The sequence below is a fragment of the Delphinapterus leucas genome, chromosome 9, assembly GCF_059928025.1.
Source record: "Delphinapterus leucas isolate spDelLeu-1000000601 "Yukka" chromosome 9, BTC_Dleu_Yukka2, whole genome shotgun sequence".
Taxonomy (NCBI): domain Eukaryota; kingdom Metazoa; phylum Chordata; class Mammalia; order Artiodactyla; family Monodontidae; genus Delphinapterus; species Delphinapterus leucas.
Genome location: NC_143137.1, coordinates 88,774,522 through 88,846,610, shown reverse-complemented (window position 1 = coordinate 88,846,610; position 72,089 = coordinate 88,774,522). Strand labels below are relative to the sequence as shown.

Genomic DNA, 72,089 nt, shown 5'->3' with positions numbered 1-72,089 from the left:
CATTGTAGTTATGATTTGCATTTCTCTAATAATTAGTGATGTTGAGCATCTTTTCATGTGCCTACTGGCCAGATGTATGTCTTCTTTGGAGAAATGTCTATTAAGGTCTTCTGCCCATTTTTCGGTTGGGTTGTTTTTTTGTTGTTGAGTTGTATGAGCTGTTTGTATATTTTGGAGATTAAGCTCTTGTCTGTCGCATCATTTGCAAATATTTCCTCCCATTCCGAAGGTTGTCTGTTCGTTTCTTTTATGATTTCCTTTGCTATGCAAAAGCTTGTAAGTTTGATTAGGTCCCATTTGTTTATTTTTGCGTTTATTTCTATCTACTTAATTCTAGAATGGGTTATCTGGTTAATGTGGAATGGGCTTTTATATTTTTTGCTGGCTGCTAACTGAGAGAATACCAACCTTCAGCTACAGGTTAGATCATCTTTAGATGTAATGTAATCTGAAAACCAAGTCTTTAATCACCTTGAGATAAGATAAACTCTTGACTGTCATGTGTATTATTCCAACAGCTAACATGCTGTTGGTTTCATCATTTGGACATATGCAAAAACCACTGCCTGCAGGATAGCAGAGTGACATGAAGTATGGGGAGTGCCAGGGGAACCAGCACCAATGATGAAAAGTGAGAACTCCCTGTACCTCGTCTTCCCCACTTATCTGTGATTTGAACCAGGCCTTAGGCAAAACACTGAAGCCACAAAGGGAGCTAGGGGAGATGTAAAACAATCTTGGCAAAGAGTCCTTGATATGAAGGGCCTCATCCCCTAAAGAGCACATGCCACAAATGTATTTTAAAAAGAAAAGGCTGGGCTTCCCTGGTGGCGCAGTGGTTGAGAGTCTGCCTGCCGATGCAGGGGACACGGGTTCGTGACCCGGTCTGGGAGGATCCCACATGCCGCGGAGCGGCTGAGTCCGTGAGCCATGGCCGCTGAGCCTGCACATCCAGAGCCTGTGTTCCGCAACGGAAGAGGCCACAACAGTGAGAGGCCCGTGTACCGCAAAAAAAAAAAAAAAAAAAAAAGGCTGTGTACGTAATGTTAGAATAATGATGTCACGAGCAAATGACCTAAATGGTCCTGCTCTGTTTCATTATTATTCACTGAGCCAAAAACTATCCACAAAAACCAAAGACATAACGGTCCTAAGCATTTAGAAGACATGAGACAGAGAGGTCAAAAACATTTCAAGGCCTCCAAGGTTCACCATGGTCTGGATCCCACACTCTCCTATCTGTTTTAGGGACCTTATGTTTTTTATTATTTCTATTCTCTCCAGAATCTTTAACTTCTGCATCCTTCTCTCTCTTCTGTCCATTTTCTCACACTAAAAATAAAAAATAAAAGCAGGAAAAGAAAAAGAAAAGAAAAGCAAAAAGAAGACAAGAAAGGAAAAATAAACTATTTTAAATTCACTACCCTTTTTGGAGATTCCCCTTCACCACTAAACTCAACGAGGAGATCATTTACATTTGCGGACATCGTTTCCTTACTTCCCACCAATTTCTCAACATATTTCCGTCTGGATTCTTCTCTTACCAAAATATGAAACTATTTTAATAAAGATCACTAACACTAATAATTTTCTTGTTACCAGATTCAGTCTATATTTTGTTCCTCATCTTCATTCAGTAGCCACACTGATGACCGACCCCTTCTTTAAACACTCTTATCCTTTGGCTTCCATGATACCATGCCCTTCTGGTTTTCCTCCTTCATTTGTGGCTGCTACTTCTTCAGCCTCTTTTTTGGTTCATCCTCTTTTACGCTTCCTGTAAGTTCCTCAAGGTTCAGTTGTAGGCTCTCTAGTCTACCTCCTTAGGCAATTTCAAACACACCCACAGCTTAAATACCATATATCTTAAATGTGCATCTATCTTGGACCTTTCCTTTAAGCTCGGGACCAAGATAGCTCTTTGAAATATTTGTTGGCATGTCTCAGAGGCACTTCTCCCTCAAACACCCCAAATTGAACATATGGAAGTCTGGTTCAAGATGGTGATGTAAGAAGATACTGAACTCACCTCTTGCCATTGACACACTGAATCTACAGCTATATGTGAAACAGTTTCCTCTGGAGGCGGGGTGGGGGGAACTGGCAGAGCAACTCCTTCACATTGGGCAAATGAGGGAAATCACATTGAAGTGGGTAGGAGAGGTTGAGACCCAATCTCACCGTAAACCCCACCTCCTGGCATGGTGACCCACAATCAGAAGGGAACTCAAAACACACAGCTTCTCCCTGAGAAGTGAAGGGTTTAAACCCCACATCAGGCACCCTAACTTTTAAGACCAGCACCTGAGATACGAAGCCGCAAAACATCTGGCTTTGAAGATCAGTGGGGCTCATGCCCACAAGACCCTTGAGACTCTGGTGAACTGCGATACCGCTCCTAATGGACTCCCACACAGACTCACCCACCCCAGGGCCCAGTGCAGAAGCAGCCCTGTGAAAAGCGCCCAGACTTTATGTGAAAGAAGCTTATCTGCTAATTTTAAAGTGTTGAGCTGAGGAACAGGGGCCTGCTGCGATACTCTCTGGGGATGGAAGCTTGTGGGCGCCATCTTCCTGCTGTCCCTCTGCCTTGCTAAACCTGGCAGGAACCATCTTCTTTTTTTTTTTATTCCTTTTTTTTTTTTTTTCCTATGTTTTCTTTTCTTTGCTTCTTTTCTTTTTCCTTTCTTTTTTTCTCAGGTGCCGTCTTTGCACTCACCCTCTGCTTCACTTCAGCCAGTGGGAGCCATCTGCCTGCTTTCCCTCTCCCACACTCCACAGCCCTAGTATCTCCCAGAGGGGAGCTTCTACAAACATCTGGTGCCCTGGTCTGTACATCTGGTGACCCAGTTTTGTGTCTGCCACCCAGGGACACTCCTTGACAACCTGGCTGTAGAGGCTGCGGGTGGGGCTTTCTTTGCTCATCCTAGAGCTTTGGCCTTAGGGGCAGGCTTAAGGTTTAGCACACATCTAGGAGCTACAGAGCTGCCCTCAGGGAACATAGGCTGGGGTCCATCGACTTTGTGCTCTCCCTCTGTCTAACTACAGCTCACCAGTATCTCCCAGAAGGAGCTTATACCCTTGTCTAGAGCCCCAATTTTCATGACTGCTGCCCAGGGGACACCTCCAGATCACCTGGCTCTGATAACCCGTGGAGATTGTGCCGGCAGTCCCATAAGACTACATATATGTGCATTCCATAAAAGCTGCCTGAGTGTCTGGCTTCCAATAACCTGAATCTAGGTACTGACTGAGATCATCCCCTTTGGGACACCGACTGGTCTTGGCCCACCCTCAACTACTGAGAGTTACTGAAAATAAAATAGGCTGCTTAGACAATCACAAAAGTTTGAAAGACAACCAAGAACTAGGGCAGGATTGAATGATAAGGTTCATCTCCTACACAAGGCCAACTCTTCAAGACTCGGAGAGGTGGCTACTCCCCCTGATGCATAGAAACCAACACAGAAAGTCATGCAAAACGAAGAAACAGAGGAAAATGTTCCAAATGAAAGAACAAGATAAAACCTCAGAAAATAGACCTTAATGAAATGAAGATAAATAATTTGCCTGATAAAGAGTTCAAGTAATGATCCTAAAGAAGCTTGCTGAACTCATGAGAAGAATGGATGAACACAGTAAGAACTTCAACAAACAGATAGAAAATGAAATATCAAACAGAAGTCACAGAGCTAAAGAAACACAATAACTGAATTCAAAAAAATACTAGAGGGCTTCCCTGGTGGCGCAGTGGTTGAGAGTCCGCCTGCCGATGCAGGGGACACGGGTTCGTGCCCCGGTCCGGGAGGATCCCACATGCTGCGGAGCGGCTCGGCCCGTGAGCCATAGCCGCTGAGCCTGCGCGTCCAGAGCCTGTGCTCCACAACGGGAGAGGCCACAACAGTGAGGGGCCCGCGTACCGCAAAAAAAAAAAGGAGCACCTCCTTAATATTGCACCCAAAGCACCTCTCTTTCCACACCTTGGTCCCAGCCCTGATTTTAGGTTTTGTGAGTCACGCAGTCTCTGTAACAATTTCTCAACTCTGCCATTGCAGGGTGAAAGCAGCCATGGATATGTGAATAAGTGAACATGGCTGTGTTGCTATAAAACTTTATTGATAACAGGTGACAGGGTGAGTTTGGCTTGAGGGCCATAGTTTTCTGACCCCTGCCCCAAGCTCAGGAGCCACAAATACAAGGAACACAGTTGGGCAAGAATAAAAAAGACCACAGTAAGTAGCTGGACCAGAGGAGACCCTCCCTTTCAGGGTGGCTTTCCCTACTCCATACTGAGCAGTGGGCAGCAGTGGCACTTCCCAAGTCCTGCAGAACTCGTGACATGTTCCAAAGGTCTTTTTTGTTTTCTCTCACATTTGAACGTGGTCACATTTGGCTGACTATAGAGTTTTGGTGTAAAAATAATTTCCCCTCGGAACTAGAGACACTGTCTGTTGTCTTTCAGTATCTTGTATTGATGATGGAAAATTCATTGATATTCTGCCTCATATTTTTTTGTCAGTAACCTCTCTTTTTTCCTCTGGGAACTTTTAGGATTTTCTCTTGATCTTCAGAGGGAAGAGAAAAATCCACAAGAAATAACAGTGAATGGGAAACATAAAAAAAAAAAATGTCAGGACAGGATCCAATAATATGAATGAATTAACTTCCTTTATCAACAAACAGAAAAAAACTATTTTTTAAAAAATCCAGTCATATGCTTTTCATAAGAGCCGTATTTAAAACAAAATGACCCAAACAATTGAAATAAAGTTTTCCAAAAAAGATATCCAGGGTAAATGCTAGTAAGAAGGAAGCAAGTATGGTGATGTTAATTTCACATGCAGTAAATTTCAAGATGAAAAATTTTGAATTTGGAAAAAGAGGAATATTTTATATTGATGAAAAGAACAAGCTACAAAAACAGAACAGTCAAAACTTTTACCTGACATAACTTGGAAAGTATAAAATAAAAATATTAATACAAACAGAATTTGACAAATGCCCAAACACAGTGGGAAACTCATATATATCAGAAATTGATAGATCAAGTAAACAGAACTTAAGAAAGAATGAAAAGAATTTGAATAATATAATTAACAAACTTGATCAAAAATATATTTTAACTCCCCTCCAAAAAAAAGAGAGCATGCACATTGTTTTCAAACACCAATGAAATAGCTACAAAAATTGAACATAAACCCAGTCAAAGAGAAATATCTCCAATTCCAAGAAATTCTTGAAAGCAGAAATCATAATCTTGATTCTCTGATATCAATGAAAAAAGTTAGAAATTAAAAAGATGACAAAAACGCTTACAATGTTTCTGAAAAACTCTTAAAGAGGAAATTAAAACTAATATTAGAAACTGCTTCTAAATAAACTAAAAATGAGAAAAAAAATTATCTAAAACTTAAGTAATATACCCAAAGTAATACTCAGAGGATAATGTATCAACTTAAATAATATATTAAAAATCAAGAACAATTAAAAATAAATTAACTCAAGACACAAGAAAAACAGAATAACTCAAAGAAAATAAAAGCAATTAATAAAGAACTAATATAAAACTTATTAAATAGACAGTACAACTTGTTCAGTAAGATCACAAGTTATTTCCTTGAAAGAGCAGTGAAATAGATCTTTGGCAAGTGTGATGATGACAAGAGAGAAACACCAAATAAACCACATAAGGAAGGGAGACAGCTGTAGAGATGAAGGAGGTTTGTTTTAACTTCTGGAGGTTATTGAAGACCAATATCTCTATGAAGTGAATGATCTCATTGGAAAATATACATAACAAAACTTTTAAAGGGAGACAGAGAGAGAAACTATATAGATGAAAAAAACAAAGTTAGAAGGTATCTAAAAATTTTATGCAAAAAGACATGTCTGGGGAAAGATGACAGTGGTAGCATAGTTTTAAATCTCCGCAAATCCCTCCCAAGAAACAGAGCAACTAGGATAGAGTTGAAATCTGCAGGAGGAGTAGGAATTAACTAGGTAAACGTGGGAAGAAAAAAAAGGCATCTGGGGAAGAGGAATAATTTATGCAAATGCCCTGCGACAGGACAGATCGTGGCATATATTGGGAATTGAAAGAAAGCCAAAATGCCCTGTGTGATCCCCATCTCTTGAATATGGGTGGGAACTGGGCTTGCTTCCACCTAATAGAACATGGCAAAGGTAACTAAGATGGGCCTGATTACATGTGCCTGATTTCATTCCATAAAATTGCAACCCATCTTCTTTTGAATTTATTTTATCTTTATTTTTGGCTGTGTTGGATCTTTGTTGCTTTGCACGGGCTTTCTCTAGTTGCAGCTTAAGGAGCTAATTCGGTTCTCAAAACAAATTGTTTTCCCCAAAAGAATTGTATGATTTGTATGACAAGTATACCTTATAATTGTAAAATAACTTGTTAAATTTCTGTTGTTTGACCTAATTTCACCAGTTGTTTACTTAACAACTGATTATGCAGAATCTACGTGGAAAAAAGATGCTCATTGAATAACTCACAGGCAAAAACATTTGTGTAAAGAATTTCTCTGTGTGAATAAATAATTTTGATTTTAAAAATTGTCCTAACTGGGGGAAAAAGAAAAAAAAAAAGAAACTGAAATCCTTGGTTCAACAGTCAGTCCAGGAAAATGGACAGCTGCCAACAGCCACATGTGCTTGAAAGTGGATCCTTCCTCACTCAAGACTCCTGTGAGACTGAAACCCTGACCAGTTCCTTGATTACAGTATCGTGAGACCACGAAGCTGAGGACCTGGCTAAGCCATGTCCAGACTTCTAACCCACAGAAACTTGAGCTAGTAGACACGTGTTGTTTTCAGCTGCTCACTTGTGGTAATATCATTATGCAATACATAAATAAGTCATGACCAGAAGGCTAATCACCATTCCCATGAGGGAGAGGACTGTGGAAGTGATGGTGTGTGACTGCCAAGGCTAGGTCTTAAAAGGCAATGCAGCTTTTCATCTCACTCACTAAAATACTCTCTCTGGAAGCCTTCAGCCACCATGTAGGCAATCTGGTTGCCTTAAGGTTGACACATTGAGAGCTTTCCAACCTAGTGCATATAGAGGGACCACATGAAAAGGCCCTGAGATACAGAAAAGGGAGAAAGCCCAGCCATCCTCAGTTGTGCCAGCCCTCCACTGATCCAGCTCCAGCCTCCATCTGAGACCCTAAGCCGAGAGCACCAGGTAAGTCCTTCCTGAATTCCTGACCCACAGAAACTGAGAGAAAGAACATTTTTTTTAAAGCTCGAGTGATTTTTTTTTAATATACAGCAATGGGATAGCTAGAAGAGATAATAATAATAAAACGTATTGGTCTAAGTTGGAGAATACTAGAAAATCAACTCTTATTTTGAAAACTAGCTAATAAAAAAAGCAGAATCAAGCATTTATTTTGCTTTTCTTGTATGAACTATATATCCAGATACCCAAATAGTTTATGATGGGCAGTTTCCCTCTATAGACATATTTCTGCTAAGAGCTGAAAAACAGTGATCGAATGAGTTAATAGAGTGAATGACCCCCAAATGAATTAATAGATGTAAACATTAAGCTTCCATGGCTGTCAACATCACAAAAGGAGTGAACACAAGACATACACGCCTCCTGATGGAAGAACATACCAGCTATGACGTAGTCTTGCCAAGAGACTAAATAAAACATTTAAGGATCAAGCCTCTAGATTTAAAGGAGCTACCAATTGACAGGAAATACAGAGTCTAGAGGAAGACGGGAACCTACATCACAGGGATGCATTCAGCAAAAGCCAGACCTGTGGTGTCCAGTACTGTTGCTATGAGTCACATGTGACACTTCGAGCAATTGAGTCCAAATTAAGAAGTTACATAAATGTAAGATACAACACTGGATTTGTGTCCCAAAAAAAGAATGTAAAATATCTCAATAATTTTTATATTGATTACATGTTGAAATGATAATATTTTGGACATACTAGATTAAATAAAATATATTATTTAAATATATTTTACCTGTCCCTTTTTACATTTCTTATTGTGGATACTGGAAAATTTAAAGTTACACATGTGGCTCTCATTTTATTTCTATTGGATAAAACTAATTCAGACCACAGGAAACTATATGGCAACCTAATTTCCTCAACAAGTAAGTTGAAAGAATAAAAACTATAAAAGAAAATCAAGATTAAAACAGACTTTAAAAATATATCGGACGGTGTTTCCCTGGTAGTGCAGTGGTTAAGAATCCACCTGCCAATGCAGGGGGCACAGGTTCGAGCCCTGGTCTGGGAAGATCCCACATGCCGCGGAGCAACTAAACCCCCGTGCCACAGCTACTGAGCCCGCGTGCCTAGAGCCCACGCTCCACAACAAGAGAAGCCACCACAGTGAGAAGCCCGCACGCCTCAGCAAACAGTAGCCCCTGCTCACCGCAACTAGAGAAAGCCCGCGTGCAACACTGAAGACACAACACAGCCACAAATAAAAATAAATTAAAAAATATATATATCGACAATTCCAATACATGGACCTTATATGTTTTTTTAATGTTTGTTTTTTTAATTTTTAATTTTATATTGGAGTATAGTTGATTAACAATATTGTGTTAGTTTCAGGTATATAGCAAAGTGATTCAGTTATACATGTATTCTTTTTCAAATTATTTTCACATTTAGGTTATTAGAGAATATTGAGCAGAGTTCCTTGTGCTATAGAGTAGGTCCTTGTTGGTTATCTATTTTAAATATAGCAGTGTGTATATGTCAATCCCAAACTCCCAATTTATCCTTCCCCACCTCCTTTCCCCTTTGGTAACCATAAATTTGTTTTCTAAGTCTGTGAGTCTGCTTCTGTTTTGTAGATATGTTCACTTGTACCATTTTTTTTAGATTCCTCACATATGCAATATCATATGATATGTATCTTTCTCTGACTGACTGACTTCACTTAGTATGATAATCTCCAGGTCCATCAATGTTGCTGCAAATTATTTCATTCCTTTTAATGGCTGAGTAGTATTCCATTTTATATATATACCACATCTTCTTTACTCATTCATCTGTCAGTGGACATTTAGGTTGCTTCCATGTCTTGACTATTGTGAACAGCGCTGCAGTGAACATAGGGGTACGTGTATCCTTTCAAACAATGGTTTTCTCTGGATATGTGCCCAGGAGTGGGATTGCTGGATCATATGGTAGTTCTATTTTTAGTTTTTTAAGGAACATTCATACTGTTCTCCATAGTGGCTGTACCAATTTACATTCCCACTAACAGTGTAGGAGGGTTCCCTTTTCCCCACACCCTCTCCCACATTTATTGTTTGTAGACTTTTTCTTGATGGCCATTCTGACTGGTGTGAGGTGATATCTCATTGTAGTTTTGATTTGCACTTCTCTAATAATTAGCAATGTTGAGCATCTTTTCATGTGCCTTTTGGCCATCTTATGTCTTTTTTGGAGAAATGTCTATTTAGGTCTTCTGCCCACTTTTTGATTGGGTTGTTTGTTTTTTTGATATTGAGCTGCATGAGCTGTTTGTACTTTTGGAGATTAATCCCTTGTCAGTCACCTCATTTGCATATATTTTCTCCCATTCTGTGGGTTGTCTTCTCATTTTGTTTTGACTTTCCTTTGCTGTGCAAAAGCTTTTGAGTTTAATTAGGTCCCATTTGCTTATTTTTGTTATTTCCATTACTTTAGGAGACAGATCGAAAAAGATATTGCTGTGATTTATGTCAAAGAGTGTTCTTCCTATGTTTTCCTCTAAGAGTTTTATAGTATCAGGTCTTACAGTTAGGTCTTTAATCCATTTTGAGTTTATTTTTGTGTATGGTGTTAGAGAATATTCTAATTTCATTCTTTTACATGTAGCTATCCAGCTTTCCCAGCACCATTTATTGAAGAGACTGTCTTTCCTCCATTGTATAGTCTTGCCTCCTTTGTCGTAGATTAATTGACCATAGGTGCGTGGGTTTATTTCTGGGCTTTCTATCCTGCTCCACTGATCTATATTTCTGTTTTTGTGCCAGTACTATTCTGTTTTGATGACTGTAGTTTTTTAGTATAGATGTGGACCTTATTTGTGATTCAAACAGACAAATTGTAAAATGTCATTTAGGAGACAACTGGAAATTTGAATACTGATTTGATTATATTAAGGAATATATTCAAATAGCCAAGGAATTATTGTTATTCAAAGAATAATATTCCTTGGAATATTCTGGCAATATATTCAAGGAATTGATATATTTTGTTTGATAAATGTACTGTGGTATGTTTTCATAAAGAGTTTTTAATCTCTTAGTGATCCATATTGGAATATTTACACATGAAATCATGTAGCATCTAGAATTTGCTTTGAAATAATATTTAAAATTCAAGCATACCTCATTTTTTTGCCCTGTGCTTTATTGCACTTCACAAAACCTTTTACAAATCAAATGTTCATGACAACCCTGTGTTGTCAAGTGATAATTAGCATTTTTTAGCAGTTAAGTTTTTTTTAATTAAAGTACATACATTGGTTTTTTTAGATATAATGCTAATGCGTACTTGAGAAACTACTGTGTAGTGTAAACATAACTTTTATATGTATTGGAAAACCAAAATATTCATGTGACTTGCTTTATTGCAGTTTTTGCTTTATTGCAGTGGTCTGGAATGGAACCTACAGTATCCCTGAGGTATGCCTGTACTAGATTTAACAATTGACTGTCAGTTGACAATTGTTGAAGCTGGGTGATGGGAGCATCAAGTTGCATTATGTCATCCTCTCTATTTTTGTATATGTTTGAATTTCTCAATAATAGAAAAGTTATTAAAAAAGAATGAAAATGCACCAGGCCAGGTCCTTTCACAGAAGAATTCTAACAAGAAATTATTATGTTGTATGAATTTTCTAGAACATTGGAAAATATGCAAAGCTTCTGAACTCATTCTTGGAGATTAGTATAACTCTAATATTAAAAGCAGACAAGGGGGGCTTCCCTCGTGGCGCAGTGGTTGAGAGTCCGCCTGCTGAGGCAGGGGACACAGGTTCATGCCCCGGACCGGGAAGATCCCACATGCCACGGAGCGGCTGGGCCCTTGAGCCATGGCTGGGGAGCCTGCGCATCTGGCGCCTGTTCCCCACAACGGGAGAGGCCACGACAGTGAGAGGCCCGCATACCACAAAAAGAAAAAAAAAAGCAGACAAGGATATAGTATTAAAAAAGAAAAGAAAACTCTAGGCTAATATCATTCCTGAACATACCTGTGAAAGTCCCACGTATAAGAGTAACAAATTGAATATGGAAATATATTAAAGAATAATACAACATGAGCAAGGTAAGGTTTATTCTAGGTAAACAAGGTCAGTCCACTATTGGGTAATCACTCTGTGTAATTTATGTCACTGAAAAATTAAAGGAGAAAATAGTATTTTAGAAAAGTCAATGCTCATTCATGTTTAAAAAACAGATTTATATCAATAGCAATCTAGAACATAAAAATCAGCTTATACTTTTTACCCTAGTTACTTCTGAATTCTATAAATGTTCTAGATAACTTATGTGTTCAATACTTGTTTAATTTTAAAAAGTTTAAGTCATGTACAAAATTTATGTGATCAAATGTATGGCATAATTTTCCAGCTCTCCACTTTTATATTTCCAGCAGCACAGCCTTTGTTGCAAGATCAAAAATAATATAAACTTCTTCTAAGTGGGTAAAAACAAATAGGATAAATAAGTGTGAAATGTATAAATTTATTTCCTCATTGATTTTGAACACATATCCATTTACTAATTGGAATTCAAGGCACCCATGGGGTATTTATTCCCTCCCAATTTATGTAAGACATCACATTTCAGTAGATTCACACACATCATTAACTAGTTTGAATAATTTCATTGAGAAGAGTCTTGTGAATTCCTAGTAAACGTAATGATTGTGGCACACAGCTTTAAAGTCATTCTTTTTTTTTTTTTAATTAATTTTTGGCTACGTTGCATCTTCGTTGCTTGCCCGCGGGCTTCTTCTAGTTGCAGCGAGAGGGGGTTACTCTTTGTTGTGGTGCACGGGCTCTAGACACGTGGGCTTCAGTAGCTGTGGCATGTGGGCTCCATAGTTGTGGCTCATGGGCTCTAGATCGCAGGCTCAGTAGTTGTGGCTCATGGGCTTAGTTGATCCGTGCATGTGGCATCTTCCCTGACCAGGGCTCGAACCCGTGTCCCCTGCATTGGCAGGCGGATTCTTAACCACTGTGCCACCAGGGAAGTCCCTAAAGTCATTCTTAAAAGTTGAATGTTGTTGGCACATGAAGGACTACACTAGAATATCCAGAATGTGGGTGTAGAATAAGGAAAAAGTCATCACCTGAAAGTGAAAACAGAATGTAATCATAATACCAATAGCTGAAGAGACAACTTACAGATGTGTTGTTGGTAGAGTTGGAAATGACCAATCCCTGTGTCAAGAAGACATGGCTCAAATGCCACTAATGTAAAATGAAACTGTTCCTTCTCTCCAACTGCACTGTAGCTTGCCTGTCACGTTGAAATGGTACCTGTGGAATTTGTCACTGTTTTCCAATACTCTCCAAGAGGAGGCTGCTTTGATTCTAGAAGACCAAGAGCTCTAATCTGGATAAAAGTATCCCCAGAATAAAGAAAGCTAATTTCCCAGACTTAGATGACTTAATGGAGATATCTTTTGAGAGCATCTAACACTCTGTGTCCTATTCTGTATCTGTCAAGCAAATTCTTAACACGTAAACTGGTTTTAGAGGGAAACTGCTGTACAGATAACAGGATCCCTTTGTTAAGTCAGGTTTATTTCACATGGCAATGTATTAAATTTTCCCTTGAGGAGACCAGTCTATTGTTTGTCAGTTTAGTTAGTGTTTCACAGTCCCCTATAGGTTGATCAGCTTTCAGCAACCTAATGGAACAACTTTTGGACCAGCTCTAGTACCATGGAGATACCCTTAAGCTATTTTTTTTAACATAAAGAACATAGTAGCTTCTCTTTTGCCTCTCTCTTCATCTGCAATAGATATTAATTCTCAAAATAAGAAAATATCAGTAGTAAATATCCAACTTACTAATATTTATTTAGTGTTTGGACATTTTCTAAAAATGCATTTTTTTCTTTGCATATGCCAATAAATGAACAACACCAAAAGAAGAAAATTATAGACGATGAAATTTTGCAAGAATTGGAAAGAAATTGTTTCTTTTCAAAAAACGATTTGTCTATTCCCAACAGCTTGATTTGTGTAGACTTGGTCTCAAGTTACCCTGTGACTATAGAAACACAGGATCAGAACTCACTCTGGGGACAGGAAACCAGCACCAGGCAGAATGAAGCTGGGGAAACTGAGATCTACAAAGACTGGTCTGAAACAAATGGCCAGGAAACCCCAGAAACAAAACTGAAGAACGGAGAGCAACATAACTCTTTCTAATTATGGAAGCATTTGGGGACCAGGTATCCATGTAGGCATCAGGGCACAGGAAGGAGAAATCCGGATAGTAGTCAAAAGTCGGTAGGCGGGCCTTCCCTGGTGGCGCAGTGGTTGGGAGTCCGCCTGCCGACGCAGGGGACACGGGTTCGTGCCCCGGTCCGGGAAGATCCCACATGCCACGGAGCGGCTGGGCCTGTGAGCCATGGCCACTGAGCCTGTGCGTCCACAGCGGGAGAGGCCACAGCAGTGAGAGAGGCTGTGCTCCACAGCGGGAGAGGCCGCGTACCGCAAAAAAACAAACAAAAATATTCAGTAGGCAAACACGTCGTCTCATAATTGTCTAATAGAAATCTCAAGCTTTAACTGCCTAAATTTAAATCTTATTAATTTGATTCCCCTAAAATTTTTTCTGAAGTTGCCCACAACTCATTTAATGGAACCACCCAGCAGTTAAAGCCAAAGCCTAAGAATCATCATCAATTCCACTCTTCACACAGCCCTCAACAATCTCCTCCTCTCTTGCACACACATCTTATGTCTCAACAAGGCCTGTTAACTCTACTTGCAGATATCTCAGATCTGTCCATTTCTTTCTCTTTCCATTCCTGCGATCTCAGTCCAAGCCACTTCCATTTCTCATGTGGACTGCAGTGGTCATTTAGTTGGGTTCCTCACTTACTCTCTTACCCCTTACAGTCTGTTCTGCATACAGCAGCCATCCAATGCAAAGTTGATGAACAGAGTTGAAATAGCCAATTCAGACCATGGGATCAAAGCCTCACGTTGAGGATGACAAAACAAGACAGAGCGTGGATTCCTGAACCATTCTATCATCTCTGCACTGCTTATTCTTAGAGAAAGAAGTAAACTTAAATATTTTTTAGGCCATTGTGTTTGTTTGTTTCTCTTACAGCCAACTAAGTGTAACTGCATCCTAATACAGATTTTATGTGGAATGATGTGCTCGACAAGGGACATGGATTTAAAGAGGTAACGTCTGTCCAGTGTTTCTCTGCCTTCCATGGAGGACCCTGTAGACAGGGTACCATCAGCCCACAGGGGACTGCAGCCTGTGTATCCTGGGCCCTAAGAACAGCAGGTAAGCAGTGGTTCAGGGTGGGATGTCAGCAGAGCAAGGCTAAAGTACGGTTTCTGAAGCGATGTGAAATGACCTTCAGAAGGAGGGAAAACTAGTTCTTGGGTTTCCCCATAAGATTGTTTGCCCCTAGAAGGCAGAGTTTCTATCATATCATTCTCTGTAAGCCCACGAAGATCTTGAGTATAGTAAGTACTCAGGAAATGGAATAAAGGCCTTTCTAAGATGCAGCCATCCCTTTGAGCCCAGGCTGAGCTTGGTCTCCCTCTTTATCAGTGAAAATTATGAATATTTATATTAACTAAATCAGTTACAATTCCTATGTTTACTATTCAACCTCTAGGCAAAAGGTATTGCCTTCTTTTGTTTATATACCAGCTAGAATAGTACCACATGGAATGAAATGCTTAATAAATGCTTTGAAATGATAGTGACAACAATTTATTGAACAGAAACTCTTCTTAGTTTTTTAAAGTCTAAGCATTAATACATTTAAAGCATCCATATGGTAACTGAAAACTATTATTGACAATATAAGAGGCAATACTGTATTAGATTCAGTATAATGATACAGTGAGCACATAATGTAAGATTATAAAGTAATGAGAGTAGTTGAATAAATATATATGAGAGTAGGTCATTGTTTAGTGATTACTCCTTAGAAATACTCATGATCACTGTGGAAAAAAGTATAAACATTTTTTGCTAGCCAACACACATTTTTCTGAGCCTGCATAGGGAATAAATGTGGCTTTGCTGGCTTTAAAGTAGCAAAACTGGGGAGGGTGGGGGAAGGATGGGAGGATGGGTGGCAGAAACAGGACTTTAACCTACATATCCTGCTTGGGTTGCTTCTGAGTACCAGGCAGGCCACTAGGGTTCCACTGACGTTAAGACCGCCTTGGGCTGTTGGAAGAAATTATGACGAGAACTTTAGGAATGATGGAACTACCTGGAATGGTGAGATTATTACCCTCTAGTAAGGAAGGAGACAGAAGAGGCAAAGTCTAGGTACAGATTCCTTCATGTTGAGAGAGAATGAATTCACTCTGTGACAGGAGATCCCTGAGGCACCTGGACTTCTAGCAGGTAGTGATAAGGAGATCATTGTCATTACCCACGCAACAGTCATTTCTTTTTTTTAATTCTTATTGGAGTATAGTTGATTTACAATGTTGTGTTAGTTTCAGTTGTACAGCAGAGTGATTCAGTTATACATATAATACATATATCCACTCTTTTTGAGATTCTTTTCCCATATACAGAGTACTGAGTAGAGTTCCCTGCACTATACAGCAGGTCCTTATTAGTTTTCTGTCTTATATATAGTAGTATGTGTATGTTAATCCCAAGCTCCTGATTTATCCCTCCCCCACTCTATGTTTCCCCTTTGGTAACCGTAAGTTTGTTTTCAATATCTATAAGTCTGTTTCTGTTTTGTAAATAAGTTCATTTGTATCATTTTTTAAATTAGATTCCACATATGAAAGATGTCATATTTGTCTTTCTCTGTCTGACTTACTTCACTTAGTATGATAATCTGTAAGTCCATCCATCTGGAAATGGCATTATTTTGTTCTTTTTTATAGCTGAGTAATATTCCATTGTCTATATGTAACGCATCTTCTTTATCTACTCCTCTGTTGATGGACATTTAGGTTGTTTCCCTGTCTTGGCTATTGTAAATAGTGCTGCTATGAACATTGGGGTGCATGTGTCTTTTCAAATTATGGTTTTCTCCGGATATATGCCCAGGAGTGGGATTGCTGGATCATATGGTATTGATAGTTCCATTTCTAACCCCCTTCTTCCTTGATGGTGGAGCTTTCCTCCTATTCCAGAAACTGAATATGCCAACATTCTCACCTTTGCATTCTCCCTTGCATCTAGGGCGTGGGCATACATCCAACTCTGGGCAGTAGGGCCCAAGGGAAGTCTGTTGGGGGCTTCTGGGAAAGATTTTTCCATCTAATAAAACGAGAGACGTGCACATGAAACAAAACCTCACTTTCTTTTCTCACTTCTGCATGTTTTTGTGTGAAGTCATACCTGGAGCTGTGGCAATCATCTTGTGACTTGTGTGACAAAGACACTTCTTTAATAACATTGAGGATAACAGAGGGGGAAAAAGAAAGAGCCAGGAATCTCGATATTTTTGAGTTACTGAACCCACCCTTGAAAAACCTACCCCAAGACTTCCTGTTGTAGATGAAATTAAGCCCCTATTCCTTAAGCCACCTTTAATAGCAATAGTGTCACTCCTGGCACCGAAAGTATCCTATCTGAGAAAAGTGAGGGGAGGTCTGTTTATTGAAACAGGGTGGTACCATCCCAACACCCTCTATGTAAGCCCTTGGAAAGTTGTCCCAAGTATCTGAGATGAGAGGACAATGAAAGCCAGAATTCTTTTTAAAGGTGTATTACGAGCTGTAATTACTAGTGGGCCAAGAGCCTTACCCAGCACTACCATTTACAGAAGTCCAAAGCCACTGCATGAGCACAACTGCAGGGCATGTGGCTGCAGAAGGATGACAAGCAGGCTAGAAGAGGCTACCATGCGTCAGAACAAAGAGCAGAGAGAATGACCCCCAATCCAAGAGTGGTCAATGCATTGAAATGAGTGTCTGTGAAACCTTGGGAAGGGAGGAGCTGTAATAATTTGGAAGGGGAAGAGAAGACTGTAAATACTAAACCATTTTGTTTGTTTCCCAAGTTCTTGATTGTCCCACAAGGTTGGTGTGGCTTGGAGAAACAAAAGGAAATCTAGAACAATGACTTCTTATAGGAGCGAGCGTCTAATGTATCATAGGTGTGGCTCAGCAGAACAAAACACTTAAAAAGCCTTGTACCTAAGGAGATGGCGGGGGGAGGGGCAGGAGGTGGATCCAGAGCATAGGTGAGGGAGATTAGCCTGGGCCAGGCCAGAGAGAAGGGCATCTCTTTCCCTGAGCCTGGAGAAAGAAGAAAACGTGTGTAGAGGCTTATATCTGTCAGGATAATCCTAGTTATGCTGTGGTGACAACCTCCAAAATCATCACGGTTGACAACGAGAAAGGTTGATTTCTCACTCACATTACACGTCCAGCGCCTGTTGGCTCTGATTTGGTTCGGAATTTAGGCTCATGGCTCAGCCCCCATCTGGAACCCTGCAGTCTTGGTGGCAGAAAGAAAAGAGAGAATGGCAACCACGCCTGAGTTAAAGCTCCTGCAGGGAAGTGTTGCATATCAGCTCAGTCCACATTTCATGGCTAAAGCAATTCCTGTGGTCATGCCTGAGTTTGATAGCACGACGATGTGGAAGAGGGACTTTGAATACGGGTGAACAATGCAAAAGAGAGGGACTTTGAACATGGGCAGATGATATAATCTACCACAAGGTCCATCCTGCTTTTGCTGGTGATAGAAATAGCTCCATTCAGCCAGTAAATATTTACTAAGCCCCTGCTGTCTGCCTTGCACTACACGTGGCTCCGAGAATAGACTTCTAAAAAAGACAGACCACTGCTCTCATAGCTATGGTAGTTTAGGGAGTTCCTATTGATGACCTTGGTTTTTCTTACATAGGGGACTCTATCGTCTGCTAAGAGGGAGACAGTTGTTTGAGGGTAAAGAGTTTGAGGAGGGAGGTAAACATTTCAAAACACTGCTGAGCAAAATGGGAAAGACTGCTGAATGGGGGGAATAAAAGGACTGCCAGGCAGCACCACATTGTCCTGCTGTGGATGACAGATTCATGGCTGTGTGATGTTTCCTACTGGTGCTCAGCAGCCGGGATACTCCAAGGGCAAAAAAGGTAAGGATCTGAGGGCCAGCTAGGAAACAAGGGGGCCACAGATGTTGCTGACACTAGAAGGAACAGGGCTAGGTCTAGATAAGGAGGAGAGTGAAGTCTTATGGCCAAATGCTGAGCAACAAAGTTCCAGGAGGAGAGTGAATGAGAAAAGCAGGATATACTGACCAGAGAAAGCAAGGCTGCAATTTAAAGTTTCACGGGTGGAGCAGTTCTTGGTAGAGAAAAAGTCCAGGGTGTGGACGTTGGGTGGAAGGTGGTTGATCTTTATCCGGGCCTTGATTGTTCCTTACCAGTTGTTCCTGTATTTAAGGGTCATATCTATATGCAGTTTTACCTTGATTTTACAGTCCAATGCTGAATATACAGGGAATTATGAATCAGCTACCTGTATTGTTTTATTTCCCCCAACTCCAGATCCCAGTCACTTCAACAGAGGACAAATGTGACATTTCTTTTTGAAGTCCTCATGCTTCTTTGTACATTACTATGTATATACTAGGTGTTTTTGTATTCCTATTGAACTTAATTGTATTCCTTTTCCTGCTTCCTACTCAACAGCAAGAGACTCCTTTTGACATTGGGCTTCTATAAATGTTCAGCAACTGCAACACAACTATCCTTTCTTGTTGTTTTTAAATTTTTCTTTGAGTATAGTTGATTTACAATGTTCTGTTAATTTCAGAGGTACAGCAAAGTGAATCAGTTATACATATACATATATCCACTCTTTCTTAGATTCTCTTCCCATATAGGTCATTACAGAGTATTGAGTAGAGTTCCCTGTGCTCTACAGCAGGTCCTTATTAGTTATCTATTTTATATATAGTAGTGTGCATATGTCAGTCCCAATCTCCCAATTTATCCCTCCTTTGCCCCCTGGTCATCATAAGTTTGTTTTCTACATCTGTGACTCTATTTCTGTTTTCTAAATAAGTTCATTTGTACCATTTTTTTTGGTTCCACATATAAGCAATATCATATGGTGTTTGTCTTTCTCTGTCTGACTTCACTCAATATGACAATCTCTAGGTCCATCCATGCTGCTGCAAATGGCATTATTTCATTATTTTTTACAGCTGAGTAGTGTTCCATTGTATACATGAAACACATCTTCTTTATCCACTCCCCTGTCCATGGACATTTAGGTTGCTTCCATGTCTTGGGTATTGTAAGTAGTGCTGCAATGAACATTGGGGTGTCTGCATCTTTTCAAATTATGATATATGCCCAGGAGTGGGATTGCTGGATCATATGGTAGTTCTACATTTAGTTTTTTGAGGAACCTCCTTACTGTTCTCCATAGTGATTGTACCAATTTACATTCCCACCAACAGTGTAGGAGGATTCCCTTTTCTCCACACCCTCTCCAGCATTTACTGTTGATTTTTTTTTTTTGATGATGGCCATTCTGACAGGTGTAACATGATACCTCATTGTAGTTTTGATTTGCATTTCTCTAGTAATTAGTGATATTGAGCATCTTTCCATGTGCTTTTTGGTCATCTGTATGTCTTCTTTGGAGAACTTTCTATTTAGATCCTTCACCCATTTTTTGATTGGGTTGTTTGGTTTTTTTTAATATTGAGCTGCATGAGCTATTTGAATATTTTGGAGATTAATCCCTTGTGTATCACTTCATTTGCAAATATTTTCTCCCATTCTGTGGGTTGTCTTTTCATTTTGTTTATGGTTTCCTTTGCTGTGCAAAAGTTTTCAAGTTTAATTAGGTGCCATTTGTTTACTTTTTTATTTTCATTGCTCTAGGAGGTGGATCAAAAAAGATCTGGCTGCGATTTATGTCAGAGACTGTTCTGCCTATGTTTTCGTGTAAGAGTCTTATAGTATCAGGTCTTACATTTAGGTCTTTAATCCATTTTGAGTTTATTTTTGTGTATGGTGTTAGAGAATTTTCTAATTTCATTCTTTTACATGTAGCTGTCCAGTTTTCCCAGCACCACTTATTGAAGAGACTGTCTTTTCTCCATTGTATATTCTTGGCTCCTTCGTCATAGATTTGTTGACCATAGGTGCATGGGTTTATCTCTGGACTTTCTTTCTTCTTCCATTGATCTATATTTCTGTTTTTGTGCCAGTACCATACTGTTTTGATTACTATAGCTTTGTATCAGTAGTATAGTCTGAAGTCAGGGAGCCTGATTCCTCCAGCTCTGTTTTTTTTTCTGAAGATTGCTTTGGCTATTTGGGGTCTTTTGTGTTTCCACACAAATTGTAAGATTTTTTTGTTCTAACAACTATCCTTTCTCTAAGGAGAGCAAAATGGTGCTCATCTCCAAATCGTGTAAAGTAAAATGGGAACATGGAAATGGAAACATAAGAAAACAGAATGGGAAAAGAGGGGGAAAATATTTTAAATGATTTCAAGAAAACCAGTCTTTAGTTTTCTTGAGATATAATATATACACAATTCACCAATTTTAAGCATAGACTTCAATTAATTCTGACATATGTGAACAGTTGTGTAATCACTATCACACATATCATTTCCTTTACCCCAAAAAGTTTCCTCATGCCCCTTTGCATTCAGTCAGCTTCCCTTAGCCTCAGCCTCTGACAATCACTTTCTTTCACACTAGTTTTGCCTTTCTAGAATTTTATATACATGAGATCATACAGTATGTAGCCTTTCCTGTTTAGCTTCTTCAAGGAAACCAGTCTTCTGCTGAAGGTATGAAAGCAGCTGACAGGTTAGGAAAGGCAAGGAAAATAACAAAGTTCACCAGTCCAAGTGCCCATCAACTTTGGCTTCATCCTAAGTAATGATTCCCAAGAAAAAAATTGAGTTTTGTGTGCTAGTTATATTTTTCTAAAACTCATTAAAAATAAATACATAGTGCTTCCCTGGTGGCGCAGTGGTTGAGAGTCCGCCTGCCAATGCAGGGGACACGGGTTCGTGCCCTGGTCTGGGAAGATCCCACATGCCGTGGAGCAGCTAGGCCCGTGAGCCATGGCCGCTGAGCCTGAGCGTCTGGAGCCTGTGCTCCACAACGGGAGAGGCCACAGCAGTGAGAGGCCGCAGAAAAATAAAATAAAGTAAATACATAATAATTGAAATAAAAATGCATATCTGTGTACCACTGATATGTACCACATACTACCATCAGTGATAAAAACTCAGGAAAACGCTGCATGAAAATATCTTGACAGTCTTTTATAGTCCTAACAGTCTCATTCTCTCAGTCATTGATTGTGGCCGTTGAGTCTAAAAGTGGCCATCAGCAAAATTTATAAGTAATTATGACATCCAAATCCCCACTCATAGCATCATAACATGTACACATTTTCCTTACTTTGCCCAGGAAAATAGTTGGTTAGAAGAGTGTAGCACAGTCAGACCACAAGACTATAGAAAGTGTACCAGAACATTTTGTAATGGAAGGTCTATGAACAATCCATGTATGTGTGCTAATTCTTCCTGTATGTGGGTTACATTTACTCTATCATTTCTATACTTTTAGACTCAGACTCAGCAGTTTTCTGTGCGTCTCTATGTGATTGTAGAGGACCCAGCAAACTGAGTCAGGGGTGGGCAGCGCTGATAATCAGATTCACAAAGACCCATGTCTTTCTGTAGATGAGACCTTTTCCTTACAAAATTAGAACTCTGGGGTGTCCCCAAAGGGCCATGGAAGTTTGAATAAGAAAAAGGTTTAAGTTTAATTTAAAAATTCCTCTTTTACATTTGTCTTCGTGACAGCTTTTGCTCCTTGGTTAGGCTAGAGAAAGTTATGTAGGGTAATGGATAGGACCATTGTCAGGCGTTCCGGGTGGGTGAGTCCCACACCTACTTCTCCAGTGTTATTACTGAGGTGAACTAAGGTTTGATTAGACTATCCGAGGCAACTTTGAAATACAAAAGTGTACCAAAGGCTGTCTGGAAGGGTGTGTGGAAACAGGATGGTGCAGGCAAACCCACTTTGATCAAATGTATGAGTCACAGGCCTTTCATAGCTCTCTGAGGAAGATAGACAAGGAGCTGGATGCCCAATTCACCAAGCTTGACGGGCTGTTTGGTAGGAGTGGCAGATTAATCCAGGACTTTGAACAAAGTGAGGGGGCCCATTTGAGTCTTTGTTTTCGTCATTATTTGTCAGGTTGCGGGGACCTATGAGAAACAGTTTCTCAGATCTTTTATATGCTACTAGATAAACATACTAAATGCTAGCTGTTAAACTGTCCTTCAGGGGAGGCCATTTCAAAATGAAACCTTGACTTTGTATTTGGTGATAATTTCATAGTTGTAAATCCTGACTAACTCAAAATTGTTCCTGCTTAACCATGTAGTTACATGTAGAGTGTGTCTAATTCTACCTTAGACAAATGGTCATTTTCTATCGGTAACATGACTTCATTTTCCTCTCTGGAGACTGCTGTGAGGGTTTAAGCTGCTAATATGGGTGCAGGCTTTATGAGTTTCTGCGTTTAACAGGCAATGCCAGTGTAATATTAACATTTTTACTTGCACTGATATTAAGGCTTTTCACCTTAAAACTGTAACTTCAGCTCAAAGAATGCAGTTCAAATTTTATTTTGCTTTTTTAAAAAAATGCTACCATAAACAAAGCCCTCTTTGTAATCAGAATTCTTTTTTTTTTTTCCTGCATAAGGTGCATAGAACAATAGTCAGTTATATACATACATGGATTCCAGGAAGCTAAGCGAAAAGCATTTATCATTTAGGTAAAGTAGGTTATAGAAATTTTAAATGAATGAAGGAAAAAAAGCTCCAAATTAAGAGGAGCAAAAAGGATTATTTTTCTTTGAATGGCACTGCTTAAACTAATATAACAGAATCTCCCCTAATAAAATTTTTTATATTTTAATTATTTAAATAGTTTTAAAAGTAATTTCCCCTAGTAAACACACGTAAGGTCAACCAAAAAAGCCTCTTTTGTCTTAAACCTTGTTGTTGAAAATAATTCTAAATGCATTAGCATTTTTCACTACCTTGGTGAGTGCCTAGGGATATCTCACTACTTCTGTGATCTTTGCTTGTACTGCATCTACCTATAGATGGAGGCATTTGTCAGGAATCTGTACTGACTCCGTGACATTGTCTGGACTGAAGTTGCTTTTAATTGAAGCGGTGTCAGTTTTCGGGCAATGAAACTCTCAATTCACAGCCTCCACCCCGACCCCCCACCCCCATAAAATGAGACTTTCACTAATTTGAATGACAATCTGTAAAGTTCCCGTACTGGTTTTCATTAAATCGCTTTTTCCCAGCTACTTGTGTTGTATCTTGTAAAACCTAAATCTTAAAAAAAAAAAAAAAAAGCAGCTATTGATCATGGGGACAAAGGGAATCTTAGTTTTACACAAAAATGCAACCACGTATGAGAACTGCGCAAATAGATGGTCCGCATTTGGCTGAAGTCATCCGACGTCGTTTCACTCGCTTTTTTATTTCCAGGTTGCCAACCCGTTTCCCAAGATTGAGCGATTACAACGATGACAAAAGTCAGTCTCACACCCTGTCAAAGACTTGGCTCGTTGCCGTTTACTTCTCGTCAATATTAGATTCAACTAGGTCTTGTCCTTTGATTATCTGTGAGGATTGAATTCAACCCCCGACTTTGGGCGCAGTCTATTTTCTCGGGCAAAGTCTAAACATCCTCAAAGGATCAAGAGCTCAGCCATAGAGCCGGAGGAAAGCGGAGTCGATGCTTCAGATTAAAGGGGACCCCCAGACCTATTCCTCACCGCCGCTCTTCAGATTTTAAAGCGAGGGTTAGGAGGACCAGGAGGGACACGAGGGATGGAGGCAAAAGGCTCGATCCTTAATCCGAGCCAGAGACAAAGGTGAGTACGTGCGCGAGGGGGACGGAGAGACGGGCAGAGGGAGGCTCCTTGGCCCCTAGCCGGGTGGCGTGACTTCAAGAGGACTCAGAAAACGGGCCAGGACTGGGTAGGATAGGAAGGTGCCAGCGGGGCGGGCGAACCGGCTAATCGCAGAGGTGGCGAGGCTGGGAACGCCCCCTCCCGGCCCCGCCCCACTGCGCCGGGCAGGGAAACGAAAGCCAAGCCGGCGCCCGGGTCAAGGGCCGGGGCGGCCTCGCAGCCTCAGGCTTCCCGGGATGGGCGTCTCCGAGAAGGGAGCGTGCCTCACGTCCTACCCGCCCCGCCCCCTGCGCGCTGCGCACGCGCGGCCGCGCCCCGCCCCTCGCGTCCCCGCCAGGGCGATGGGGCGGGGGCGGGGAGCCGGGGTGAGGAGGCCGCCGGAGTCCCTAGACTGCGAGCGCGCGCGCCGCCTCCCCCGCCGCGTCACGGCTCCCAGGCCTGCCCTCCTCTGGTCCCTCCTCCCGGCTCCGTTTCCCCCTCCTCTCACCCTCCCTCTCCGACAGAGCGGTGACTTAAGCAACGGAGCGCGGTGAAGCCCATTTTTCTCCTTCCTCGCAGCCGCACCGGGCAGCCCGCGGCGCGCGGCCCCTACACTCCGGCCCGAGATGAATGCTGCGGCAGAAGCCGAGTTCAACATCCTCCTGGCCACCGACTCGTACAAGGTAGAAGCTCGGGGCGGGGGCAGGTGACGGAGGAAGAGAGGGCCCGTCGGGGACCAGCGCGAGGCTGCGGGGCAGGGGCGGCCGGGCTGGGGTCGTGGCGCGAGGCGGCCCCGAGGGAAGGCGCGGTGGCGGCGGCGGCGACTAGGGGCAGGTGAGGCTGGCGCCGCAGTGGGGAGGAGGCGGATGGAGGAGGGATGGAGGGATAGACGGCAGGAGGCGGGGCCTGGGGGTGCGTGGTTGGGGGGGCGCGGCGAGGGGCTGAGGCGGGCCCGAGCTGGTGCCGCGCGCCTGCTGCCCGGGGCTCGGGGCGGCTCAGCTCGGCTCAGCGGGCCGGCGGCCGGGGTGGCTGGGGCGTCACCGACCGAGCTCACGCCTTCCGCAGGAGCACGGCCTTTTGGCCCCGGGCCGGGCTGAGCGAGGGCTCGCCCGAGGAGCGGGTCAGTTAGGTAACGGCCCCTGGGGTTCCACGGTGGAAAGACTGAGCTGGGTTTGAGAAGTGGGGTTTCCCCCGCGGAGCTGAGTCGAGCGCGCTCACGCCTTAGCCGGCAGGTACGCCCCTTCCCGAGGAACGGGTGGGCGAAGTCCTAGTAGGGGTGCCAGAGCAGCCAGCCACGTTCCTGTGCCTGTGGCCCGGCTGGATCCCCCGTCCCATTCCACTGGGCTCCGTTTCAGACTCCCTTGCTCCTGGTGATCACTCACGCTCCGTACCTCTTCTTGGAAAGGCCGATCTGCCCTTATTCCGTTAGGACCACTGTGAGGTTTCTGAGAAAAGGAAAGTGAAACACGAGGTGTTAAAGGAACTGTAGTTAACCTTGGAGAACTTGTTGAGAGAGAAGCGACACAACATTCTCTTACTATGGCTATTGGACGCTTGCATGTATAGCTGACCCGTTAATTTTATTTGAAACTCACACACATTAGTAAAGGGAAGAGTGATTAAAGAGAAATCCGGCAAATATCCTTTCCCCTAGTTTCCAAATTATATGAAATAAACTGGATTATACTTTGCTAACAAGCTTTGTTAGCCAGGACACCTAAAAGATGACATGTCAGACCAGAAACTTCACTTTCGCAGAATAAATTTTCGTTTTTACTTGAGCAGCATGGTAGTTTGGAATATAGTGATTAAAGCATAATGTTTTCAGATTTTGGTTTTTGTTGTGGTTTTTGTTGCTTTTTGTTTTTTCTTAAATATTCCAATAAAGTATTTTGGAGAATCCCATTTTACTTAAGTTCTCTGTTGAACTTTCCTTCCCAGCTGGTTTAAGATTCTACTTATGATAATTTAGGTGGGTTATTATTTAAAGTAGAACCAAGTTTCTTTAACAAGTGGTCTTTTAAATGGAATTTTAAAGTGGAAATCTACACAATTGCAAGGATATCATAGTGCTATCAAGGGTATTTTTACTTGTGCTCCTCTTGTGGTCTCTTAGTTCAATTATAGTGTTTTGAGTATTTTTAATAGTGATTTTAGAATGGTCTCATGCATAGTTTTCTAGAACTTTATCCTTAACTAAATCTTTAAAATAATTTTCAGATTTTTTAATGTAGTAACTTATTTTATTGAAAATGGGAAATGTAAACGGAGGTTGATTGGTCCAACTTTAAAAAAAAACAAAACAGACGTTTAAAGTATATATTCAGGGCTTCCCTGGTGGCACAGTGGTTAAGAATCCGCCTGCCAATGCAGGGGACATGGGTTTGAGCCCTGGTCCGGGAAGATCCCATGTGCAGCGGAGCAACTAATCCCATGGGCCACAACTACTGGGTCTGCACTCTAGAGCCCACGAGCCATAGCGGCTGAAGCCCGTGCGCTTGGAGCCCATGCTCTGCAGCAAGAGAAGCCACCGCAATAAGAAGCCCGCGCACCACAACAAAGGCCCAACACAGCCAAAAATAAATAAATACAATAAATAAATTTAAATAAATAGATATTCATTTCTGTAATCTCATACTTTATTATACATGATGATGAACTAAGGAAATAGGTAAATGTGGTTGTTTCTTCTGTTTTTATCCTGGGTTCTTGTTATAAATGAAAAGGACACTTAAGTGTTAACCATTTATATTTTCAAAATGGTTTAAACATTACAAAACAGTGTGCAAGCTTCTTTCGTTTGTAGTTCCTCTAGCCATTATATATAAGGAATGTAAACTGCTTTAACATCAATTTCCTGGGATGAAAGGTAAGAGTAGTTACCTTAAAGTTTTCTAATCTGCTAGCAAGGCATACTTAACAACACTATCAGAATTTGCCTCTATTTAATAAAGTTTATTCCTGTACATTTTCGGGTCAGACTGGTGTATTTTATCCCATTTCAAATATAAAAACTTTTAAGAAGATTATCACCTTCATAAGATATTTCATTTCCCTCCCTTCCCCACAAAAAACCCTCAAGAGGATTCAGTCAGGATGATATGTTTTATACCAGTGGTTTACAGCAGTACAGTAAAAGAAGTAGTGTATTGCACACTCACAATTTAGTCGTTTAAGTTTCATTTTCCTTACACTTTTAGTGGTCCTTATAGCCTCTTTAGCATTTTCGGCTTTTTATCTTCTTAGATGACGAGGAGACAGAAATGGTAATCTTGAGTCTAGAAGTAGTGAAATTACACTTTTATTAGGAAATTACATGAGAATGTTACATGCATATCCTTATCAGTACTTGCATACTGTTGGCCAGTTAAAGTAGGGAGCTAACAGCTTTAGATGTATTGGTGGAAGAGAGGAGGATATTGTTGATTTATTTTTTCTAGAACTGAAGCAAGGATAGTTGGCTGTCTAGGCACTAGAGAAAGGTGTTTTGCAAGTAGATGGGATAGTGTCCAAGCGCATGACAACATGTGGGAATTTTGTTTTCACTTGTATCCTTTCCAGAGGGATCAGGACAATTTGGGCCAAAGGAGAGGCATTTAAGATACATACTCATTTCTGTAATCTCATACTTTATTATACATATTGATGAACTAAGGAAATAGGTGAATGTGGTTGTTTCTTCTATTTTTATCCTGGGTTCTTGTTACAAATGAAAAGGACACTTAATCTTAAGTGTTAACCATTTATGTTTTCAAGATGGTTTAAAGTAAAATTATCTACTGTGTTATATTTACATTGTGCTAAGCCAGCTAGAGAAAGGTGCGTTTGGGCTGGCCTTAGCCATTGCAGTGCTTAAAAAGCATTTGGAATGTTTTTTTGTAAAAGAGACAGGTCATTTTTTTCAGTTATTTCTGGGATAGCCATTGATCAGTTTCTGAATAACCGGATCATTAAAAGATTCATTTCTGTTCTATTCTTCCTTCCCCTTCTATGTAGATAATGTTTGTAACAAACTACAGCAGAGAAGCATTTTAACATTTCTGAACATTTTACCTGTTAGCAGATTAAAATGGATGATGTTGTCAATTGAGCCCTAGTTGGAAAAAATAATGTATAGCACAAGAAAGTCATCTGAAGCAATTTACAGTTTAAACCACATCACATGTTAGTTATGAAATGTGCTGTCCAGTGTGGGTTGCTTCTCAAAAGGTCATTTAAAAATGGTTATCTAGAACTCAGCACATTTTCGTGCATTCATTTAATAAATATTGGAGACCTACTACATATTATAAAATACAAAAGATGTCCCTTACAATCTAAGATGGGTGAAAGTTGATTTTAGAAAAGTTATAAGAGGCTGTATAATTCATGTATGATGATTAAGCACCCAAGTTAGCTTTTTTTAAAAAAGAGCTTGCTTCCTCATTAGTAGTGGAATAACAAATCTTAATTTGGGGCTTTTTGGAGGAAAAGATTTGGGGATAGATGAGAATCTTATGGGCAAGTTAGTCCTGCCTTGGACTTTTAGCTACGCAATGTCTTCCTCTGAGCTGTTCCTATTTTTCATAGTTGCTTCTCTTTCACCGCTTCTGAACAGGCACTTAAGTATGGTCACAGCAGCAGCCTAAGCCTTGTGAGACACGTGGTCCTGCTGCAGTTTGTATGTCAGAGAGTACCTGTTCATTCTTAGGATAGAGTTTTTCCAGTAAGTTTTATATTATAAATTATAGGAAAAACCCAGGCAACAGAAATAAAATCCTGCATGTAAATCATGAACATACCTCCTAGGAAGGTTGGATTAGGTCAGTAATGATTGTAGAGTATCTTGCAAAACAAAAATACCAGAAACTGGTATCCTTTTTGTCAGTTTATGAAATCTCTCTTAAAGGTGCGGCAAAAAAAGGTACAAGTTGCCAGGAACTCTGCCCGATTTAAGGGAAGAGGCAGCATAATGATGATGGCTGGTTTTACAATTTATCACCTTCACCAAAATAATGTAATCCAAAAATCCTTAAGTTGTATTTTGAAGTTATTACTTCAAAAGCCAAATAGCAATGAATTATTTTCTGGGGCAACAGAAGTCCAGGGCTTGGCAAATCTTGAATAATATTGAAAAGAAGAAAGAATCAGTTATGATTTTTGCTGTTTCTGGCACATCACCTTTGAAGAGGCAGAGAGTCTTAGCCAATGTAAGTGCCTCTTGTGAGTGCCCTTAGATATTACATAGGTAACATAGCTTAGTTTGTGACTTTGAGTCTGTTATTCCACGTGCTCTTCCATACACATGGTGCTGTTAAAATGTTGGCTTGTGATTATTTCTTAGTGATTAACTGTAAAAGGTGGTTAGTAGTAGTTGCCTTTGGTCGTCTGATCCCATTGTGGGAGGAAAGCTCTTGGAAATATATCACGTCACCCATATGGGAAATCTAGAGAAGCTCAGGAGAAAATTATACTTTGCTGTCACAGAAAGATTCTATGCAACTTAAATATTTCTCATACCTCTCTTGAACTGTTATACAGGGATATCTGGGATTGCAGTTTTTAGAAGCTTATTTTTTCATGAAGTAAATCAACCACATAACTAACTGTGAAACTAAGTTTTATTAGAAGAGCTACATTTTCCTGTGTGCCTCTGTTCTTTACCACACATATATTTAAGTACTGGCAGTACTCTGTTAGTTGCAGGAAGGCTATGCCACTTGAGGAAACATTTTTAGGGGTAATGTTTGGTTTTTTTTCTCTTCATCTTATAAGTAATTTTAAATTTATTGTACAACTATTTTCTCTAGTGATGTAAGTCAAAGCAATGCTGAAAAACAACGTGATTTAAGGGCTCCCTTTTGGCAGGTCACTTTAATTTTGAATATTATGAAACTTTTTGTTAGTGTTTACTTAACATATTTAAAACTAAGCTCTTGATTTCCCTACCCAGTCCTTCCATGGCTTTCCCCATCTCAGTAAATGGCACCATTATTCACTCAGTTGCTCAAGCCAAAAATCTAGGAGACATTCTTAATTCCTTCCCCTCTTTATTTCCAAATCTAATCTATCAGCCTACTTCTCCAAAGATACTGAGCCAGTCTCTCACCTAACCTAGTCTTTGGCAGTAGCCTCTTAATGCTCTGTGTCCACTCTGGTCACCCCATAATCCATTCTCCATCTCTGCCAAGCTGATCCTTGTCAGATGTGAATCACATCATATTCATTCCAGCTTAAAGCATGCTAATGGCTTCCCACTGCACTTCAGGTAAAATTCAGGCTCCTTGGTAGCCTGTGAGCCTTACATGATCTTGTTGTCTGTGCATCTCTCTCTCTCTGACCTTACCATGTGCCTCCTCCCCATTCTCTAAGCACCAACCACAGTGGTCTTCATTCTATTCTGTCCCTGAAGTCAAGATATTTCCTATTTCCTCGTCATTAAATCTTGTTCACATGTTACTATCTCAGAGAAGTCTTCTTGGCCTCCTCTTTAGTCTCCCAGGCCCCTTCTAGTCCATCATTTTCTTTTAATTTTTCATAGCATCCATCTAACTCAAATTATTTTGTTTATGATCTCTCAGCCCTCACTAGCCCTATGGGAGGAAGGACTAGTCGGTCTGTTTTACTTCCCCATCCTCAGCATCTGAAGCAGGGCCTGATACACAGTTGGTACAGACTATATATTTGTGAATGCAGGAACTATTTATAAAATAACAATTTATTGATTTGTATTTCTGCTATATCATCTCATTTTCTGGTGAAAGTTCCAGGGGACTCAGGGTGATAAGTTTAGCAGAAAGTAAAATGAAGAGGACAGTAAACCTAGCAAAACTAAAATTATCTATTGGCTATATTCTTAGAAAATATTTACTAAGAAGCTCTGTTTAAATTTTTTTCCCGTTAAAACAATGTGTATATGCCAATATAAATAGATTTGAATAATACTATTTTATTCCTCTTTAAACATACTGGGTGTGAGTAGGTGGTTGATAGTAAATTATGTTTCATAGTTAATTGACGGAGAGTTTGCCTTACCTGACTTAGATTCTTTAGCTAAATTCTGAAACAGTTTTCTTAAGTTTCTCCAAAGAAGATTTTAGAAGTCATACTTCATTTCTAATTAAGCCTAGACAATTTTGTCTTTTTAATAAAACATTTGTTTTCAGAGAGGCATTCTGAATATTTATGCAAGGGTTTTAAGTACCATAATTAAAGAATACAACTGAAGCTTTAAAATTATAAACGTATTTAATTATTGTCCTGAACAGGAACTGTATTTGTATGATGGAAATTTTTTAATATACTTTTAGACCAAGATGGAGTTAAATGGCTTAGGGACAGTTTCCATTCAGCTTTTGGCTGCTTGGTCTACTCAGAAGATGAAAATAATTCATTTGCCTTCTAATATTTTTAAATCTGATACAGGAAAAGTAAATTTATAAAGATGCACCATTAAGTATCTGAACTGTAAAGAAGGTCAAACGTAACTGTTGAGACACAGCTATGAATCTGACTTTATTCAAATTTTACTTCATCGTGGTTGACTTTTCTTCCACCTCACTGCTTATTCCCACTAAGGGAATTGGAGTTATTTAGATTGTAAACTGGACATTTTCGTTTTTATATACATCTTGGGTACATTTTCAAGTGGTGATATCTTTTTCTAATCAGTTTCTTAAGTAGTTAAAGTAGTAGTCATTTATTACTATGGTATCGTTCATATGTATACATGTTTTTGCATTTTAGTGAATCGGCTAGTGGACTTAAGTGCTCTGGATTCTGTATTAGCTATTTCACTTAGCTACTTCTTAAATCTTAAACTTACACTGGTATCAGTCCCTGGGTTCTGACTTTTAAAAAATTGACATATACTTGTAGGTTTTGATGAGGCCTCCGTATACCTTGTAGTATATAGATATGTGTACCTGATCAAAACAGAAAGTTCCAGCTCTCTTACCTGACTTAGGCAATCAAACCACATATTAACATAAAGATTCACCTCCAAGATTACCTATGAGCTGCATCAGGGTGCTATTTTTATAGAGTTGCAATTTGCTTCTATTAGAAAGGAAACATATTTTAAAAACTTGTGACTTTTTTTCTCTCTCTCTGTATTCGTTTTAGAATTTTTGTGCAAAGCCACAAAGTTTCTTTAGGTTAAGACCAAGTTTTACTAGGATTGAGATTGTGCAGCCAAACAAGGAACACATTAGTTTTCCTAAACTTGAGATCAGAGCTAAACAGAAAAAATGGTTTATGTTCACAGTGGTCATCCATGAAACTTGGTCTGCAAAGATTTATTCCACCATTACCCTGACTCACCACCCTATCCTTAAGCTTTAAGGCATTATTATTCCTCTTCTTTCAAATGGGAAAATACACACTATTCTTCCAGTTATTTTTTATTGGTAAAATGTTGTAACCGTATTAAAATATAATAAAATTCAAATTATAATGAACACTTTTTTTTCTCTTAAAACAAAAATAGAAAAATTTTCAACAGTGGCTCTTACCCAGATTCATGGAAAAGAAAGTTGTGATAATGCCTCTTCGTATCTTTAAATTCATAAGGATTTGATGTTGCATTGGATAGGCATTTATTTCGCAATTCAGAGGTAATTTGAGAAAAAGAAAGATTACAAAACAGGATATTTTTTCCACTGCTGCTGCTATTGCTTTCATCCAGGTTTTCACAGTGTCATTATGAAGACTAGAAGGGGTCACTTTCAGTACCTCACTATACAGATGAAGCAGAGTCGTGAGAAGTCGTTGACTATTGACTTGTCAAGAGTTCCACACTTAAATAGTAACAGTACCAAATTCTGCTTTCAGTTCATTCTTTTATATCATGTGTTTGTCCCCCAGGCAGCTGCTTTTCTTTCCCGAATGAAGGCTGTTCCCCAAGAGTAAATGAGATCTTTCTTGGTATTTTTTTTCCAAGTGTCCAGTTTAGTGGCCTTGTACTTCCTTAAGTTCAGTCCGTTTGTTTATAAAATTTAATACTCTCCTGCGGTTTTGAATTTAAGATACTGAACTATTAAAAGTATCTTAATAAGCATGATACTTACTTTTTATTCCTTATAACCAGGAGAAGAAGCTGATCAATAGCAAATAAGTATAGTTTCTCTGGTTTTAAATAATTTCAAGCTCTTTTTATCATAATTTACATTCTATTCTTCTGGTATTTTCTAATTCAGGTATTTTCTCTTTCATATAGGTTACTCACTATAAACAGTACCCACCCAATACAAGCAAAGTTTATTCCTACTTTGAATGCCGTGAAAAGAAGACAGAAAACTCCAAAATAAGGAAGGTGAAATATGAGGAAACAGTATTTTATGGGTTGCAGTACATTCTTAATAAGTACTTAAAAGGTATTGTTTTTCCTAATATGTTTAAAACACTGCTTTTATATACCTCATCATAGTTTTCCTCTTATATTGTTGTATTATTTTAAGTACCTTTTTGAATAGTCTAATTTTGATTTTTTTTTTTTTAATTTATTTTTGGCTGCATCAGGTCTTCATTGCTGCACGCGGGCTTTCTCTAGTTGTGGCGAGTGGGGGCTACTCTTTGTTGCGGTGCACGGGCTTCTCATTGCGGTGACTTCTCTTGTTGTGGAGCACGGGCTCTAGGCACGCGGGCTTCAGTAGTTGTGGCTCACGGGCTCTAGAGCACAGGCTCAGTAGTTGTGGCGCACGGGCTTCGTTGCTCCGCGGCATGTGGGATCTTCCCGGTCCAGGGCTTGAACCCGTGTCCCCTGCCTTGGCAGGCGGGTTCTTAACCACTGCGCCACCAGGGAAGTCCTAGTTTGATATTTATTTAATTACCCTAACTATTTTAGGGGTTGTTTTGGAATTTTTAGAAATCTGTTAATTTGAAAGCATTAAATTTTATAATTTGACGTATGTGCTTGATGTTCTAAATATGACAAAGATTTTCTGAAACTAGTAAGATTGGGAATAAATTTAGAAAAGTGAATAATTTTCTGAGGCTAATCTGGTTTGTTAATAGACTTTAGTCATTAATTCAAAATAAAGGATTTGTTACTGACCTGGGAACTCATTTTGAATTGTGGTAGCAATTATAATTAGAATATGTTTTGCTAGTCAGTTTTACCTTAAAGGCCTATTTTTCAAAACTACCTGTAACGGTGGATTTAGTCTCAAATGCATTTTTTTTTTTAAGTTTTTGGCCGCACCCCACGGCATGTGGGATCTTAGTTCCCAGACCAGGGATCAAACCCTTGCGTCCTGCATTGGAAGGCAGAGTCTTAACCACTGGACCACTAGGGAAGTCCCTCAAATGCATTTTAAAGAAGAAAAAAATCCCTGAAATAATTTCTGTGCTTTCTTATTTGAAAGTCCATTTCTAGTCTTATTTTGTAATGGTATTTGGGGGGGGGGAAACAACACCCAAGTTTTTTATACATTTTGGAAAATTTCATTTCTAACCTTTTCACATAAAAGTAATCTCAGAATTGAATACAGAATAACTTGAATTTTATGCAGATAATGACGTTTTTCTATAACCTTGGCAATTTTAAGATCAGATAGTTCAGATATGTTATACTATTGAAAACCTACTTGGATATCCAAAGCACTTCATTGCAACAAGATTACCCAAGATATTGTAAATGAGTTTACTAGCGATCTTATTTAGAGAAAGTTACCAAAGACTAATGTCACACTTCAATTTTCTACAGCTTAAAAACTTTATAAAATGTTATTAATTACAGCTAAAATATATTGTGTGTTATAGGCCAGCATTATTCTAAGTGCTTTAATTCAGATGTCTTAACTCATTTTGTCCTCACAACCACTCTAAAAGTAGGTACTGTACTATTATCTTCATTTTACAGATAAAGTTAGCTAAAAGTATATTTGGGGGGGCAAAAACTTAGGCATTGTAAAAATTATTGGATTATCAGCCCCAAAGACATCCTTTATGAATAAAGTGAGCAGATTCACCTGGAAAGCCAACTATCAAAAGCTTACTCTCAAATCTGAAGACTGTATAAATTAATAGAGATTTTTTAAAAATCTCCCAAAAGTTAATTTATTACTATTTTTTAAAAATACTATACATGTAATAATCTCTTCTATTGCAAATTTGCTTTTCAAATAAGAAATTAACATTTATGCTTAGAGCGAGTGGTTAGAAGTGCAAATTCCTTTTCTGACTCTGCTGTTGACTCTGGGTGAATCATTTAACCTCAGTTCTTGTTTTTTTAATCCACAGAATGGGCGAAATAGCTAGAGACATTAATCCTATGACAACTCAGCAACTCACAGCATGCCTTTAGAAATGTAAACAGGAGATGTTTATTTTTTTTAGGTAAAGTAGTGACCAAAGAGAAGATCCAGGAAGCCAAAGAGGTGTACAAAGAGCATTTCCAAGACGATGTCTTTAATGAAAAGGGATGGAACTACATTCTTGAGGTAAAAAATGGTTTCATGTTTCGACCTATGTATTTTGGTTTTGCTTTTAGTTCAGAATTTCTTGCCATGGAATTTGAATAGAAGATTAGACTGTACACAACACAGGTATTCAACCCTTGAACAACACAGGTTTGAATTGTATGGGTCCATGTACATGTGGAGTTTTTTCAGTAGTAGATACTGCAGTACTACACAATCTGCAGCTGGTTGAATCCGCAGATGCAAAATCACAGATGCAGAGGAACCACAGTTACAGAGGGATGACCATAAGTTATACATGGATTTTTGACTGTGCAGAGGAGGGTGGGTGCCTCTAACACAAGCACTGTACTAGGGTCAACTGTAATTATAACTCTTTTCTGTCTGTGACCCTATAAATATAATGGCTATTTAGACATTCTTGTGAAAAGTTAATGTTTAATTTTTTTTTTTCCTGGTAACACATCATTAGTACCTAAAATCTATAGCATATCTAAGTAATTTGTTGTAATATGTATTATAATTTAAATAACATTTTTCAGAAAGGTAATTTAATCCTTTCTTTGAAAATACATTATAATTAAGAAAGAGCATGATTATTTGGCAACTTGAAAATTTAAGCCTATTTTCTGGACTGTACGTTATCTAAGAAAATAGATGCTGTGAGTCTGTCACTATGCAATACTTCTAGGACATTTCCCTTACTGAATAGTTAGAAGAATGGTTTGGTGCAAATCTATGAAGTTAATTTTCATTCTTTATTGTACTGTAATATTCCTACCTAACATGTTTGGATTCCTTGCTTAAACTTTTGGGCATCCAAAGACATGGGAATTGAGTCATAAGTGTTGAATGTCCCCTGGTGGTTTTCTCTGTTACAAAGATAGGTTGGGAATGGGATCTATTGGCATCTTGCTATGTTAAGTGTTCATTATCTTTAAAATGAATGTCTTTTTCATTGTAAACTATCAAACACAAAGTAATTAGAAATACTTTAACTTTCCTGCCTGTATCGTAATATTGAATTTTACTGTCTGGTAATTACTGGTCTTTGAAGAAGTTGAGTAAGCACGCTGCTAGTTTTCCCATATCTTGAGTAAGGTCAGTAAAATATGTTGGCTAACATATTTTGATTATGTTGACTAACTCATTTGGTTGACACTTAACCCATTTGGTTTGTTGTGAGGATTATAGTTATAGGTAAGTTAAGTGCTGTGCTTAGTAGTAGAATTCTCAGTGGTCAGGGTGGTAAACCTTTTTATTTTATATTCAGAGAATCTTAGGGATTCATAGATTCCCTAGAGATAATCTTGTGTAACCCCTTTTACAAGCATGGAGTCTGAGACCTTGCGATTCTAAATGACTTGCCCACAGTTTCCTACCTGCTTTTGCATCCAGGCTAGGATTTTAAGGCATTATTCTTTCTGCTCTAACATGATTTTTTTTTAATCTAGTTACCTTGTCCCAAATCACATAAATAAACCTTACTAGCCAAAAGTTAGCCACAGCTTTTAACTTGAAAAAGGGGGAGGCGTAATTAAATATCTAGTAACATACCATGTAGCCACTATATCCTCAGCCTAATTTGGGAGAGAATTGTTGCACTTGGATATTGACTGCCAAAGCTCTAGAAAGTATACTTATGATTGGTCTGTCTACTACCAAAATGGTATCAGGTCTACTACCAGTATAGAGAAAACCTATTTAAGATTCTTCTACTGGCAAGGAGTGCTCTCTTTTTCTTTTTTGTTTGTTCATTTTGTTGTGCTCTCTAATAGCAGTCCATTATTTTATCTTTCAGTCTTTAGCCTTTCTTTTATGAAAATGACCTACTTAGAAGAAAGATAGTCCTCTTAGAATATGTTAGAATAAACTCTTTTTTTGGAAAGAATAGGAAAACAACTTTTTTGTTTCGAAATCAGTTTGAAGTTCTCTTCAAGAGACAAATTTTCTTAGCAGAAGTACTTTTATAGCGTAAAATTTAAAAATTAATGCTAGTGCTAAACTGTTAATCATTTTAGCTAATTTTATTTCAGGAGGATAAGGATATTCTGACCAGATTACTAGCAATATAATAAGATCTGCAATTGCAATTTCTATGACAGTAAGTTTAGCTTCTGTAAAATATAAAGAACCTTATTTAAACAGGTAATGGCATACCACCTGTTGAATTAATAATTTCATTATTGTCTCTTACCAGAAATATGATGGGCATCTTCCAATAGAAGTAAAAGCTGTTCCTGAGGGCTCTGTCATTCCCAGAGGAAATGTTCTCTTCACAGTGGAAAACACAGATCCAGAGTGTTACTGGCTTACAAATTGGATTGAGGTGAATTGTTTTGTTTTGTTTTGCTTTTCACTTTTACTTAACATTAATTGTAGATGTAAAAACCATTCAACTGGGATTCTAGTTTAAAAAATGCTACCAATAAAGTTATGTAACCTCCTAAAATTTACTAAACCTTTCCAGGCCTCAATTTCCTCACCTATAAAATGACAGTTGGACTAAATAATCTTTAAGTTTCCTTCCAGTAAAATCTAGTCTTCTGAGATCTTAAAATCAAATTGTAAAAAATTATTACTGTTAAAGCTCAGTTGGCCTCCATCTTATTTGTTGCAATCCTAAACATATACCATCATAGAGAAAGATTACAAAAACAGCACAGGTGTATTTTTAGTAACTTAAGACATTTTATGGCTGTTCTGTTCCAGTTAGATTAAAAGAATTTTGTTCAGCTTCTTAGTAACTGTTTTCTTTATTCTTACCTAATCAGTTTAGGGCCTAGACTCTACCACCTGGTATTTCTCATTTAAATATATTCAAGATTCACTGATGGTTTTAATTTCTAATCTCAAAAGGAGAGTACATTATAGGCTGTGAGTTTATATTACAGGGCTTTGTTTGCTTTCCTGGTATCTGTACTTAAGCAATCATGTTTTCACAGCCTCATCACTTTGATATTAATAATCTAATTAGATTATCAATAGCTTAGATTTTTATCTATAAGAAGAAATATCCTAGGAAGTAACCGTAGAATAATGTCACCCCACTATCTGAGAGGTGTTTACTTAGTGCTTGGTACTTTTTGTCTTACTAATGTATTGGTTAAACTAATTTGTTCTATTATAAAATAATACATTTGAGGTTCATTTATAAAGACTGGAAAAAGTTTAGAAAAAGTAAGAGGTCAGGAATATTTTTGAAATACATTTTTGCTAAGTCGACAGGAAATTTAAAACTGTCTTTTAGACTCTGGGTGGGCCATCAATTTATAATAGCCTAACAGGCTCTGAAACAGTGAACAATTAACTAAAGTAAAGATTTAAAATAGTTTACTGCTATGTCTTAAAACTTTGAATTAACTCATGAACTCAGAGTAAAAGGAAACATATTATTAACAGTTCTCATGCTATTTTACTGGCAGATGTTTTATTTTGAGGGGAAGGCATTATAAAGAGTAGAAGAGCTCTGAACCGCATCATCTAGTGTATCCTTTACGCTCAGTGCCAAAAGGTCCCAAACAGATAAATCTTATTTTGAAAATCATCATTTGTGAATCACCTTGCTTCACTTTTTTTTCTTTTTAGTTTTCTGACTGAGGATTTAGTCAATAAGTACTCTTCCCCTGTGTTGAATTGGAGTTTCATAAAGCAGATGTTCAGCAGAGAACTAGTTCCAAGTCTGCCTTGCTTTTCATGTATGTTTTACTTTATCCTCTTAAGAAAGTGAAAAACACTAGCCTTAAAAAAAGTTTTTTTTTAACTACCTGTTTTAATAATCGTTATTTTGGTGTATTTCACTATAAAAAAACTGTAAAGTAAAAAAGTTTATATACGGCCATCTTAGCAGCAGTTTGTTAGCAAATATAAAAATATTTTTAGTTTAAAAATTATTAAACATAAAATCCAATATGAGACTGTTAGATTTTGAAGAAAAAAAATTCCCTGTTTTCATTTGCTTATTGAGTTTACCTCCTATTCTAATGTATATTATTTAAATAATTTCATTCCTTGGTAGGTATTTTTATCTAAGGCACAAAAATGTATGTTCTGAAACAATTCCTTTGTGATAGATCCTATGTTTTATAAAAAACTGTGTGTAATCTAAATACCGAGTCTCCAGAAGCCGCTTTCTCAGAGTCACTTTGCCTCTTTCATGGGTTTCTGTGTGGGGTTAGAGGAGGTTCATCTTCCTCTTATCCGTCTCCAGCCCAAGTTTACCACCTCATAAATGGAATCTGTTACCAAATCCAACAAACTTGTTATTTAAAAACTTGAGATTTTCTTCAGGAAATCCTTGATTTAAAACATTTTAAATAACAGTACTAAGTAGTATTCCTTCCAGTTCCCTTTGCCAGTATGTGTAAAGTGTGTGTGTGTGTGTGTGTGTGTGTGTGTGTGTGTGTGTGGTGTTTTTTTGTGGGTTTTTTTGGCCACACTGCGCAGCTTGTTGCATCTTAGTTCCTTGACCAGGGATTGAACCCGGGCAGTGAAAGCGCTGAGTCCTAATCATTGGACCGCCAGGGAATTCCCGGTGCAAAGTTATTAATAACATTCTTTGATTCACTGTACACTGAATTTTAAAATCCACTAAAATTATTGAACTGCTCTATCAATTTCAGTATCGGTGCTAGAAGAAACCTTAGCCCTCAAATCAGATTTCAAAACATGTTTAAGAGAGCCTAAGTGTTCTTCAGAGGTGTCTCAGACTTGTGAGGGGCTGAAGAATGAACATATTGGGCTAAACTTAACCATTTCTTCCAACCAAAAAAAACAAAACAATACCTTTTTGCTGTTAAAAAGAAGACTTTAAAAGTATTACATTGATCAAATGCCCTCATTTCACAGATGAGGAAATTGAGCCCTGAGAGGTGAACGGGCTAGATAACAGTGTAGGTCCAGTTCCCTTTCGACTATACCACACCATTTCTTGTTCTTTAAAATTCCTTATCCTGGACAGTAACGTTGTAATGAACACTTCTTAAATAAAACTTGCAGGTTCATTTACTTTAGTCTTAGTTTTCAGCTAAAAATTTTATCTTGATTTGTGTGGGCAAATTGCTGTTTTGCAGAAGTTTCCAACAAGGCCACTTTGTTAGACCTTGAATTAACCCAAACTAACTTGCCTTTTTTTCCCTTGCTTACACCTACAGTGATCTTTTTTAAAGGGGAGTGATTTTATTAAGAGTATAATTTAAGCTGATTTTGTTGGACTATGAAAAGGAAATGGTGATGTGAAGGATCACTGTGTCTCATAGTTATTTCTCTCCTTCCCTGGCATTTTTCGAGGGGTAAGGTCAATCTTCTACCTTTATAACTCAACTAGAGTTTTTCACATTATGTTTTCTATCTTTCTCATACTCCTAGATAATATCAGTCTAAGTTAAATTAAAAATGTGAGAGTTGATTGAATTAACTTTGGCAAATGAGTATTGATTACAGTTATATACCCAAAAAATGCTGGGCACAGAAATTAGAGTAAGTTATGTCTTACTTAAGGGCCTTTGGAGGAGGAGCAATTTATTCTTAACTGACCACTAATATAAGTAAGAATGCTGAATTGGTAGCAAAAATAGGGAATTCTGTCTAAGATATCATGAAGTGGAAAATAAGCTTTTAATAAGGGACAGGAAAAGGTGAGGTATTCTTAGAATGGCAAGTAGCCCAAGGGAGACTATAGCATAAAAGTGGAAAATACCATAAGGGATAAGTCTTTAGATGGTAAACAAGGCAAGTTTGTAAAAGCCCTCAAATTTCAACACGAATTGGCCGTCTTCCTCTGTGGACAATAGATAGCCATTAAAGGATTTTAAGGAATGGCAAAACCTGAATAAAACTCTTAACTTTAGAAGGATAACCAGTGCAGTATAAAGAGTAAGTCAGAGAAGCTAAAGATTAGAAGCAGGATAATCATGGGCACTGGCAGTGGAATCACTGCAATTACGAAAGAATAATTTCAGGAGCGGAATGCTTAGACAGAGGTGATTTGTCATAGAGTTCAAGTTAGGAGTTGCGTCAGTTTTCTACTGTTATGTAACAAACTACCCCAAAATAAAACAACTGCTATTTCTCATGATTCTGTGGTTGACTGGATGGTTCTCTGCTGGTCTTGCTTGGACTCATATGAGTCTGCGTTCAGCTGAGGGTTCAGCTCGGATAAAACAGTCTGACATGGCCTCACTCCCATGTCTGGGCCTCAGCTCAGGTAACTCATGACTTAGGCTTCTTTATAACACAGCAGTCTTGAGGTTCTAAGAAAATGAGAGTAGAAGCTATAAAACCTCTTGAAACAGAAGCTTGGAAGTCATAAATATGGCTTCTGCTACATTCTGTTGGTCAAAGGCAAATCAAAAGGACAGCTCGGAATCAAGGGATGAAGAGATAGATTCCATCTCTTGATGGGAGGAGCTGCAAAGAATTTGGAGCCATAGTTAATCAATCATAGGAATCCAATGCTGCAGTTTTTCTTAGGTGACTGAGTTGGGAAGTCCAAGGTTAAATAATCTGTTTGTTTGTTTTTACTTATTTTATTTATTCGTCACTTAGCTGGTATTCAGCAAAAGATTGTTTTGTAAAATTTAATTAAGGAAGTAAATAGCTTTTTGAGTGAGCACAGATGTTGTTGTCATCTTAGCAGCTCTTTCTAAAACAAATTTGAAGCTGCTTGTAATAGCAGACTATCTGGTTTACAAAATAAAAGATAGAAAATTATGATCCTAGAATGGAGGAGTGAATTCCTAAGCTATAATAATTAGTATAGTTGCTGTGATTAAGCATCAGACTTTCTTTGGAGTCTCCTGGCAGCCAAGGAAAAAAGGGAAAGCAAGGGACAGTTCTTAGCAGAAAGTAGGAACCCAGCAATTCTTTCATTTCCTCACTTGGGAACCTGTGTAATAGGAACTGAGTTACAAAATAGACAGCGACCTCACAAGTTTATAGCATATGCAGAAACGTTTCATGTGGCTCTCTTATAATGACTTTTGATAAAAGCCAAGGACATAAAGCATAGCTCAATGAATAGAATTGTCTAGTGCTACACAAAAATACCTCAAGTACATAACCTACCAGTAGTCATGTTAGATCCAAGGAAAAATTAGATCCAGTACTACCTAGAGGAGTAAATAAATAACTTATTTAGATGTAGACTATTTAAGATGTAGTCCAAGGACCAGTGCTGGTGCATGAACAGATGCAGGTCCACGTTAAATACAGAAATCAAGGATAAGCGTTTAGAAACTTTGATGGCAATTGCCTCAACATGCAAGTGTGAGTATATTTTATAAAACTGTTGGTCCACAATAGATTGAAAATAAAAAAATACATTGGTCCTTCATCACAGATAGTCTCTCTAAATATTATTTGCTTCTTTGGAGCTTTGGATGGAAAATAGGTAATTTGACATTCTTTACTGTTAAGGACCGAGTTTGCTTATCCTCTGTGTTGCGGATTTGAGAGCTGAGCTCGGCACTGTATCTGAAATGCATGTGGTAGGCGTCCTGCCATACAGTTGAAATGTCCAATTGGTATTTCTAGTAGTATGGAAGTCCAGGACATACCTCCAGAGAAAGCTAGGATTTTCCTCAGAAAGAACCCAATTTTTTATGTATTAATGTTTGTGGTTGATTTTATTACTACAGACTATTCTTGTTCAGTCCTGGTATCCAATCACAGTGGCCACAAATTCTAGAGAGCAGAAGAAAATATTGGCCAAATATTTGTTAGAAACGTCTGGTAACTTAGATGGTCTGGAGTACAAGTTACATGATTTTGGCTACAGAGGAGTCTCTTCCCAAGAGGTAAGAAACTGAAGTGAACTTCAATTAATAAAATGTGGATGGTCGGTTAGGTTACGGTTACCACTGTAAAGTTTTTGGGAAGTTACTGGGATTGATTTGCTTCTAAGTAGGCCACATTTTGAAATTCCAGAGATTCAGTCAGAGATATACATTAAATACCTAAGATGTGTTAGCCTATTTTAGAAATACCTGAAATACAGCCTTCAGTAAACATCCTTGTCCTTTACGTATTGGATGGATGGATGGACAGATGGATAAACAGACAAAATAAATATTAGCAGATGTCAGATAATGCTACAGGGAAGCCAAGGCAGAGTAAGGGAAAAGGAGGTGATGGGAAGTGGGGATGGATCGCTATTAAATAGGTCTCTTTGAGGAGGTAACAGTTGAATCCTTAAATATTTAGGAAAAACTGGATCTTTGTCATAAGAAACTATTATCTCTGATAATAGTTAAATATCTCTTTAAGAATAACTGAAGACAATAATTGCTTTGGGGGCTATGCTCTATACCTCAAGTATGGGTCTTTTCTTTTTCTTTTTTTGGATTTTGGTTTATGGTTTATTTTCCAGACTGCTGGCATAGGAGCATCTGCTCATTTGGTTAACTTCAAAGGAACAGATACAGTAGCAGGAATTGCTTTAATTAAAAAATACTATGGAACGAAAGATCCTGTTCCAGGCTATTCTGTTCCAGCGGCAGAACACAGGTAAAATTCTGTTTTCATCCTCCTATTATCTAACCTTGGTTTTCTTTAACTAAATTTTTTCATTCTGGTAACTCAGTGATGTTTTGTTTAACTACAGAGCCAGGTAGTACAGTAAATCTTCATGAATTTAAGCAATACTAATTCAGTATTCATACTCTGTATGAAGACTGGTCTTGGGGAGGTAGAGAACTTGTAACTGTCCTAATAGAAACAATTTAGGAGCTTTTTTCCAACTCATATATATTGCTCTGTAGGTTTTATTTTAAGGATTTTTTTAGCTTCTCTATTGCCGTGTGCAGATAGGTTGTATTCATTAAGTCTAGAAGCCCTCACTGTGAAACCTGGTCACTGTTTTCCCTTTCCCTGCTTTCTACATGACTTCACTTATCTTTGTTCTGGAAGTTATCTTCTGAACCCAGTACCCTCAATTATAGATGAGCAAGTTAGCCCCTTTTTTTTTTTTTTTTTTTTTTTTTTTTTTTTTTTTTGCGGTACGCGGGCCTCTCACTGCTGTGGCCTCTCCCGTTGCAGAGCACAGGCTCCGGACGCACAGGCTCAGCGGCCATGGCTCACGGGCCCAGCCGCTCCGCGGCATGTGGGATCTTCCCGGACCGGGGCACGAACCCGTGTCCCCTGCATCAGCAGGCGGACTCTCAACCACCACGGAAGCCCACAAGTTAGCCCTTTTGTTGAAAGGAAGAGTGTTAGAGTCTTCTTACGCTTCCTTATCTGATTTTACTACATCTCAAGTTAAACTAGAAGACAATTATGATCTAGGCTATAGCTGCTCTGATCCTAGAGTTAATTTTATTGAAAGTTAGTGGAGTTTTTAAAATGTACGCCAAACCTTATTTCTGGTTCTTATAACAAAAATTATTTAATGTAATTAATTCGGGGCAGTTTATTAAATTCTACTCATACTTGAATATTGCAGGGTGTTAAAACCAGCAGTGAATAAAGCTGAGCTTTGATATCAGGCAGTCTACTGGATGCTACAAGGGATAGAAAGATATAAAGAATTAATCCTATCTTTTGGATTAACAATAGTACACTAGCAGCGTTCTGCTCTGTTAAGTGCTTTTAAAGAGGTACAATTAAAGTGCTCTAGCAGTGCAAAGGAAGGAGAAGTAGGGTCATGTTCCACTGATAGGGTTGGATTAAGAAAGGTTTTATAGAGATGGTATGCAAATCTTGACTTCTTGAATGATTGGTAAAATTTAATGGCAGACATTAGGAGATTATTCATTCTCTAAGTATTTATTACATGCCTACCATGTGTTAAGCATTGTCCTGAAAGAGCAAGAATGAAAGAGGCAAATATGGATGTGTTTAGGGAATAAGAGCTGAAATGTATTTTGTAGGGACATTTTGTAGGGAATGTAGGGTAGAGTGGAAAGACAGGTTAGTAAACACCCTCAAATTTATTTTGATATTGAAATGTTAACTATTTGCTCATCATGCTAGATGATTCTAATTCCATTTTCAAACGGGAGTGGGCATTGAAGTTTTTGAGCAAAGAAGTGATGTCATCAGAGAAATGCTGTCGAAAGAGTAATAGTGGGCTATCTTATGAATTGAAAAATAGAAATGAAAAGTTAGGAGGATTTATAGGAAGCTGTTGCAATCATTTTGACAGATGATGAGGTTCAGATCCAAGTGGCTAAATAAATGGAAAGAAGGGGGTAAACATGAGCATTGGCTAGGGAGATGAAATTGCTGGAACGTGATGATTTGAATTGGGGCTCAGTAGAGGGTACATTCAGCTAACATATATTAGCATTGCTTTATTAGTAGGGACATGAATACTTTCACATGTAAGTTTCAAGACTGGTGAATCTGGGAAAATAAGAGTGACATTAACAGACCAGGATTTTAGGGTTGCAGTATTTTTATTTTTGGTCTTAGATAAAACTTCTTGTAGTACCCATATATTAGACTCTTCATTGATGCTTTTGTTTCAAAGTAATAACATCATGAGTATGATACTATACATCTGAGAATAAAGGTGATATCTTCTTTAGGGCTTTATGTTAAAACAGGTTGAAAATCTATTGTATTTTTGTAGTCTTGTAATATTTACTACATCTGCAAATTTGACTCTTTAATGTGTCAGATGTTCTTAAGTAGACAAGTCGTTTAAACAACAGCAAAGTATAGTGAAAAGAACTGTAGACTTAAAGTTGGGAAATCTGAGTGACCTTACAGCTGACATACTGGGTGGCCTTGGGCAAGTCATTTATCTCTCTGTTCTTCAGTTCCTCCATCCAGGAGGAGCTAAAATTTTACATCTCCTACATCAGAAGGTCATTGAGGGAAAATGAATTAACATCCAAGATAACTTTAAAATAAGAAAACACTAAAATTTAGAACGTTGCCATTATTGTTATAAATATTTTCTTAAAGAATATATGAATCTGGACTTGAAAATATTCAATTACATAACTCTTCCTCAAACTTTGGAAAGGTATCAAATTAAATTAAGTAGAATTCATTGAACAAATATTTATGATCTCCATATACCAAATATTATACTAGATGTTATTATGATTAGATTATGTGGAGGGTGCTATGGGGAATGTCTGTGGGACGATGAGATGAAGAAACTCATTTTCCTCCCTAACAAAAATGGACCTGAAAAAAAAAAGAAAAAAAAAAAAAAATGGATCTGTATTCCAGAAAAAAAAAAACCTGGGCTAAGGTACAGATTTTGGAAACTCTCACTACAAAGGTATTTTTTAAAAGCTTTGAGTGTTTTTCACATAGGGAGGTGTAGAGAGAGACCAGTGCCCCGGGTCACATTGAGAAAGGAGAGCATCTAGGGGAAACTGAAGAGGACCCACAGAAGTATGGGGAAAAAAATCAAAGCATGGGATATGTCATTGAAGTCATTGGGAAAGAAAGCTTCAGGAAAGTTCACATGCCAAAGAGAAAGCAAGTAAGATAAAGACTAAAAATGAACCATTAAGTTTGCTAGACGTGATACACACAAATAGCAGAGTTAGTTGACTGTATTGATACAATGCTAGTAAAAAATAAGTGCATAAACAGTGACCTCTTAACTCTTAAGAGTTTGTTCTTACATTGCAAAGCTCTCCAGTGTTGGTACTCTTTGAGCTTAATTCTCTCCCTTATAAAGGGGACCATAGCAATTCTTGATATGAAGAAGGGGCTTCTCTTTATCCATGTCTTAATTTTCCCTTTAGCCTGCAGATACTTGCATTAAGTGGAGAGTTGGCATCATAGCTACTTTGTTCACTGTAAAATGAGTTTTATATAAATATGCTATCTCTCCATTTCAGATGAGAGTAGTTCTGGGTAGCTAAGTCTTTACACCCCTGAAATGTGCATGCTCTGCTATCCGCAGCATAAGAAAAGTTGTTTACTTCAGGCCTTTAGAAAAAAAATAAGAATAAAACAACAATTTCAAAAATAAATTAGTATGACTTTTCAAACAGTTTTGAGATAATCTTATATCTGCATGGGGTTAAATGAATGGGTTGTTTTACTTTCCATCATTTTACTTCGGAAAATGGGGTAGAGGCAAAGACTAGCAAATTAGGGAGAAAGAAAAATTACTTGGCATGAGAAAATGGTAACAATTCTAAAATTCATTATGAAGTTTTCTTTAAGAATTTAAAAAAATTTTTATGTTATATATTGGTTAACCAGCAAGTACTTAGGTTACATGTCATGAATCTGTTCAAAAAGAACCACCATTATTGAGGACAGTGTAAAAATCACTATAATAATACTTGCCTAATAGAAACTCACACGCTTTATTTCCCATCTTAATTATGTTTTGCTGAAACTAAATATTATAATTCTTATTCCCGGAGCATATATTAAGTACTAGTGGATAATCTGTAAGTGAAATAAATGACTACCTGTTACTGGCCAACTGAAGATATAACAGGTAAAGAGTTAGTTTACTGTATCTATGCATGGTATAGTGTAAATAATTGCCTAAGTAATTGCTTTTAAGTGTAAGATTTTGAAATGTAAGAAAGATAAAATGTGTCCCTTCTATTATTGGTATATGGTTTTGAAAATGCACAGAAGGGAGCCAAATGCTTTCATGGCCTAGCAGAATAATGGGAGTATGTGTTCATTCCTTCTAACATCTCAGTGTAACGTAGAAAGTGTCTGCAGCAGGTACTTCTTAGCTCACTCATTTTAAATGGGTAGGTTCAGGAGGTAGGTTCAGGAATACTAAAAAAGAAAATAATGTAGTTTATAGTTGGTTGAACATGACTTAAGAGTTTAAATAACTATTGGAGAGGAATGAGATTACTTATAGTCTTAAAAATTGGCCAAGGAGTGGTTTGGCTCAGATACTCAGTTAACCTTTTGATGTGCATTTATTAAACTAAATCACTCACCTTCTCTGCAGTGTTGAAGGTGTAGTATAGTAAACATGAGATATGATTCAGGAACATATAATGTGTCTGCCTAAGTAAATCTGTATTTTCATTTTGTTTTCTAGTACCATAACAGCTTGGGGGAAGGACCATGAAAAAGATGCTTTTGAACATATAGTAACACAATTTTCATCAGTGCCTGTATCTGTGGTCAGCGATAGCTATGACATTTATAATGCGTGTGAGAAAATCTGGGGTGAAGATCTAAGACATTTAATAGTATCAAGAAGTACAGAGGCACCACTAATAATCAGACCTGATTCTGGAAATCCTCTTGACACTGTATTAAAGGTAAATTTTAATACGTAAGTTGACTATTAAAGTGCCTATAGACCAGCTGCATCGACACTACTTTTAATTTCATTTATACACACACCATTTCAGAGCTCTCTGGACTAGTCCCCTTATTTTAGAGTTGCAACCCAGAGAGTAATAGATTTGCCCAAGGTCACACATTAATAACAGAGAAAGGATATCCAGAGTTATGGATTATTTATATACTGTCAAAGAAAGAGTTAAGTACTGTTGAATAGATATTTTCTTTTCTTTTTACCTTCAAAATTAATTAATAGTGTTAACATTTTAACCAGTCCTGTGATTTGGTTACCAAGTTTGTGGGTTCTTTCTTTTTCCTTTATCATTGCTGTACCTTTGAAGGTTTTAGTGCAGAAGAAATATGTGCAATGTAATGTGGAATAAAAATAATTTGGAAATAGTTTTCAAGTAGAGATTCTTTACAGATACTGTTGATTCTTCATATAGCCTTGTTGCATTTTTTTTAGTGTTTAGGACTTGGTTTACCTTCTTTGAAAAGCACTAATAAGAGCAGGTTATTGATGCTTACTACTAGAAAAATATAGTGCTATGTGTGCTTTGCTTTAGCTGTGTCATTATTTAATGTCTATGAAAATCCTATGATCAATATTACAATCTCTTTTTTATAGACAAAGAGACCAGCTTAGAGAGGTTAAAATAAACTTGCTCAAGGTCACATGACATGTAAAATAAGCCAAGTATCCAACGTAGGTCTTTGTGGCCATCACCTTCCCGCTTTACCACACTGTTTCCCAGCTGATGATTAGGTGATGAATTACCCCTTAAGAAAGTGGGGTGTAGAATCAAGGAGGTCTTTTCCTATCCTGTTAATAGGCCATCTGAAGGTCTGATCTTAGCCTGAAATATGAACAGATTTGGTTTTAGCAAACTGAACAGGTTGCATGTTTTTCCTGTTACCTAATAAAAATATCCAAACCTAGTTTCAAGAATCAACAAAGTTATCAGTATGGAATGTTTTCATTGTTAGAACAATTTATTTAGGAAAAGGGAGTGATTGTTGGGTAGATCTTTGGAATCTCTGACCAAGCTTTCTGAGAAATTTTCAGTCAGTGTTGAGGTATTTCAGCTGCTCCCAAACTTGCAGTAGTTAATGAATAAGTGGGACAACTTGGCATATTAAGCAATTTGGTTTTAAAAATGGGTGTCATTGTTAGGTGAGAAGCACCTCAGAGAAACTATGGGTTTTATATGCTTCATTTCCAGCTTTATCTGCGTATCATGATTTCTTTGAACTTTGTAATTCAGGTGGATTCGTGTCAGACAAATTAAATTATTTATGTCAGACAAATTAAATTATTGGGCACAAGCAGAAAAAAATCCAAATCAAAAGTATAATCATGTTTTTTAAATGATGTTTTATATACCTTTGAAAAATATTATATTTACCACTGTAAGCTCCTAATGTTAAAGGGTTTTTTTTCCCTGAATCTAATTTGAAAAATGTGAGGGAGGGAAAACTACTTGTGTTCTGAGCCACTTTACAGTATAAGTTGACTTGGTAGAAAATTGCATGCCTGTTTCTAACATAATCAAAAGGAATTGAGACAAAATTTTAGAAGGCTTATACATAGTATTGTAAAATTTAATTTTTATGTTCTCGACCTTGCTTTGCTAACAATCTTGGTTTTTTTTTTAAACTTTGGAAAGCTTTAACACTTTTTTTTCAGTATTAGTTATTTTGTGTTTGGCTGTGTATTTTTCCATACAGGTTTTGGATATTTTAGGTAAGAAGTTCCCTGTTACTGAGAACTCAAAGGGCTACAAGTTGCTGCCACCTTATCTTAGAGTTATTCAAGGGGATGGAGTGGATATTAATACCTTACAAGAGGTACGGATTTTATATTAAAAGTTTCAATAAAGCAATCCTTATAATTAAACTCCTTTTTATTAGTTTGATAAAGAACACATTAATAATTTAAGTACAGCTGTGATTCTTTTAATAAGTGTTTAAGATGGTTTATGTCTTTTCTGTTAATTGCTTAAAATTTAAAATATAGAAGTATATTTAAAATATATTAACTTAAAATACAGAAGTACCGGCCAAACCATACTGCCAGTCCTCATTGGCTGCCCTGGATGATGAGCCCAAAGAAGTGTCACTAGGAAACAAGACAATGCCAGTCAAGGAATATTTTTTGTATATACAACAAAAAGTCTTGACACTGTACAAATAGGTCTCAGTTTTAATAGAATGGAGCTTCATATTACTCTAACAGTGTGAAACTTGAATGATATTCATCTGTGCTTTTTCAAAAATTATTGAATGGTTTGTCACCTCTTCTAAATTTAACATTGTTACCACTATTAGCCAAATAGCGTACGTTTTATGCTATCTTAAAACTTTTTCCTCTTTTGTTTCTCGGATAAGCTTCTAAGGAACTCAATTTTTATGGAGTATTTTGGGTATTAAAGACTATCAGCGATACCACGCTGTAGACTGTCAGCTACTATAAAGCACTGAAATTTTAATGTATATAGTTTCAGATGGAATTTTCTGTTTGAAAGAGTTCAGTGTGGTTAGATTAAGGTCAGTACCCAAATTATAAATAGTTTGTTTTCCAAAGATTCATTTAGAAGTAAGAACTATTGGGACCTCCCCAGCAGTCCAGTGCTTACGACTCCATGCTTCCACTGCAGGGGCCAACGGTTCCACCCCTGGTCGGGGACATTGCACATGCCGCACAGAGTGGCCAAAAACAAAAAAAAATTAAACTAAATAAATAAAAGTAAGAACTATTGCATATCACTATCAGTACTTCTGTGGCGATATGCATTTAGAGTTTGAAAATGATGTCTGGAATAGATGTCTTGCAATAACAGAAATGAGGTTTCTTCTACCAACTCTCCCAAACTGCCTTGCCTAAGAAAAGTGGAAACTTCCCCAGCTCTTCTAAGGCTTTGATGTGAAAAGGAAGGAAGTAACAGAAGAAAAATCTGCAGCAAGGAAGAGGACCTGAGCATAGAAATCTCAGCTGGCATGTTTAATTGCAGTTGTCCTGTCGCTCAGCTGAATTGAAGGTTTCTGACCTTGGTATCAGTTAAGAACTAGTACGCATACCTCCATTGTAGCGGGTACCCTCACACATACTTATCCCCCTTGCAGATGAAGAAATGTGGGCAGGGTACTGTATATCAGAATACGCATTAGCCCAGTGCGCTTCCCGTTGCTTATACCTACCCTTACTTGTTCTTAGGGGCAGCTCTTTAAGTTCGGTTGTTCCATCAGGTATTTGAACTTCCCAAGCTCTTTGGCTTTCCTTTTTTTCTTTTTGTTTTCTTTTTGTTTTTCTAAATAAACTTTGAAAATGTGTATGCATTTTTAAAGTTGAGAATCAGTTCAGAACTTGAACTTTTTTTTTTTTAAACTCCATGATCAAGAAGTTAAATATTGAGACAGATATTCTCTGGCATTGGTGAAACCTTAAACAGAATGGTCAGAGAATGAATAGTTGGTATTAATGCGGATGCGCTCATTACCTAAAGGGGGTAGTACCTGCTACCTGCTTTCTTCATACTGGAGGTGGGTCAAAGTAAGTCTTTAGAAGCAAGAAAAGGAAATTCATATAGCATTTTTGCTATGTCTAGTCAGATTTCCTTCTGATTTGTATGTGCAAATATTTTTAAACAGTAATTTTTACTCTAATTCCATAATTTCCTGTAACATTAATAGAAAAATTCACTTAAACTTTAAATTGTCTAAATTTCACAACTTTGGGCAAAGCTATATGGGAAGAATATCTTATTGGTCCTAAAATACAGAGATATGACATTAGGTGATACTGTTCTTTGCGATTTACTCCTTCTTGTGCTTCTGAGGCTTACCTAACATCAGGTGACAGTTCTGAAACTATTTTCTCTATATATTTTACCCAAATCTCCTTACCCTCCATCTTTATCTGTTTCCATTTCTTCTCCCCCATTTTTTTGTTCTACTCCTTGTATTTCTTCAGTATTGAAATGCACTTTTTAGAACATGGCTTAATTTTGTGTTGTCTTATAAGGTTTTTATTATTATTTTAGTTATACTTAGTATACTTAGTTTACAGTTAGTTCAGTGAAAAATAAATCTGAATTCAGGGCCCTTGAGTACTTTTGGGTTCAGGTATAGTAATAAAAGACATGAGACTGGGTTTATGTACAACCTAAGGAATCACTTTAAAATAAATTGTATATGTTTCCATCTTGATTCCTGACATATACCAGGAGAATTAGATGGCTGAGATTTTTTTTTTAAGTGTGGGTTTGTTAAAAGATGAAGGTCCTTGGAGTTTATCTATTTGTGTCTTGCAAGGTTGAAAATAAGGATAGATAAAATAAAAGGTCAGTTTGAGACTTTTGGTATTGGGAGGAATATGGCAAATTTATATTAACGATTCACTTAAAACTATTAAACTTGCTTACGATTTTCTGATCACTTCTGAAAGTTCTGTTTAAATAAAATGAAACGGGACTTTCCAGTTACTTCCTTTCGACTATTCTTATGAAATTAAAAATGGTTATTAAATTTTATTTGCCACCTTCTACCATAAAAGTGATGGAATATGTTAAATAAGAAGACAGATGCTAGGTAAATAAGTCCTGCTTAGGAAAAAGAAATACAAATGATATTGATAATAATGTAGATTAATAAATTATTGTAACTTTTAAATTATGTGTCCCTTGAAAGAACTATTCTAGTTGCTGGAACTCTCTGTTCATATAGGTCTCTCTTTCTGGCTTTTAGATGATCATTCTCCCAAAAATGATCCAATGATAAATCTTAACACCCAGTCAGTTCATAATTTTGCTTACGGCACTGGAGTACCAGCCAGAGTAAGATGACTGCCAGTGTCTCAACTGTTACGCAGGAGAGGGTGTTTTATACTGTTTTACCACCAATATCCGTTGACTTTTAAATGCCCCATTACATATGACATGTGATAACATGTATTGAGATTTATTAGTGATGAGGAGTGTCATTTCTAGAATCTAGTAATTTGGGGCAAACATCCAGGCCCATTGCTTGTGCTACTGACATCTGGGCAGTAACTGCAAGAGGTAGATGAGAGAGGTAGATGAGAGTTTACTCAAGTAACCTTAGGTATTTATAGCTATTATTTTTCTCCCTCTCATTTCCTCTGTTCCCCCAACCTAAACCACAATCACTGTGACTACAACACAAATTCAGGAACTTTGAATGAAATCCCCTCCTTCTACACTTATCCCTTGGGCTGCCCTTTTTTGGGGTTGGTGGGTCTTTTAAAAGAAAAGAGTGGAATGTAACTTTGTGTAGACCTTATTTTTATCTCATTATTTACTGTGTTATAAAACAGCTTTGGATGGTTTATTCATCAATATGGCTCATGGATAATTAGCTCCTTCCTCTTCCAAATTACTTGGCTTAAATTTATTTATTTATATCTTATTTTTAATCTAGATTGTGGAAGGCATGAAGCAAAAAAAATGGAGCATAGAAAATGTTTCCTTTGGTTCTGGTGGAGCTTTGCTACAGAAGTTAACAAGAGATCTCCTGAATTGTTCCTTTAAATGTAGTTATGTTGTAACCAATGGCCTTGGGGTATGTCATTGAACTTTTACTCTTGTGTTGTTAATATTTATGTATGTATGTTGAATGTACTTATTGAACACAATAGTCCAAGGATAATATGGTCCTGAACTGTTACTGTATTGTCAGGTACCCCTGACCTTGAGGCAGAAACAAAGAAGGAAAAGAGACAGGGGGTGATAACTTGACTTCAGAAAAAAATGGAGATTTGGGAAAATGAGAGATTATTTAAGAGAGATGATGCAGGTCAATTCATTTCCACTACTTCAGTATATACCTTTGAATCAAAAAGTTGACCATATTTGAACGAGAATGTCAGCTAACCTAGCCATCACGTATGTAAACACTGTCAAAGAATGTTTTAGGAAGGTGAACTATGACGTGTGAGTTGTGTTACTAGAATCATGTTCTGGTAGCCTTAAAACAAGGGAACCCAAGCTGCAAGCAGCTGAACAACAGTCTCCCTAGCTCTTCATAAACTCTTGAGAGTCTGTGTATTAAAGGGTGTGTGTAGGGGATCCTAAGAACACAGGGGTTGGTTCCCTACCTTAGTTCACCACCATCTTTCTTTGGCGAGTTCTGGGATTGCCTCTTCTGCTTCTCTTTTTATAGCCATCTCCAGTTGCTTCTTCCTTTCTGATCCTGAAACATTGTGCTCTAGGTCCTCTAGGTCTTCTTTGCTTCTGAGAGTAACAAGGTAATAGAATAAAAAGTAACAAAAGGGAAAAGGTTATGAAATAGGAAAGGCTTTATCGTAGTAAACTCCTTGTTCCCTTGCCACAGATTATATAATTGAGTTGACATAGATTGATTTTTCAGTAACACACATGTGCTGTACTTAGATCAGTTTAAGGGCAAGGCATAATACAAAAGGAGATACCTTAAGGGTCACATTGTTAACCTCAAAGACTTACTACAGATGGAGTATTAGTATTCTACACTGGTAAGAAAGGATATCCAAGATTTGGATTTTGTTCATACCTTCTTCATCACAGAGGACTCTGTCCTCCAAAACAGGCTAGAGTCTTGTCTCTAAAAGCCAGGTGTGGATTGGTTTAATTATACGTACAAAGTGCCTTAAACTTTATATAAATTAGGTACACACTTTTTTTTTTTTTAATGGGGGTTGAGTGAACATTTGTGATGATTAGTCTTGTATTTCTTCAACTTTCTTAATTTGGATTCCAGATTAATGTCTTCAAGGACCCGGTTGCTGATCCCAACAAAAGGTCCAAAAAGGGCCGATTATCTTTACATAGGACACCAGCAGGGAATTTTGTTACACTTGAGGAAGGAAAAGGAGACCTTGAAGAATATGGTCATGTATGTATCTATGCTGATTTGGGTTTTTTTTTTTTGGTTTGGTTTGGTTTTTAAACAGTAGTAGGTTGACTCTTCAAATTAAGAAAGGAAGCTTTTATGTTTTATTTAAAGTGTTTACAGTTGCTGACCTAGCCTTCCAAAATACGATGAAAAACAAGAAATGGCTAGATAGTAAATATGAGACTTTTACATACATTGGGTGAAATATTTCGTAACATTCCAAAAAAAATTATGGTTTTTCTACATAGTGATCAGCAGGGAGTGATTGATGAGCTTCAGTGAGTTTGCATATATTTGATCTTACTCTCATTGCCAATTAGCAGTGAATCGTTTCTGAACGGGAATAGTTAAGAATACTTAAAGGATGTTCTTCTTAGACTGCTCATAGCTATTTATGTTATAGTAAAACTTTGGTAATTTTATTAGATAAAAGAAGGGCTATCCAAATTCTAAAATGTTGTTAAAGACAATTCCCTTTTTCAAAACAATAGAATCCAGTTCAGATGGTTTTCTTTAGTCTCATTTGATTCTCCCAGCAGCTCTAATGACTAAAAAAGGCAAGTTACGTTATCTTAGTAGTGTAAGATGTGAAAACAGTGAGACTTGATTCAGATTATATAACTAATAAATGGTGAAACCTAGACTTAACCAAGTTTTCTGATTTTAGTCAACCAAACTAGAAACATGTATAGTTTGCTAAAGTAGTCTCTATGCTCGTTAGCATACAAAAGTACACTTATATTCCTGAACTCAATAGTTATAAAATTTGTTTTTAAGCCACCAGATTGAAAAAGAAAATACTCTTTTTTAGAGGAAAATTACCTATGAATATTCATATTCTCAGAGGAGGGTTTACACTAAACATAAATACACTTATTACTTTAGATGTTTTTAACTTTTGATCCTTTATACCACATCACATATTTTGCTTATGTTACTTTTATTATATTCTTTTAAGATTTTGAGCCAGAATTAATACAATATGATTTTTCTGTTTAATGAAAAATATGTATAAGTCCCTAAAACTTTCAGAATTAGATTCCTTTATATAGCCTGTTACGCAGTTCTTTGCATAGCCTTCACTTAACTCTTGTACTGCCAAGACTTTAAGAGTATGTGAATGATACTCGAGAACATTTGAGTCACTAATCAATTTATGATCATCTAGACCTTTTGATTTAATAGGAACCACCTTTCCTCAATAGATTAAAGTTAAATTTATAAAGAAAATGTCACAGCAAGAGCAGTGTGATTTGAAGCAACACAAGGACAGATAAGATTGTTTCAAGATGGTGGAGTGGGAAGACCCTGAGCTCACCTCCTCTCACGGGCACACCAAAATTACAGCTATTTACAGAGCAAATACTGACGAGGAAGACCAGAATCTACCAGAAAAGATCTGCAACTAAAGCTATAAGGAAGGAACTATGACGAGGCAGGTGAGAGGGGCAGAGTCAGAGTATAGTCAAGACCCACACCTGCAAGTGGGCAACCCATCAACAGGAGAAGAATATAATTTCAGAGGTTCTTCCAAAGAAGTGAGGGGTCTGAGCTCCACCTCAGCCTCTCCAGCCTGGGGCAGGTCCTGCACCAGGAAGATAAGCCAGCAGGGCTTATTTCGGGACACCCAGGGGGCTGTGGGAAATAGAGACTCTACTCTTAAAGGGCACACACAAACTTACGCATGCTTTGAGACGCAGGGCAGAAGCAGTAGTCTGAAAGGAGCCTGAGTCAGACCCAGTAGCTGACCTTGGAGACACCTTGGGCCCCTCAGCTAGCTGCTCTTGGATCCAGCCCCACTCACTAGCAAGCCAACACAAGCTTCAGGACACCCTGGACCCCACAGCCAGCTGTTAGCAACTGACCCTACCTACCAGCAGTCTGACACCAGCCCTCAGGACTTGGCTCTGCTCAGCAGTGGGCTGACACTAGCCCCGGGACCCCCCCAGGGTTCCACAGCTAGCAGCCTTATAACTCAGCCCCACCAACCAGCCGCAAGCAGTCTACACACAAGGCCTGGCAACCAACGAGACTGGGGGCCAGCCGCATCTACCAGACTGCCTGCTGTAGTCAGTCTTCCACAACAGAAGGACCCAAGCAACCCGCATAGGAGGAGCCCTAGAGCAGCATATAGCTCTGGTGACCAGAAGGGATTCACTGCTGGGACACAGAGGAGTTCTACAAAAGGCAACTTCTCAAAGGTCAGAAAACATAACCAGCCTACCACGTACAAGAGTTCAAGATAATGATCTTAAAAATGATCAAAGAACTCATGAAAAGACAGGCTAACCAGAGTGAGAGTATAGAAGTTTGTAACAAAAAGTCAGAAAATATAAAGAACCAGAGATTAAGAATACAATAACTGAAATTAAAAATATACTAGAAGGAATCAACGGATGAAATGATACAGAGGAATGGATCAGTGAACTGGAAGACAAAGTAATGGAAATCACTTAAGCTAAAGAGAATAAGGAATTAAAAAAAATGAGAACAGTTTAAGACACCTCTAGTACAACATCAAGCAACTAACATTTGCATTGTAGTAGTCTCAGAAGGAAGAGAGAAAGGGGCAGAGAACATATTTGAAGACACAGTAGCTGAAAACTTCCCTAACCTGGGAAGGGGAAGCACAGAGAGCCCCAAAAGGATCAAATCCAAAGAGGACCACACCAAGAAACACTGTAATTAGATTGTTAAAAGCAGCAAGGGAAAAGCAACAACTTACAAGGGAACTCTAATAAGGCTGTATAATCTGACTTTTCAGCAGAAAGTCTGCTGGCCAGAGGGATGGTACAATATATTTAAAGTGATGACAGGGTGAAACCTACAACCCAGAATACTCTCTACCTGGCAAGGTTTTCATTCAGATTTGAAGATATCAAAAGTTTTACAGACAACCAAAAGCTAAACGCCAAGCCAGCTTTATAAGAAATGTTAATAGGAGTAAACATGATAATTACAAAAGGAAGTACCTCATCAGTAAAGGCAGTTATATAGTAAAGGTAGCAAATCAAGCATATACTAAGGAAGTTTAAAAGACAAACAGTAAAATCACCTATAAGTAGTTCAGGGATACACAAAACAAAAAAGATATAAAATGTGTCAAAAGCAGTAATGAGCCTAAATGTAAGACATGATACCGTGAAACTCCTAGAAAAGAACATAGGCGAAGCACTCTGACATAAATCATAGTAGTATTTTCTTAGTCTCCCAAGGCAAAAGAAATAAAAGCAAAAATAAACAAATGGGGCCTAATTAAAAGTTTTGGCACAGCAAAGGAAACCGTCAATGAAACAAAAAGACAGCCTACATTGATGGGAAAAATATTTACAAATGATATGACCAGCAAGGGGTTAATATCCAAAATATCCAAAAAGCTAATGTAACGTAATATCAAAAAAGCCAATCCAATCTAAAAATGGGCAGGACTGAAGAGACATCTTTCCACAGAAGACATCCAGATGGCTAACAGGCACATGAAAAGATGCTCAGCATTGCTAATTATTAGAGAAATGCACATCGAAACCACAATGAGGTTTCACCTCACACCTGTCAGAATAAATGGTCATCATCAAAAAGTCTACAAATAACAAATGCTGGAGAGGGTGTGGAGAAAAGAGAACCCTCTTACCTTGTTGGTGGGAGTGTAAATTGATACAGCCACTAGGGAGGACAGTATGGAGATTCCTCAAAAAACTAAAAATAGAGTTGCCATACGACCCAGCAATGCCACTCATGGGTATATATTCAAAGAAAATGAAAACATTCATTTGAAACCTATATACACCCCAATGTTCACAGCAGCATTCTTTACAATAGCCAAGATACAGAAGCAACCTAAGTGTCCATCAACAGATGAATGGATAAAGAAAATGTGGCACATATATACAATGGAATATTACTCAGCCATTAAAAAAAAAAGGAAATTTTGCCATTTGCAACAACATGGATGGACCTGGAGGGTATTATGCTATGTGAAATAAGTCAGACAGAGAAAGACAAATACCATATGTTATTACTTGTATGTGGAATCTAAAAAATAAAACAAATGAATATAACAAAACAGAAACAGTCTTACAGATACAGACAACAAATTAGTGTTTACCAGTGGGGAGAGGGAAGCGAGGAGGGGCAGGGTAGGGGAGTAAGAGGTACAAACTACTGTGTATAAAATAAATAAGCTACATGGGCTTCCCTGGTGGCGCAGTGGTTGAGAGTCCGCCTGCGGAGGCAGGGGACATGGGTTCGTGCCGTGGTCCGGGAGGATCCCACATGCCGCGGAGCGGCTGGGCCCATGAGCCATGGCTGCTGAGCCTACGCGTTCCGCGACGGGAGAGGCCACAACAGTGAGAGGCCCACGTACTGCAAAAAAAAAAAGAAAAAAAAAAACTACACATACTGTACATCACAGGGAATATAGCCAATATTTTATAATAATTTTAAGTGGATTATAATCTAAAAATAATAAATCATTATGTTGTACACCTGAAACTAATATTGTAAATCAACTATACCTCAATAAAAAAAATTTTAAATAAAAAATAAAACTTAGGATAAAAAGGAAACAACATAATGACAAAAATGTTAGATAACATTGTATGCTCCTCACCTTCCGATGAGATGGAAAACTTCGGCATAGTAGATTACTTCTGTGGATTTTTCAGGAGAAACTAGAGGCAGATAATTCCTTAGTGAGACAGGGATGGCTTTACCAGACTCGAAAGGGAATTCAGTCCTAATTCTCTTAATTTGTCTTTGTTTTATCCTTGTGTGGATCAAATGGATTACACGTATCAGTGACTTCCGGAATATACACAGAGTTTTTAAAATCAGTGGCTGTGCATTAGTCAAGAAATCAATTTATGTTTCTCTTCTGGGTTTGGTTGCTTGTTTTCAGTGTTGGCTTTGTTTGCTTGCTTGCTTCTTTAAGGCCAAAACTCGTGATTAGAAAGTTTAGTAAATTCCAAATTGAGAAGTTTAATCGGTGTTGAGTCTTGGCTAGGAACGAGGGAAGGTCTGGCAGGCTTTCCTTGCCGATCTGTCAGTCATGCTTATCAGTGACAGCCATAGTTCTTCTGGGCAACCAAAGCAGTAAGCATCTTCCACCTGAAAAAAAGGAGATGGGTCAACTAGGTTTTTTCATTTTTCCTTTAAGGAAAACTGTTTTAAGAATGTACTACTCAGATCATTCCTTTCCATAAAAGTTAAATATCTCTACATCCCATTTTAGATCATGCCTGCTCTACCAGCATTCTTTGTGAATAAAATCATTTCATAATTTGAACAATATCAACATCTCTGTGTATTTGACTAACCTCATTCATCAAAGCATTACTTAAGAATTTTGTTTGATAGTCTAATATCATTAAACTTTAATATTATTATATTTGTGCAGGATCTTCTCCATACTGTCTTCAAGAATGGGAAGGTGACAAAAAGCTATTCATTTGATGAAGTAAGAAAAAATGCACAGCTGAATATCGAACTGGAAGCAACACCTCATTAAGCTTTGTTTTATGACTGGGTATGTGTGTGCGTGCCTGCGTGTGCGTGTGTGTGTGTTTACGTGCATGCACACACGTATACACCTGTGTGTGTGAGTATGTAATACATAATGTTTATTGTACAGATGTGTGGGGTTTCTTTGTGTTTTATGATACATTACAGCCACATTATTTGTTGGTTTATGGACATACTGCCCTTTTCATTTTTTCTTTTTTCCAGTGTTTAGGTGATCTCAAATTAGGAAATGCTCTTAACCATGTAAAAGATAATTGCTAAAGTAAGCTTTTTAGGGCCCTTTGCCAATAGATAGTAATTCAATCTGGTATTGATCTTTTCACAAACAGAACCAAGAAACTTTTATATATAACTGAAGATCACATAAAACAGATTTGCATAAAATTATCATGATTGCTTTATGTTTATATTTAACTTGTATTTTTGTACAAACAAGATTGTGTAAGATATATTTAAAGTTTCAGTGATTTAACAGTCTTTCCAACTTTTCATGATTTTTATGAGCACAGACTTTCAAGAAAATACTTGAAAATAAATTACATTGCCTTTTGTCCATTAATCAGCAAATAAAACATGGCCTTAACAAAGCTGTTTGTTTTATTGTACAATTTGAAAATTATGTCAGGACATACCCAATAGAATTACTAAACCTCACTGCCCCGTGTAGAATATGTATTAATCATTCTACAGTAAAGAAAATAATGGTTCTTACTGGAATGTCTAGGCACTGTACAGTGATTATACACGTTGGTCATTGTATTGTACAGTGAAATGCCAAATTTGAAAGGCCTGTACTGCAATTTTATATGTCAGATATTGCCTGTGGCTCTAATATGCACCTCAAGATTTTAAGGAGATTTTTAGAGAGAATTTCTGCTTACACTCTAGAATATATACATAAATGTAAAATATTGACAGAAATGGAAGCAGTGTATTTTAAAGTAATTACACTTCTGAATTTATTTTTCCTATTCTATAGTTGATATGACTTAAATGAATTACTGGAATGGGTAGTGAGTGTACTTATTTTTAATGTTTTGATTCTGTTATATTTTTCATTTTTTTCAAAAATTAAATTGGATATTCAATTTTATGGACATCATTTATTAATTTTAAACTGAATCCCTCAATAAATAATGCTCAGGCAAGTTCTTAAATGAAGATAAATTATCCCAAATGAAAAGCATGATGACATGAGTTTGAATAATCTGAACCAGAAGCAGAAAGTTGGCTAAATTCGGTGTTCAACATCAACGTGTTCTAGAGTGATTAAACTGCTAGATTCTGAGTCAGTCATCACATTGGACTAGAGACCAGGATTTTTTAGATGTCCTTTCTGTTCTACGGCAGAGATTGGCCAGCTGTGGCCTGCAGGCCAAATTCGGACTACTCTTTCTGTAAATACATATTGTCTATGGCTGCTTTCTCACAAGAACAACAGAACTTGAGTCATTGCAGTAGTGACCCTGTGACCCACAAAGCCTGAAATGTTTATTATCTGGCCCTTTACAGAAAAGTGTGTCAACCCTGTTGTAAGAAAAGGAGTGTGCCTTGAGACAGAGTTTTTCGCTCTTTTGTCTTTTCTCATTTAAGAATCTGATATTAGAGGAGTATTTAGAAAAGCTTTAACAACATGACATTAAAAGTGAAATTTTAAAAATGGAAAAGCCATAAATCATTTGGCCTAAACAGTTACATGAGAAAATATTTTATCACTAGAGTAATCTAATTAGAAGCGAGTTATCGTTATTAAACATCTTTTATAAGCATTATTATTAAGAAGAATATGGGATTTCGCCGATGATTCTAAACGCCTGTCTAATGAGAACAGTAGGCATCATTCACACTTCTAGTAAGAGTTTTCATCCTGTAATCCCTGGTAGAAAATAATTTTAAGCTGATTTATTATTTTTTAAATCTAAGTAAAGAGTAGGAGTATTAAGGACACACCTTTCTTCACAAAATATGCTAAGGGGCTTATAGAGAAGAAAAAGAAACTATTACCAATAACAACTTTGATAACCACCCATAATTTTGATTTTGCTGAAACACTGCAATTATACTGCAGATAACAGTCTTTATACACTGTGAATTTCAGCCGTTTCAGAGTATCTAGAGGAGTTTTATTTTAAAACTTTCAGTGAATGCTAAAATCTGTACATTTGTACATGGCCATAGATTGGGGGATGGAATGATTAACTCTCTTAGCTCTTAGCCACTTGGAATCGATTAATCCTGAATCTCCATCACGTAAGCACTTAGTATTTGGCCATCCCCATTCTGAGTAGAAACTGGGTGACATAGATATCAAATAGAACTCTGTTGTGTCACCCTTAAATTAGCCTGACTCTTGCAGACAAAAGCAAATGGCATGTGTGGGTTTGCTCAAGTCATTAGATTTGCAGTTTACAATAGTCAGTCCCCCTCAGTTCATAATATCCTGAAGTATTATTTGTATTTTAAATAGGAGATAGGAGTTCTGCGTTAAGACTCTTTATTTGTACTCTATACTTAAAGTAAAATGGTTTTAATGATTATCCCTTGTTTCCTTTCTTGAAATAAATTGTTATGAAAAACATTTTATAATGAAATCCATCTTGGAAAACTAGAAAGAGAAAAATGGCAAGGTAATTATTGTTCTGTTTGCCATAATTTAGAATTCAAACTTAAACAAGTATTTTGTAGTTTTACATTCCTTTTTAACCCATCTAATGGAGAATGTCAGCTTTTCTCCCAAGTTGTATGTTAAATCAATCTAATATGTATTCAACATCAAAGATAAACATGTAATAAACATGGAAATAAAGTTTAGCTCTATTAGTGAAATGTTAAATTTGACTGTGTGCTTCAAATAATGGCATTTACAGAGTTACCTTTTTTAGGTATTCTTCCAGTTCAAAGAATTAGAGAATGAAAGAGGGAGAAACATCTAGGATGCCTTACTTTCTGCCTTGTGCACTCTATGGCAGTGCCTTTTACTAAGGACACTGGAGGAAGATCAGATTTGGGGGCAAAGAGCACAATTCCTCAGGTAAGATTTGAGATGCCTTTGAGACATTTAAATGTGGATTTTAGGTAGCTGGAGATACTGATTTGGATATGAATGTGATGTATAGATGGTCATTGGAGACTCAAGAGAGGATGCTTCTCTAGGCAGAGTATAGAGTATGGCATGGCAAACCACAGGCTATAGGCCAAATCCAACCCACCATCTGTTTTTGTAAATAAAGTTTTATTGGAACAGAGCCATGTCGATTAGTTAAACTATTGTTCATGGCTGCTTTCACGTCACAGTGGCAGAGTTGAGTGGTTGTGACAGACCTTATGGCCTGCAAAGCCTAGAATAATTTATTATATGGCCCTTTAAAGAAAAAAAAAATGTGCGGATCTCTGCTATAAAGAAGAGAGGGCCCAGGGCAACACCATAGGCCCTCTCAAAAGTTTTAAGTGGCAGATAAGCAGGCAAAGGAGACTGACAAGCAGTAGCTAAAGAAATGAAAGGAAAACCAGGAGGAGGAAAGTCATGGAAGCCCAGGGAAGGGCCTTTTTTTTTTTTTTTTGCACAGGTGTTGAATACTGCTGAGAAATCAAGTAGAGTGAAGGATTTGAAAGCATCTATTGGATTTCACCTCCTGGAAATAACTGGCAGCTTAGAGACATGCCCTTCCAGGTAGTAGAGGAGGTAGATGTCAGAAAGAAGCTACCCTTGCACAGCTCCCAAATGTTGGAAGTGTGAAGGAGGAGAGAATGAGGCAACAGTGTGTCTCCCTTTCCCTTTTTAGGTACTGCTTTATCTCTGAGAAGGACCCAGGAAAAAGGGAGAAGTGGAAGACCAGAGAGTCTAAGGAATCAGCATGGTACTGGGTTCCAAAGAAGGTGGAGGAGGATGGGGTCCAAAGGATTGGCTTCCGATGGACAGAGTGCTTTTAATCTAGAAGAAAGGAGAGGCTAGTGCGTATGCAGGCTTTGGTTTTCTCTGAAATTTGAGACCAGGGCAGATGGTTGAAAATGCAAGTTTTAAAACAGTTATTGTGGAGAGTAAAGTGCCCAGAGGTGTTGGGTCCTCCACACCATTCTGTAGTTCCCCAACTAGTTGGTGATCGAGAACTACACTGAAAGTTTGCCTCTTGTGGTTTTATTTTTGTTGCCCTCCCTAGTAACACCCTGATGCCTAGGTACAGACGCGCAGAAAATAGAGATAACTTGGAGTTTTGCCAGATAAGTCTGACTAGAACAAAGGACAATAACTGAATAATTATTAAAATTGAGTTGTTGAAAAAGGGTCCTACGGTACTTAAACTGAATAGGTAAGGACGTGAAGGCAACACACAGTGTTGGGAAGACAGTAGACAGCCCAATGGACAGTCTGACGACAGCTCTGATCTACTGGGAGTTGTTGAGCAAGCAGCTTGGGAAGGACAGAAAATGCTAGCCTGAGACCAGGATGCTTGGATTAGTGATATGAGAAGAGCAAGTTCGTGGTGTAGTACGATCCAAGGCGTGACCTTGCAGTGGCTACATGAAGTTAAGGAAGATCACTGGAGACAAAACAAGATCACAAAGCCTAAAAAGACAAGTGGGTTGGACGGGTGGACATTAAGATCATCCAGAGTCGTAGTGGAGAGGAAAACTAAGTCAGGTGGCAGTGTGTTCAGTGAATGAAGGGAAGGGAGCAGGGGGCAGCAACAAGGAGGGGTGTGAGCCTCAAAGGGATCAGGCAGTGGAGACCGCTGACGCAGGCAAGCCTGCAAGAGGAGGAGCTCTGCCTCCTGGAAGGGTCCAAACATGCGTGGACGAGTAACAAACTGATTAAAAAGTGCTTTGTGTATTGCCAAAGGCTTGATGTCCTTTACCAGATGCTTAAGCACTATTTGTTGAGTTAATGAATAGACGGAAGGAAGGAATGATCTCGGTTTAAAATTTCTTGGTTTTGCTAGCTTGCTGCAGCACCCCCTTTCAACTGACATCGGCCCCAGTGTTCCAGCCTTTAAATACATTTTTGAATTTTTGTTTTTAATGTTTTAAGAGTTACATTTTCTTTTTTAAAGAAACCAGCCAAAGCATTCTGCACCAGTTAAAATCGGTCACCTCTTATTCTTATTCAGGTTATTCAAAAGTTTCTCTAATTATTATTTATTCCCCCCAGAGACAACTCTATCTTAATTGGTTCACAGTTCTTCATTCCATTAAAACTTATTTATTTGTTATTCCAGCAAAGAGAAATATATTCTTGAATGGAATTTTAGACTCACTCAAATTACCAACTTCACCAAAATTTTTTTTAACTAACATGAAAATGGGTCCTTGGTAATCAAGAATTTTGCCTGCGTGCTCTCACGTGGGCTGACTGACCCCTCGCCTTATTGGTATATACAGGACTCTTGGTGACTTAGTTGGTATATTCACAAGGGATCTTTTTACCACTTTTCAGGGCTCATACTGTTCTCTTGGCGAGTAGAATAAGCTGTCAATTGACTTTTCTACCAGTTTATAGCATAATCTTTGCAGAAAAATACAATTTTGGTTTACATTGATTTACGTTCATCCCAAAGAAGCATCTTTCTTTGGTTGGCAGCAAAATACTATTAAAAATATAGTTATCCTGACTTACTTTATTTTCTTATCTAATTATTATAATTGCCTACTGAGCTGTTACTTCTTTGAGGTAAACTAGGGAAGACGTTCTGCAGTTTTTATTAAGATGGATGGATCAGCTGTTGGGCTGAGGAGCCCTCCTGATGGATTGACTACGAATTTAGTTCTTTTTAGCTCTTCCTAAGTAGCCTGAACTCTGAGCCTGGGAAAAAACAACTCTTAATCTTCATCCTCTCCCTTTCTAGTCCTTCCTCCTCAGCCAACAAACATGTTCCTGTTTCTCCAGTCCTTAAAAAGAAAAAGTCACTCCCTTGATAGCACCAGTTTAGTCGCCCTTCTCCCTTTCATATCCAAACTCTGTGTACACTTCCTCTCCATTCACTGCCTCACTTGCTGTTCATCTCCCATCTGGTTCTCATCCCTCATTAAACAAAACAGACGCCTCTTGATTGTCAAACGAATATGTTTAGTTCTTATCTCACCGGAGGCTCTCCCCTGCATTTGCCACTGTTAGTAATTCAGTCCTTGAAACTGCTTCATCTTGTGCTGGAACAGTTCGGGTGCCTTCTCTCTCTGGGGCTCTTCTTCACACACTCACCTTTTCCATTTTGGCGAGTCCTACTTATCTCCTTATTTATCTCGGCTGATCTCAGCCACTCATGCTCTCAGCAATCACCTGTTTATTCAAGCCTCCACGCATTTCTCTCTCTAGCCCAGACTTTTCTACCTGTGATGCATTTCCACCCAGATACCTACTCACATACAACAAGGCCAAACTTATATTCCTCCTGATTCTCTACCTCATTTGGGGGTTCAGCCAACCGCCCGAGCGAGAGTTCCCTCTCCATTACCCTACACATGTCCTCAATTACACATTCCTATTGATTTACCTACTAAATAACGTTATAATCTATCTTCTCTCCCACTCCCACTTTAGGCGCACAAATCTCTTCCTGAAACAATACAAAACATATCTAACCAGATTTTACATCCTTAGCCGCCTCCCCCTGCTGCTGTGTACTACCAAAAAAGCGTTCCAACAAAATCGAATCATTTCAGTCCCCTGCTTAAAGCATTTGGTGTTGTCTTTAGCCCACGATAATGCTCAGAATCCAACCTAACCCACAAAACCCTCCCTGATCTGGCCCCTGCCACACACGCAGCCTCATGTCTTGCCCTCTGTTTTCTGTGCCAGCATCACCTACTTGTTCTGCCTACACACACTCCCGCACGTGCACACACGTCACACCATTTCCCCACTCCTCTCCTTACTTATGCTGCATTTGACCAACTCATTTTAGGTGTTAGGTGGTAACACCCCCAAGAATCATGCAACAACTCACTCATCTGCCATCCCCACCCCACATGCCCTTCCTCTGGCCTCCATAGGTACTGAGTGTATTTCTAAAACAGCTCTTACAATCCATGGTTCTGGGTCCTGCATGAGGCAATATAGAATGGTGTTTTATTCATCTGTATCTCCTGCATTCAGTACATTTAAATGTTTGTTGAATAAATGTCATTAAGATGAACACTTTTCCACAGTGTTTTAGTACCCTTTGTAAGTACCCTGAACACTTTAATAAGTGTTGAAAAACAAACAAACAAAAAACGAGTAGAACGTTTTACTAAGTTGTTTTTTTAAACACGGATAACTTTTTCAAAGCATGTTCACATATTACTGTCTTTTTGGAAAACCCTTAGAGTAAATTCATGAAGTGTTTGTTTCATCAAAATATAGGTTAGAAAACTAACATACAAAGAGGATAAATTATTTGCCTAAGATTTCCTTGTATGTACTTAAGTAGTTCATAACTTTCCTTGGACCTTAGACCTCTGAGACTGTGCTTACAGCTGTGGGCCTTCTTCAGAGAAAAACTCTTATTTGTAAATAAAACATTTTGCATATAACTTAAGGGGGTTGCTACACAGACTCCACCATGAGAACTCCTAGTTACGGGCAGACGTCAGAGATATTGCGGGTTCACTTCTAGACCACCTCAAAAAAAGCAAACGTCACAATAAAGCGAGTCTGGCTCGCTTTTGGCTTTCCCAGTGCCTATAAAAGTTATGTTCAGACTATACTGCAGTCAGATAAGTGCGCAGTAGCCTGTCTAAAAAGACAATGTACGTACCTTAATTAAAAAATATTTTATTGCCAAATTCTAACCATCATCTGACCATGTAGGGTTGCCACAAACCTTCAATTTGTAAAAAAAAACAAGCACAGTAAAATAATGATGTATGCCTGTAATTGCAGAGCAGAGATTAAGGGTGCTCTCTACCAAATGCCCTTCCCTCTTTATTTGAACGTCTACTGGTGCTCTTAGAAATTTTAAGGTTTTAATCACCTTAAATTGTTTTTGTAACAAGGCAAAGTAAGTAAATGTGATTTCAATTCAACTCGCAAGGGGTTCTGCAGACTTCATTGATGCAGATTCCAAAATTGGTGGCTATTTTAAATGTCTCTTTTACAGATGGAGAAACAGAATCTTCTCTGTAAACCAAGCAACACCAAACTTTTGACAAAAGCTTTCTCTGTATTTTTATAACTAGACGATTCTGTTTCCAGAAATGTAAACAGACTAGGTAATTCTGACTGCCTTCCACTAAAAGCCAACAAAAACTAATGGGTAACTTTTATTTTTTGTATTGAACTAACAAACATCAGTAAGAAATGACTAGGTCAAAATCCACAGGAAAATGGGATGTGGAATAGAGAAGCAAGTACGGAAGGTACTTTTGTCCCGGGGCATCTACCAAACCTGAGGAGTATGAGCTTCAGTTTCCAGGGCCTGACGGGACATGTGAACAGAAATCAAAGACCCTTTATAAACCAGGTCCTGCAAAGGGCTACTTCCGGATGACGGTGAACCAGGAGTAAACCTTTACCCCAACACCACTAGGGCACTGCAAGAAAAGTTGCTTTAGCTCTGGGCAGACCGAGTTAAGAAAAACCTCTGACAAACTGTCACTGCAAGCTAGCCCTTGCACCTAGTTGCAACCCAAATTCACACCCCGTACATGTTACAAAAGCCTCAAACTGTAAATTTAGGTTAAACTGGACTGGGGGAATTCCCTAAACGCTGGCCAGAATGCAGATCCTCTGAAAGGATACTGTTTCATCCTAAGCCTCAAAGGACTCCCAAAATAATATTCTAAGGAAAATGAGCAACTCAAAAAGTAATCACACAAGGAAACAGGACACCATGAATGAGAGTGACCAAAAAAATCCAAAAGTTTCAGATACGGAAATCATGAGACATTATAAAATATGCATAATATTTTTGTTAATGAAATAGCTTGAAGCTACACGGAATAGGAAATCTTTTTAGTAACAGATTTGAAAAAGGGATTAATGGAATTTGTATAAATAAAAAATACAGAAACTGAGATTATCAGATTAGATAGCCGTAGAGGGAACCAAAGGGAAGACAGGTCAGAAGGAATTATTCCGAACGCAACACAAAACAAATGGACGAAATCAAGAAGAAGGTGAGCAACGTGGGAGAGGGGAAGGGCTTAACGTATGTCTAATCAGAGCTCCAGAAGAAGAAGAAAGAAAATGGGGTAGAAGCTATATTTCGAGATCTGAGGGTTCAGGATTTACCTGAACTGATGAAAAGCAACAAGTGAAAGATTAGAGAAGCTCAGTGAATCCCAAGCGAGATACATTTAAAAAAGCCACACCCAGACATGTTATAGTGAAAGTGCAAATCAACAATAGTACACAAAGTGTCTTAAGGGCAGCTAGAGAAAAAGAGATTGTGGGAATTCCCTGGCAGTCCAGTGGTCAGGACTCTGTGCTCTCGTTGCTGAGGGCCCAGGTTCGATCCCTGGTCAGGGAGCTAAGATGCCACAGGCTGCAGTGGAAGCCAGGAGACAATGCGATGGCCTAAGAGGAAATAATTACCAACGTAGAACCCTACTCCCATGAAATACAATTTTCAAGAATGAAGATACATTTTCAGATCACCAAACTCAAAGGTTGTCCCTAGCATACCTTCACTAAAGAAAATTCTAAGAGATGGATGAAGAGCAATAGAAGTAGTAAATATATATGGAGCGACTAAACAAAATTGACTGTATGAAACAACGATGGTGTCTTATGGATTTAAATTAAATATTTAAAATCTATAGGCATAGCATAACTCAGGAGCAAGGTAAATGGAATTCAGAGTGTTCTACGGCACTTGAATCGTCAGAAGGTGGTTAAACTTACTGATCAATTTTAGACTTTGGTTAAGTATGTATATTGAATTAGTAGGAATAGGAACAAAGTATGTTACTTTCAAACTAACAGGAAAAGATCAAAATTTTTCAAAAGGTGGCCAAAAGTGAGAGAAAAGGTAACAAAAACAAGAGGGACAAAAACAGCAAAAGAATAATAATAGGATGCATGCTACATACATTCAATATATATAATATATGTCAATAGTACATAAACATATCCTACACAAACACACAGTTAAAAGAATGTTTTTTTTAATCCAACTATTTGCTGCTTACAAGAGACATGTCTAAAGTATAAGATGCCAAAAGGATGAAAATATTTTTTTAATTAAACAGTTTACTGAAAATAATTGCTGTTATTTACCTTTAAATCAGAGGACTTGTTTGCTTGGGATTTCTGAACAAGGCGGGCTGAAACTACACATTACATCACTGGGCTCCCAAGCCGTGCCAACCAAGCGTGGCACAAGGAAGAGAGCCTCCCTGCTCTGGCTCAGAGCTGTATTTACCAAGCTTTGGGGATAATATGTACCTCTGGCAAAGAGCTGTCTCCCCTCAGATTATGCTGATGCCCGGGAAGCCACATTTAGGGATGTCAGTGGACGCTTTACTGCAGGAAAAGATGCATCTGAGAAATAGTGCCTCCTGTTTATTTTTGTCCTGAACCCTTTAGCTTCCAATGTTTATATTTTTCAACTCTACTGTCTGTATCTTTGAGCAGTGTTTACATGCATTCCCCTTTGCATCAGTAGGTGGGGTAGGAGAGGGTAGGGTAAGAATTACCTGTGGGGCTTTTCTGAAACATACACTTACTCCTGAACATCTGATACGTTCCTGGATATGACAGTTATAAGTGTCTGTGTAGTTTGTTTCTTGTTTTGTTTTTGTTTGTTTCTAATTTTTTTTTTTAGGAGTATAATTGGTTTACAATGTTGTGTTCGTTTCTGCTGTACATGAAGTGAATCAGCTATAAGTATACCTATATCCCCTCCCTTTTGGACCTCCCTCCCACCCCACCCCCATTGCATCCATCTAGGTCGCC

General features: G+C 38.1%; 1 protein-coding gene across 4 annotated transcripts; it reads left to right on the top strand.

The window, feature by feature from the left end:
* Positions 1-22,317: 22,317 nt before the first annotated feature.
* Positions 22,318-62,751, top strand: NAMPT (nicotinamide phosphoribosyltransferase). Of its 4 annotated transcripts, XM_089917810.1 has the most exons (13): positions 22,319-22,402; positions 23,767-24,155; positions 24,698-24,856; positions 33,370-33,526; positions 35,490-35,593; positions 37,773-37,901; positions 43,210-43,368; positions 43,941-44,077; positions 48,561-48,786; positions 50,540-50,659; positions 54,248-54,388; positions 55,565-55,699; positions 61,095-62,751. In XM_089917810.1, the coding sequence occupies exons 3-13, from the start codon at positions 24,800-24,802 to the stop codon at positions 61,203-61,205; spliced, it is 1,476 nt and encodes a 491-aa protein (XP_089773936.1). In that variant the 5' UTR covers positions 22,319-22,402; positions 23,767-24,155; positions 24,698-24,799; the 3' UTR covers positions 61,206-62,751. The 4 variants fall into 4 exon arrangements, with proteins under 4 accessions (XP_030617327.1, XP_089773936.1, XP_089773937.1 ...); XM_030761467.2 differs by lacking the exon at positions 33,370-33,526 and having other exon boundaries at positions 22,318-22,402; positions 24,753-24,856; XM_089917811.1 differs by lacking the exon at positions 22,319-22,402 and having other exon boundaries at positions 23,764-24,155.
* The last annotated feature ends 9,338 nt before the right edge of the window (positions 62,752-72,089 follow it).

Coding starts and splice junctions, on each gene's coding strand:
- NAMPT (XM_089917810.1), top strand. CDS start 24,800: ATGAATGCTGCGGCAGAAGCCGAGTTCAACATCCTCCTGGCCACCGAC. Junction 37,902..43,209: donor GGCTTACAAATTGGATTGAG/GTGAATTGTTTT, acceptor TTATTACTACAG/ACTATTCTTGTTCAGTCCTG. Junction 54,389..55,564: donor TTGTAACCAATGGCCTTGGG/GTATGTCATTGA, acceptor TTTGGATTCCAG/ATTAATGTCTTCAAGGACCC.